Source organism: Scyliorhinus canicula, chromosome 13, assembly GCF_902713615.1.
Source record: "Scyliorhinus canicula chromosome 13, sScyCan1.1, whole genome shotgun sequence".
NCBI classification, from domain to species: domain Eukaryota; kingdom Metazoa; phylum Chordata; class Chondrichthyes; order Carcharhiniformes; family Scyliorhinidae; genus Scyliorhinus; species Scyliorhinus canicula.
This window is the reverse complement of record NC_052158.1, coordinates 4398170-4470258: the sequence shown is the minus strand read 5'-3', so window position 1 is coordinate 4470258 and position 72089 is coordinate 4398170. Positions and strand designations below refer to the sequence as shown.

Genomic DNA, 72089 nt, shown 5'->3' with positions numbered 1-72089 from the left:
CCTACTTTGCACGGCCACAAACGAGACCCCTCCTGACCGCTTATTTGTTTTCCCTAGAAGATCCACCTCAGGGACCTCGCTTCCGTCCTGTTCTAAATTGATTAAAGCCACGGTTTACTTCTACTCATGTCTCGAGTGAATTGATGGTCGCATCAGTCTGTCTCTCTCTCTGTCTCTCTCACTCTGTCTCTCCCACTCTCTCTCTCTCTCTCTCTCTCCTTCTCTATCTCTGTGCCTCTCTCTCTGCCTCTCTCTCTGTCTGGCTCTCTCTGTCTCTCTCTCTGTCTCTCTCTCTGTCTGGCTCTCTCTGTCTCTCTCTCTGCCTCTCTCTCTGTCTGGCTCTCTCTGTCTCTCTCTCTGTCTCTCTGTCTCTCTCTCTCTCTCTCTCTACCTCAGCTGACTCTCTGGGTAGAGTGTCTGTCAGTCTTGGGTGGAGGTTTCTTGCTCGATGGAATGGATGTGAGAGAGAGATTCAGGGTCAGCCTCCAGTATATAGACCTTTCTGGTATTTTCCAGAAAGTTCTGTCGTGTCCTCCAATCAGGGTGCAGCCCTGACTTGGTTTGGATGTGTGGGGAAGGTTGTCCTTTTCCTCCGCCCAGGTGCCGTTCTGTCCGGAGAGAGGGTTCAGATACAAATGCCTCCTTTGTCTCTGCTGAGATTATGTTTGTCTTGTGCCCATTAGCGCTCCTTCCTTCTGATGCTTCCAGTCAGCACCTGACTGCTGAAGTCCGGTGGGGCTGCGCTCTGTCTGCTTTTGCCAGACTGCGGATTTCTGCAGACTTTGGACAAGTCTACTTTTAAATCCCAGCATCCTCCCCGTTGGCCAACTTTTAGGTTCAATGTCCCGGCAGCCATTTGGCTACAAGAGGTCAGTTGGCAAAATTAAAGCACATGGGATTGTGGGTAATGTAGTCACGTGGTTCAGGAATTGGTGACAGACAGGAAACAGAGAGTGGGAATAAATGGATCTTTTCCCGAGTGGCAGGCAGTGACTAGTGAGGTACCACAGGGGTCAGTGTTTGGGACCCAGCTCGTCACGATATATATATAAACGACCTGGATGAGGGAACCAAATGTAACATTTCCAAGTTTGTTGCTGACACAAAACTGGGTGGAATTATGAATTGTGGGGAGGATGCAAGGAGGCTTCAAGGCCATTTAGACAAGTTGAGTGAGTGGACAAACACATGGCAGATGTAGGACAACGTGGCTAAATGTGAAGTTATTCACTGCGGTGTGACATACAGAAAGGAAGAGGATTATTTAAATGGTGATGTATTGGGAAGTGTGGATGTACAAAGGGATCTGGGTCCTTGTACAGCAGCCAATCAAAGTGGAGAGGCAGCTGCAGCAAGCAATTCGGAAGGTGAATGGTTTGTTGGCCTTCATTGTGAGAGGATTGGAGTTCAGAAGTAGGGATGTGTCGCTGCAGTTATACAGGGCCTTGGTGAGACCACACCTGGAGTATTGTCAGCAGTTTTGGTCTCCCTGCCTGAGAAAGGATTTACTTGTCACAGAGGGAGTGCAGCGGAGGTTCACTCGGCTGATACTGGGGTTGGGGGGACAGTGCAATGAGGAGAGATTGGTTCGACTGAGTCTGTGTTCACTCGGGTTTGGAAGGATGATGGGAGATCTGTGTGTTTGTGTGGGCGTCACCCCCAACAACCCAAAGCAATGCAGGTGGATTGGTCACGATAAATTGCCCTTTAATTGGGGAAAACTAAATTTAGTGTACCCAATTCATTTTTTTCCGATTAAGGGGCAATTTAACGTGGCCAATCCGCCTAACCTGCACATCGTTGGGTTGTGGGGGTGAGACCCACGCAGACACAGGGAGAATGTGCAAACTCCACACGGACAGTGACCCAGAGCCGGGATCGAACCTGGGACCTTGGTGCCGTGAGGCAGCAGTGCTAACCACTGTGTCACCGTGCTGCCCTGGGGAAAACATTTTGTTGAACTAAATGTGTGCTGCAAGGGCAAAACTGACCAAGAATTGTACATAAGTCCTGAAAGACATGCTTGTTAGGTGAATTGGATATTCTGAATTCGCCCTCCATGTACCTGAACAGGCTCCGGAATGTGGCGACTAGGGACTTTTCACAGTAACTTCATTGCAGTGTTAATGTCGGCCTACTTGTGATAATAAAGCTTATTATTAATATAATTATTATTATAAGATCTGATTGAAACGTATAAAATTCTAACAGGTCTGGACAGACTGGATTCAGGGAGGATGTTTTCCCTGGTTGGGAATCTCGAACCAGGGGACACAGTCTCAGGATACGGGGCAGACCATTCAGGACTGAGATTAGGAAATATTTCTTCATTCAAAGGGTTGTGAATCTGTGGAATTCCTGGCCACAGGAGGTTACCACAAGTCCCTGAAATATTCCCTGGCTCTACACTCCTGACCCAACACTTACCCTGGAGCATCTCGACATCAAGGACTCCTACGTCAGACTCCTATTCATTGACTACAGCTCCGCCTTCAACACCATAATCCCAGCCAAGCTCATATCTAAGCTCCAAAATTTAGGACTTGACTCCTCTCTTTGTAACTGGATCCTCGACTTCCTGTCCCATAGACCACAATCAGTGAGAATAAACAACAAATCCTCTTCCTTGGTAGTCCTCAATACCGGGGCCCGCAAAGCTGCGTACTTAGCACCCGACTATACTCCCTCAGCACACACGACTGTGGGGCAAAATGTGGCTTCAACTCCATCCACAGGTTTGCTGATGACACGACCACAGTGGGTCAGATCTCAAACAACGATGAGTGGGAATTCAGGAAAGTGGGCAGCATAATCAAAGACCCCTCCCACCCAGGTTATTCTCTCTTCTTCCATCAGGCGGAAGAAACTAAAGTCTGAGATCACGCATCTCAAAATCAGTTTCTTCCCCGCTGTTACCAGACTCCTGAATGACTCACCTGTGGACTGAACTGATCTCTCCACACATCGTCTCGACTCAGTAGTACTACACTTCGTATGCTTCACCCAATGTCTATGCATTTACATTGTGTATCTATCGTATGTTTTTCATGTATATAACAATCTGTCTGGACTGTACACAGAGCAATATGTTTCATTGTACCTCAGTACACGGGACAATAAACCCAAATATTCAAGAAAGAGACAGATAATTGTTTACATTTCAATGGCATCAAGGGGTTTGGGGAGAAAGCGGGAATGTGGCATTGAGATAGAGGATCAGACACAATCATATTGAATGGTGGAGCAGGCTCGAAGGGCCGAATGGCCTCCTGCTCCTTTTTTATATGTTTCTGTGTTTATGTGTGAGGTTTGGTGGGGGGCGGGGTTGCCCCTGTGCTTGTAGGGGAGGGGGTTCCCCGTATCCCTGGGGGATGGGGCCGGCGGAAGTCCGCACATGCGCTGGAGCGTCAGCGGCTGCTGACGTCATACCGGCGCATGCACGGGGGACGGGGTCTCTTCCGCCACCGCCATGGTGGAGACGTGGCGGAGGTGGGAGTAAAAGAGTGCCCCCACGGCACAGGCCCGCCCGCTGATCGGTGGGCCCCGATCGCGGGCCAGGCCACCGTGGGGGCACCTCCCGGGGCCAGATCGCCCCGCGCCCCCCCCCCAGGACCCCGGCGCCCACCCGCATCGCCAATCCCGCCGGCACCAGACGTGCTTTGATTCCCGCCGGCGGGAACAGCTTGCCAGCGGCAGGACTTCGGCCCATCGCGGGCCGGAGAATCGCCGCAGGGGGCCTGCCGACTGGCGTGGCGCGATTCCTGCCCTTGTCGATTCCCGGGTGGCGGAGAATTCGGGCCACGGCGGGGCAGGATTGACGGCGACCCCGGGCGATTCTCCGACCCTGCGGGGGGGGCGGAGAATCCTGCCTCAGCTCTCTGTGCACAGAGAGCAAAATCCCATCCAATGTGTCAAAGAGCAGCACGGAGTTAATTCCTGATGGATTGGGAAAAGGGTCAGGAATGACCAGGATGCTGAAGAGAGTTGAGATTCTCGTCATTCACAGAAAGTCCCATCTGGTCAGTGTGTGGAATAGTCCGTCCGAATCAAACTGCCTGTGCCCAGCTTCACACGCTGATCCCTGTTTGGGCAGAGATGTGAAAGTGAGTGTCTGCCTCCTCAAAACCAGATCGTTCCCCATTGGCAGCTTTGATTGGCAGCCTGCCCTGGAGAAGGAAAACTCTGATTTGAAACCCCAGCCATGGGTCAAATAGTAAAGTCTTCATTGGCTGACAGTGCGGAAGGAGACAGGCCAATGGTCTGGGTGTAGAAAGAGCTGCTGAGGCTCTCCAGCTTGTTCAGTATCGAGGAAAAGGACAAGTCTAAAGTTAAAAGCTGCAGCCTTTCAGCTGCTACACTGTGACACACATTACAGCAGCTCAGAGCAGAGAGCGGCTCTGTACAAACCGCACCCACTTCAATATACTCACTGTGCAGCTTGTTCAACAAATCAACTCAACCAACACCCCCATCATCAACATGAAAAGCCCTTAGGGCTGGGGGAGGGGTCAGCCAGCACCAGAGACATTTCAGACTCGTTTTTAATTCAAATATTATTCTTGGAAAAAATTCAGACAACCGTGTAATTCTCCAAAGCTGATTTTTATGAAAAAATCTTCATTTTCACAGTGATATAAGTTTCAGTCAAAATTCATAACAAATAAATACCAAACATCTAACTTGAGTTGGAGTCAGGCTGGGTTTACGTAAAGGGACAGGTCAGGAGGAGCTGGACAATATGTTTCAGTTTGTGTTTGTGGCTGGGGGTCAGCGAGCGCAGCTCCTCACTGCACAAAACGGGGCGATGTGCGGCCTCGGCCCTGCGTTCCCCACTTAGGCACCTTACCCAACGTGGGGGGAGTTTTATAGCCCTGTGTTTCTCAGCACTGTAAGCTCCGGCAAACACGCGGTTAAATACGCTCGCTCCGGGACTTTGTTCCCTTTTAGTTGAATCGCACCCTTACTCTCCCAAATGGAGAATCCCGGCCATTATATTTGATATCAGGCCACATGTGGAGGTGGCTATTCAATGTGATTCTCCACAGACAAACCTCTACCTTAATCCTCTCCCTGGATGTATAAAAGATATTCTTCCAGAGTGAGTGCAATGTTTCCTCAAGACAATTGAGAAAATGGGCTTTGCTGACTGTGGTGAATTCACACTGTATTGCATTGTATTGTATAATGTCCTTGTGGGCTCTGTCTGTGAGCCGTTGCGTGGCTCTGCCCACAGGGGGAGATGAGGAGCTTGTACAGGGCTCCACCCTCAGCTCCGCCCATGGCTCCACCCATGGCCCCTCCCACTACCGGAAGTATAAAGTGCTGCAGCCGTGAGCCTGCCCTCAGTTCTTCTGGTCGCAGGCAGGCTCAGTTGTAAGACTATTAAAACCACAGTTTACTTCCAATCGTGTCTCTCGTGAATTGATGGTCACATCAATTTAATAGTCTGAGAAAACTTGAAGAAAACTACTCTGGAATCAGCGCTCAAACCTGATCGACTAGAACTCGACACGCAGGCTGCAGAGGCAAAGGAAATCTTCCTACACTGGGCTTCGATGTTTCAAGGCCGACCTGGCTGAATAAAGAAACACCCAAGACGACAGAGGAGAAGAAACTCAGCCTACTGCACACTGAGGGTGAGCCATCGCATCTCTACGCAACTCAATTGTACCACCTCATATACTGAGGTCCTTGCTATGCTCGACCGATTGTACGTGCGGCCGATAAACGAGGTCTACACCGGGCACATTTTCACTACCCGCCGCCAGCGCCCCGTAGTGGCTGGAAGACTTCCTGCTCGACTTAAAAGCCCTTGTTCGGAACTGCAACTTTCAGGCTGTAACTACCTCCCAGCATATGGAACTCACTGTCCGTGATGTATACGTTGCAGGGCTCAGGTCTAACTATGTGCGCCAGTGATTACTTGAGAAAGGGGCCCAAAACTTGGAGGACACTGTAATGTTAGCAACGACTATGGAGGTCGTGTTCCGCAGTCTGAACTCATTCCCCGCGGACCAAGCGACCCCATCGTGGGCCCTCGACCAGCGACTGCCCCAGGCCTGCGCCGCACGGCCACCCACCCACTATGCAGCTCTAGCGGCCATTTTTGTGGCCAGCCCCAACACCCACGGCAGCACTGCCCGGCCCGCAACACGACCTGCAGCAGCTGCGGTCGCAAAGGACACTATGCCCGAGTATTCCTGGCAAAATTGAAACTTTCTAACTCCCCCGCAGTCCAGAGCACTCGCCTCCCAAACTCACAGGCCCGCAGACCCCGCAATGTTTCAGCGTGTCTGCCAACTCCGCCTCCACCCGACATGTGTGACTCATGGGGGCCGCCATCTTGGCAACCCTCCTCCACGCAGCCGGCCACATGCGAGTCATGGGGGCCGCCATCTTGGCAATCCTCCCCCACGCGGCCGGCCATGTGCGATCCACGGGGCGGCCATCTTGGACGCCATCTTCTTCATCACCCGCCACGTGCGATCAACGGGGGCCGTAAACATGGCCATCAACCGAACCTCACCTGGACGACTACGACCTCAGCAGACAGTCATAACGGGGCCACTCCATCACTGCTGATCAAGCCGCCGACAACCCGCAACTCAACGCTGTCACATTGGACCAGTCGCGTCCGAAACATCTCCAGAGCTCGATGATGTCCGTTAAAATCAACGGGTACAGGACACCTTGCCACTTCGACTCCAGGAGCACCGAGAGCTTCGTACATCCTGACCTGGTAAGATGCTGTTCGCTCCCTATCTTCCCTGCACGGCAAACTATCTCCCTCGTCTCGGGTTCGCACTCAGTCCACATACAACGGCGCATCGTCGCGACCCTAATGATTCATGGCGCCAGCTACTCTAATTTCCAGCTGTACTTACTCCCCGACCTCTGCGCCCCACTCTTACTCGGGCTCGATTTCCAATGTAATCTCAAGAGTCTCACACTCAGCTTCGGCGGACCCCTACCACCACTCACTATCTGCAGTCTAGCGACTGAAAATTGACCCCCCCTCCACTCTTCGCTAATCTCACTGCTAACTGCAAACCCGTAGCCACCCGCAGCAGGCGGTACAGCCTGCAGGACAAGGTATTTATTAGAGCCGAAGTCCAGCGGCTCCGCTGTCAGGGAGTCATGGAGGCCAGTAACAGCGCCTGGAGAGCTCAGGTGGTGGTCGTCAAGACCGGGGAAAAGTTCCGGATGGTGGTTGATTACAGCCAAACCATTAACCGGTTCACTCACCTCGATGTGTACCCCCTCCCCAGATTTGCAGACATGGTCAATCAGATCGCCCAGTACCGGATATTCTCCACAGTGGATCTGAAGTCTCCATACCACCAGCTCCCAATCCGCCCGGAGGACCGTCACTACACGGCGTTCGAGACAGATGGCCGCCTCTTCCACTTCCTCCGGGTCCCCTTTGGCGTCACGAATGGGGTCTCGGTGTTCCAATGAGCAATGGACCGAATGGTGGACCAGTAAGGGCTGCGGGCCACGTTTCCGTACTTGATCAGCAGGACCACGATGCCACCGATTTCTCCAAACCACCCAGAAACTCAACCTCACCTACAATACGGAGAAATGCGTTTTCCGCACTACCAGACTAGCCATCCTTGGCTATGTCATGGAAAATGGAGTCCTGGGCCCCGACCCGGACCGTATGCGCCCCTTACAACTCTTACAACTCCCTCTCCCTCATTGTTCCAGGGCCCTCAAGAGGTGCCTGGGATTCTTCTCTTATTACGCCCAGTGGGTCCCCCAGTATGCGGACAAAGCCCGCCCACTCTTTAAATCCACACTCTTCCCACTGTCAGCTGAGGCCCGCCAGGCCTTCAACTGCATCAAGAAGGACATCGCCAAAGCCGCCATGTGGGTGGTGGATGAATCCGTCCCCTTTCAGGTGGAGAGCGACGCCTCAGAGGTCGCTCTCGCTGCCACTGCTGTTTTGTGCTGGGAATAGCGAGTTTTGGCGTGCTCATGCACTGTGCATGTTTCAATCGCGACTAGTAGGGTCATACACTTGATCCTCAGAAACTGCTCTCTCAGAGGAACAGAGTGAACCCCAAAAACGATTTGGTCTCTGATCATGGAGTCAGTGATATTTATCATAATATACACACAGGTATATGATGGAGCACAGACAGGCAGTGATTGACACACAGGATCACCAGTGAACACACAGAACACAGCAGCCAATCACCAGACAGGATACGACCACTATAAAGCCAGAGGGCACTAGTTTTCCCGCCCTCTCGGGATCCAGCCTCTGAGACAGTCAGAGCTCGTGAGCAGCAACTAGAACATACACCATGTGGTAGTCGGATAGTCTGGTCAGGTTAGCCTCAAGTCTCCACTCAAGTCAGGATAGTGTCCACCCACAGTTAAAGTATGTATAATAGTTAAGAGTTCAATAAAATCGAGTTGCATTTCTTCAAGTGTTGGAAGCCTGTCTCTCTCACTGCTACAGTAAACGCAGTCCTCGCAGACCCAGCTTACCCAACACATCATGGTACCAGTGAGTAATGCTCGAGTTTGACGGACCTACCTTGAGATAATCTGCCTTTGACCAGGGATCAGCCATCCGATAGCATGGACAGCGTCCGCCCTCCCCCACAGCTCCGCATCTCCGGCAACCTCGGTGCCAACTGGAAGATTTTCAAGCAGAAGTTCCAGCTCTAACTTGAAGCCACCGACCTCGAAGCCGCATCAGATGCCAGGAAGATCTCACTATTCCTTTCTACAGCCGGGGGCCACGCTATCCACATCTTTAACTCCCTCACCTTTGCTGAAGGTGAGGACAAGACAAAGTTTCAAACAGTCCTACTGAAGTTCGACAGCCACTGCGACATTGAGGTCAATGAGAGCTTTGAACGGTACGTTTTCCAGCAGAGGCTTCAGGGTAAGGATGAACCTTTTTGGTCCTTTTTAACCCATCTCCGCATCCTCGCACAGTCCTGCAACTATGGCTCCACTTCCGATTCCATGATCCGGGATCAGATCGTTTTCGGGGTCCACTCCGATTCCCTTTGCCAGCAGCTCCTTAAAGTTAAGCAGCTCACCCTCACCATCACCATCGAAACCGTGCGTCCTCCATGAGCATAACAACCGGTACTCCCACATCAGGGCGGCAGAAACGGCAAAGCTAAACCCCCACGAGGCAGAACGGGTGCAGGCCATCAAACAGCTCCAGGGCCTGAGTCTGGATGAGGGCGACCATTTTGCGCGCTTTTCCCGGGTTCCTGCGCATGCCCGCCACGACCAAGGGGACAGCGAGGCTAATGACCGAACTGCGCAAGTGCGCAAGTCGTTCGACCGCACTGCGCATGCGCGGTGGTGCACGGAACGTCCTGCCGTCGGCACCATGATGTGCAACAACTGCGGCTCCGCCCATTTAAAGCGGCAATGTCCCGCAAAATCTCAATGCTGTCTCCAGTGTGGCACGCTTGGGCCATTACGCAGCCCTTTGCAGACCTGCTCCACTGCCCAACACACAGCGATCCCAGCCACAGCGTAGGAGCATCCGTTCAGTTCAGCAACCCGTTGCAGACTCCGACTCCGATATTCTTCCAGATCCCGACACTGAGGGCCTCACATCCCCATTCCGGGTGGGCATCATCATCAAGCCTTCAGCAAAGATGGTGAAACAACTCACAGTAATTAGCATTGATCTGGGCGACGAGTGGTGTGCCACCCTCACGGTTAACAAGACTCGCTTCAGGCTGGACACGGGCGACTCAGCGAACCTCATTTCAAAGTCTGACCTTGACACCATCTACGTCAGACCAAGCAGCCTTCCACCGGCCTGCCAGCTCCTTGACTACAATGGCAATGCCATTGCTGCCAGTGGCTCATGCCAGCTTGCAGTGTCCCATCGTTCTTCAAAAGCGACGCTGTGTTTTGAAATTGTAGGAACCAATGTATGGGCACGCTCCCTTACAGATACAAGATACTGTTGAAGCCGAATGCCACACCTGTGGTCCATGCACCACGTTGGGTGCTGCCACCTCTCAAGGACGCCTCAAGCAGCAGCTGCAAGACCTCCAGGACCAGGGCATCATTTCTAAGGTCACAGAACCCACGGACTGGGTTCGCTCCATGGTTTGTGTCAGAAAACCGTCAGGGGAACTTCGCATTTGTAACGACCCCAAAGATTTGAACCATAACATCATGAGGGAACACTACCCAATTCCTAAACGAGAAGAGCTAACCAGCGAAATGGCTCATGCCAAGTTTTTCACGAAGCTGGATGCCTCCAAGGGGTTTTGGCAAATATAGCTGGATGCATCCAGTCGAAAGCTGTGCACATTTAACACCCCGTTCGGTCTCTACTGTTATAACCGGATGCCCTTTGGCATCATCTGAGCCTCAGAGGTGTTCCATTGCATAATGGAACAAATGATGGAGGGCATCGAGGGGGTGCGAGTGTACGTCGATAATATCATGATCTGGTCCACAACTCCTCAGCAGCCAATCGATCGCCTCAAGCGAGTGTTCCATAGGATCCACGAGCATGGCCTCCGACTCAACAGAGCCAAATGCTCGTTCGGTCAATCAGAAATCAAGTACCTGGGCGACCATATTTCGCAGTTCGGTGTGCAGCCAGATGCAGACAAGGTGTCGGCGATCAACACCATGAAGACCCCGGAGGACAAGAAGGCGGTTCTCCGCTTCCTGGGGATGGTCAACGTCCTTGGGAACTTTATCCCCAACCTTGCATCACACACCACAGCCCTCCGCAAACTCGTTAAAAAAACTACGGACTTCCAGTGGCTCCCCGCTCATGAGCAAGAGTGGCGTGAGCTCAGGGCGAAACTCACCAAGGCCCCGGTCCTGGCGTTTTTGACCCCGCCAAGGAAACGAAGATCTCCACCGATGCGAGCCAGGCTGGCATTGGGGCAGTGCTCCTCCAACGGGGCGACTCCTCCTCCTGGGCTCCAGTCGCATATACCTCGAGATCCATGACACCTACTGAGCAACGATATGCTCAGTTTGAAGAAGGATGCCTGGGCCTCCTCACAGGGATTGGCAAATTCCATGATTATGTGTCTGGACTCCCCAAATTCACGGTCGAGACGGACAACAGGCCATTGGTTCACACCATCCAAAAATACCTCAATGACATGTCGCCATGGCTACAATGTATCCTCCTCAAACTCCGCCGCTATGATTTCTACACCCCGGACAAAGAGCTCATTGTGGCCGATGCACTCTCTCGATCCATCACCACGCCATGTGAGCAGTCGGACTTTGTCTGTCAGATAGACGCGCAGGTGAAGTTTTCTGCCTCCAACTTTCCGGCCACTGATGAAAGGGTCGTGCAAATTCGTCAAGAGACATCCAGGGATCCTTTACTCCAGCGGGTCATGCGGCATCTCACGGATGGTTGGCAAAAGGGGCAGTGCCCACAGTTCTATAATGTAAAGGACGATCTAACGGTAGTGGATGGCATACTAATGAAGCTGGACAGGATAGTAATCCCACAGAGCATGCGAGAGCTGGTCCTCAGCCAAATCCACGAGGGTCACCTGGGGGGCTAAAAGTGTTGCCGTCGAGCCCGAGAGGCAGTATATTGGCCAGGCATCAGTCAGGATATCGCCAACACGGTCCTCAATTGCCCAACGTGCCAAAGGTTCCAGCCGGCTCAGCCGAAGGAGACTCTGCAGCCGCATGAACCGGTGTCCTCCCCATGGTCCAAAGTTGGTGTTGACCTCTTTCATGCAAAGGGCCGAGACTATGTCCCCCTAGTGGACTACTTTTCCAACTACCCCAAGGTGGTCAGACTGACTGACCTCACATCAGCAACAGTAATCAGGGCAAGGAGACTATTGCCCGGCATGGCATTCCACTTACAGTTCTGACTGACTATGGCCCTTGCTTCTTCAGCCAGGAATGGACGGATTTTGCCCGGCTGTACAATTTTAGGCACGTCGCTTCAAGCCCCCACTAACCCCAGTCAATGGGAAGGCTGAAAAGGGGGTCCACATCGTTAAAATACTGTTGTGCAAAGCTGCTGATTCGGGTTCTCATTCCAACCTGATGCTGTTGGCCTACAGGGCGACTCCTTTGTCCGCTGGCCTGTCCCCAGCACAGCTCCTAATGAACCGCACACTACGGACGATAGTGCCGGCTATTCCCATCCCGGACCGTGACAATTTTCCGGTCCTGCAGAGGATGCAACAGTCTCGGGCCCAATGCAAGTCAGCGTGCGCCACCCAGGCCACAGATCCCCCTGGTCCCTGCTGACCGAGTTCGTGTTCAGCTACCTGACGGTGGCTGGTCTACCACAAGAGGCCCCGAGATTGTTCCTCGTTCGCAGGCCTGATGGATCCTTTCTTCGGCGTAATAGGCGGGCACTGCGGCTACTTCCACGCCCGCCACCTGAACGTGATGTCCCGCCTCGCATGCTGGTTCCTCAGGACGCGGCCTTCCATGTGGCCACCGATCTGCCAGTTATTTTACCGACCCCTACATTGGAGGCTGTTCCGCTCGTTCAAGTGCAGGCGGCCCCTGACCCACCCTTGAGGGGGTGAACGAGAATCCGTCGCCCGCCACAGAGACTGAATTTATGGACTGAATGTTGCATTACGATGTCGAGGGGATCCTGCCAGGGGCACAGAGTAAGTATAGACCCCGGGGGGAGGGGAGGGGGAGGGGGGGTCACAAAGAGGCAGAAATAACTTCCCAGAAATGTGATGGAAGCAGGGGTCCAGTGAGAGGGTGGAATTGAAGGAAATCAGTATCAGTAAGATAATGGTGCTGGGGAAATGAATGGGGTTAAAGGCTGACAAATCACCAGGGCCTGATAATCTCCATCCCAGATTATTAAAGGAAGTGGCTCTGGAAATGTTGGACACATTGGTGACCATCTTCCAAAATTCTATAGACCCGGGAGCAGTTCCTACAGATTGGAGGGTGGCAAATATACCCCCACTGATTAAAAAGGGAGGGAGAGTAAAAAGGGAGAATGACAGAGCAGTTAGCCTGACACCAGGAGTGGGGAAGATTCTAGAGTCTGTTATAAAAGATGTAATAACAGAACATTTGGAAAGTATTAACAGGATTGGACAAAGCCAGCTTGGGTTTATGAAGGGAAATCATGTTTAACAAATCCACTGGAGTTTTTGAAGATGTGAATGGTAGAATAGATAAGGGAGAACCAGTGGATGTGGTATATTTGGATTTTCCAAAGGCTTTTGATAAGCTCCCTCATAAGAGTGTAAACCCTCGCAAAATGCCAGCAGTCACACATTTATGTTGCTTAAAGACATTTACCCAGGTATCTGTCGTATTGAAACCAACAAGAAACCACACACATCAGATTCTGATGAAACTGTCACAACTTTATTCCTCAAATAACTAAAGTAAATTCATTAAACATTGACCACAATAATTCTATCTGCCTGAGACCTTCCCGTGTTGTGCATGGACCTGAAAGGTTCTGGAAAAGTTGGCAGGATGTAAAAGTCTCTTTCTCTGTCTCCCTCTCTCCTTCTCGCTCTCTCCCCCTTCTCTCTCTCTCTGTCTGTCTCTCCCTGTCTCTCTGTCTCTCTCTCTCCTCTCTCTCTCTCTCTCTGTCCCCCCCTCCTCTCTCTCTCTGTCTGTCTCTGTCTGTCTCTCTCTCTCTCTCCCCCCCTCCCCCTCCTCTCTCCCTGTGCCTCTCTCTCTGTCTCTCTCTGTCTCTCTCTCTCTCTCCCCCCCCCCCCCCCACCCCTCGCCCCTCCTCTCTCTCTGTCTGGCTCTCTCTGTCTGTCTCTCTCTGTCTCTCTCTCTCTGTATGGCTCTCTCTGTCTCTCTCCCTGTCTCTCTGTGCCTCTCTCTCTGCCTCTCTCTCTGTCTGGCACTCTCTGACTCTCTCTCTGTCTCTGTCTCTCTCTCTGTGCCTCTCCGCCTCTTTCTCTGCCTGGCTCTCTCTGTCTCTCTCTCTGTCTCTGTCTCTCTGTCTCTCTCTCTCTACCTCAGCTGACTCTCTGGGTAGAGTGTCTGTGTGTCTTGGGTGGAGGTTTCTTGCTCGATGGAATGGATGAGAGAGAGAGATTCAGGGTCAGCCTCCAGTATATAGACCAGGGGTGGGCAAACTTTTGCGTGCAAGGGCCGCATTCAGAAATTCACAATTCACAAAGGGCCGCATAGTATATTAAGTAAAATAATTACTTCACCCGGTTATGATTCTGGGCGCCTCATATAGAACATAGAACAGTACAGCACAGAACAGGCCTTTCGGCCCTCGACGTTGATGATGAAGCAATGATCACCCTACTCAAGTCAACGTATCCACCCTATACCAGTAAGTAACCCAACAGCCCCCCCCCCCCACCCATTAACCTTTAAAAAAAAATTTTTTTTAAAAAAAAAAAAATTTTTTTTTTAAAAAAATTTTTTTTTTTTTTTTTTTTTAATGACTTGGTGGGCCGCAGAAATACCTTTGGCGGGCCGCATGCGGCCCGCGGGCCGTAGTTTGCCCACCCCTGATATAGACCTTTCTGGTATTTTCCAGAAAGTTCTGTCGTGTCCTCCAATCAGGGTGCAGCCCTGAATTGGTTTGGATGTGTGGGGAAGGTTGTCCTTTTCCTCTGCCCAGGTGCCGTTCTGTCCGGAGAGAGGGTTCAGATACAAATGCCTCCTTTGTCTCTGCTGAGATTATGTTTGTCTTGTGCCCATTAGCGCTCCTTCCTTCTGATGCTTCCAGCCAGCACCTGACTGCTGAAGTCCGGTGGGGCTGCGCTCTGTCTGCTTTTGCCAGACTGCGGATTTCTGCAGACTTTGGACAAGTCTACTTTTAAATCCCAGCATCCTCCCCGTTGGCCAACTTTTAGGTTCAATGTCCCGGCAGCCATTTGGCTACAAGAGGTCAGTTGGCAAAATTAAAGCACATGGGATTGTGGGTAATGTAGTGACGTGGTTCGGGAATTGGTGACAGACAGGAAACAGAGAGTGGGAATAAATGGATCTTTTCCGAGTGGCAGGCAGTGACTCGTGAGGTACCACACGGGTCAGTGTTTGGGACCCAGCTCGTCACAATATATATAAATGACCTGGATGAGGGAACCAAATGTAACATTTCCAAGTTTGTTGCTGACACAAAACTGGGTGGAATTGTGAATTGTGGGGAGGATGCAAGGAGGCTTCAAGGCCATTTAGACAAGTTGAGTGAGTGGACAAACACATGGCAGATGTAGGACAACGTGGCTAAATGTGAAGTTATTCACTGCGGTGTGACATACAGAAAGGAAGAGGATTATTTAAATGGTGATGTATTGGGAAGTGTGGATGTACAAAGGGATCTGGGTCCTTGTACAGCAGCCAATCAAAGTGGAGAGGCAGCTGCAGCAAGCAATTCGGAAGGTGAATGGTTTGTTGGCCTTCATTGTGAGAGGATTGGAGTTCAGAAGTAGGGATGTGTTGCTGCAGTTATACAGGGCCTTGGTGAGACCACACCTGGAGTATTGGGAGCAGTTTTGGTCTCCCTGCCTGGGAAAAGATTTACTTGTCACAGAGGGAGTGCAGCGGAGGTTCACTCGGCTGATACTGGGGTTGGGGGGACAGTGCAATGAGGAGAGATTGGTTCGACTGGGTCTGTGTTCACTCGGGTTTGGAAGGATGATGGGAGATCTGTGTGTTATTGTGGGCGTCACCCCCAACAACCCAAAGCAATGCAGGTGGATTGGTCACGATAAATTGCCCTTTAATTGGGGAAAACTAAATTTAGTGTACCCAATTCATTTTTTCCGATTAAGGGGCAATTTAACGTGGCCAATCCGCCTAACCTGCACATCGTTGGGTTGTGGGGGTGAGACCCACGCAGACACAGGGAGAATGTGCAAACTCCACACGGACAGTGACCCAGAGCTGGGATCGAACCTGGGACCTCGGCACCGTGAGGCAGCAGTGCTAACCACTGTGTCACTGTGCTGCCCTGGGGAAAACATTTTGTTAAATTAAATGTGTGCTGCAAGGGCAAAACTGACCAAGAATTGTACATAAGTCCCGAAAGACATGCTTGTTAGGTGAATTGGATATTCTGAATTCGCCCTCCATGTACCTGAACAGGCGCCGGAATGTGGCGACTAGGGACTTTTCACAGTAACTTCATTGCAGTGTTAATGTCGGCCTACTTGTGATAAAAAAGCTTATTATTAATATAATTATTATTATAAGATCTGATTGAAAGGTATAAAATTCTAACAGGTCTGGACAGACTGGATTCAGGGAGGATGTTTTCCCTGGTTGGGGAATTTCGAACCAGGGGACACAGTCTCAGGATACGGGGCAGACCATTCAGGACTGACATTAGGAAATATTTCTTCATTCAAAGGGTTGTGAATCTGTGGAATTCCTGACCACAGGAGGTTACCACAAGTCCCTGAAATATTCCCTGGCTCTACATTCCTGACCCAACACTTACCCTGGAGCATCTCGACATCAAGGACTCCTACGTCAGACTCCTATTCATTGACTACAGCTCCGCCTTCAACACCATAATCCCAGCCAAACTCATATCTAAACTCCAAAATTTAGGACTTGACTCCTCTCTTTGTAACTGGATCCTCGACTTCCTGACCCATAGACCACAATCAGTGAGAATAAACAACAAATCCTCTTCCTTGGTAGCCCTCAATACCGGGGCCCGCAAAGCTGCGTACTTAGCACCCGACTATACTCCCTCAGCACACACGACTGTGGGGCAAAATTTGGCTTCAACTCCATCCACAGGTTTGCTGATGACACGACCACAGTGGGTCAGATCTCAAACAACGATGAGTGGGAATTCAGGAAAGAGGGCAGCATAATCAAAGACCCCTCCCACCCAGGTTATTCTCTCTTCTTCCATCAGGCGGAAGAAACTAAAGTCTGAGATCACGCATCTCAAAATCAGTTTCTTCCCCGCTGTTACCAGACTCCTGAATATCTCACCTGTGGACTGAACTGATCTCTCCACACATCGTCTCGACTCAGTAGTACTACACTTCGTATGCTTCACCCAATGTCTATGCATTTACATTGTGTATCTATCGTATGTTTTTCATGTATATAACAATCTGTCTGGACTGTACACAGAGCAATATCTTTCATTGCACCTCAGTACACGGGTCAATAAACCCAAATATTCAAGAAAGAGACAGATAATTGTTTACATTTCAATGGCATCAAGGGGTTTGGGGAGAAAGCGGGAATGTGGCATTGAGATAGAGGATCAGACACAATCATATTGAATGGTGGAGCAGACTCGAAGGGCCGAATGGCCTCCTGCTCCTTTTTTATATGTTTCTGTGTTTATGTGTGAGGTTTGGTGGGATGCGGGGTTGCCCTGTGCTTGTAGGGGAGGGGGTTCCCCGTATCCCTGGGGGATGGGGCCGGCGGAAGTCCGCGCATGCGCTGGAGCGTCAGCGGCTGATGACATCATACCGGCGCATGCACGGGAGACGGGGTCTCTTCCACCACCGCCATGGTGGAGACGTGGCGGAGGTGGAAATAAAAGAGTGCTCCCACGGCTCAGGCCCGCCCGCTGATCGGTGGGCCCCGATCGCGGGCCAGGCCACCGTGGGGGCAACCCCCAGGGCAGATCACCCCGCTCCCCCCCCAGGACCCCGGCGCCCACCCCAATCTCGCCGGCACCAGACGTGCTTTGATTCCCGCCTGCGGGAACAGCTTGTCAGCCGGGGGCCTGCCGACTGGCGCGGTGCAATTCCCGCCCCCGCCGATTCCCGGGTGGTGGAGAATTCAGGCCACGGAGGGGGCGGGATTGACGCCGATCCCGGGCGATTCTCCGACCCTGCGGGGGGGGGCAGAGAATCCTACCCCAGCTCTCTGTGCACAGAGAGCAAAATCCCACCCAATGTGTCAAAGAGCAGCACGCAGTTAATTCCTGATGGATTAGGAAAAAGGGTCAGGAATGACCAGGATGCTGAAGAGAGTTGAGATCCTCGTCATTCACAGAAAGTCCCATCTGGTCAGTGTGTGGAATAGTCCGTCCGAATCAAACTGCCTGTGCCCAGCTTCACACGCTGATCCCTGTTTGGGCAGAGATGTGAAAGTGAGTGTCTGCCTCCTCAAAACCAGATCGTTCCCCATTGGCAGCTTTGATTGGCAGCCTGCCCTGGAGAAGGAAAACTCTGATTTGAAATCCCAGCCATGGGTCAAATAGTAAAGTCTTCATTGGCTGACAGTGCGGAAGGAGACAGGCCAATGGTCTGGGTGTAGAAAGAGCTGCTGAGGCTCTCCAGCTTGTTCAGTATCGAGGAAAAGGACAAGTCTAAAGTTAAAAGCTGCAGCCTTTCAGCTGCTACACTGTGACACACATTACAGCAGCTCAGAGCAGAGAGCGGCTCTGTACAAACCGCACCCACTTCAATATACTCACTGTGCAGCTTGTTCAAACAAATCAACTCAACCAACACCCCCATCATCAACATGAAAAGCCCTTAGGGCTGGGGGAGGAGTCAGCCAGCACCAGAGACATTTCAGACTCGTTTTTAATTCAAATATTATTCTTGGAAAAAATTGAGACAACCGTGTAATTCTCCACAGCTGATTTTTATTTTTTAAATCTTCATTTTCACAGAGATATAAGTTTCAGTCAAAGTTCATAACAAATAAATACCAAACATATAACTTGAGTTGGAGTCAGGCTGGGTTTACGTAAAGGGACAGGTCAGGAGGAGCTGGACAATATGTTTCAGTTTGCGTTTCCCACAAAGTAAAACACAGTTTGACCATCCATGCCTGGGGCTGCTTTGAGACAGAAGTATATGAAGGAGAGCAGCAGGCTGCCAGTCACTCACAGGGCAAAATCCCCACCTCCTCCCATCCTCTCTCCACCCACCCCCACCACCAACAGACCTTCACTCTCATCGCCTGGGTTCAATTATTCCCTGTCACTCCCACTAACCCGGTTTATTCTGAATTCCGCTCCAAGTTTTATCTCCAACTCCCAAAGCAATGGGACCGAGAGCAGCAAACAACAATAATTCCTTCAGGATTGCAGTGAAGGTCATGAGGGAGTTACTGAACTGAATGTGTTCAGCAGCAGGGCAGGAACATTGAAACTGAAAGTGGTTTGAATCAGGAAGTGCTGAGTGTGAACATGGCTTCCAGACAGCACGATCAGAGTTTGTCCGAGGATTTAATTTGTCCCATTTGTCTTGATTTCTTCACTGATCCGGTTTCACTGGAGTGTGAACACAACTTCTGCCGCTCCTGTATCACCCAGTGTTGGGAAAAGAAGGAGAGAATCTCCTGCCCGGAATGTCGACAGGAGTTTCCAGAAAGAAACCTCAGAGGCAGTCGGGTCTTAGTGAATCTGGCTGAGAAAGCTCGAAAATTAAAGCTGAGTCGGGAAGAGAAGGAAAGTAAACTTCACTGTGAGGACCATCAGGAAGAACTGAAGCTGTTTTGTGAAACTGACAAGAAATTAATCTGTGTGAATTGTGTAGTTTCACAGGAACACAGAGAACACCACTTCATCCCGATTAAAGAAGCTGTTGAAATCTACAAGGTAAAAGGGAACAGATTTGATCCCCTGATTTTCTGATCACATTTTCAGGGTCTAACACTTTTATTTTCTGATTTTCTCTCCCAATCCCAGGATGGGGTGAAATCTTCCTTCGATTCTCTCACACAGAAGAAATCGACGGTTCTAGAAATGGAGCAGCAGCAGAAACAGAAGATTTCCCAAATTAGGGTAAAGTCTCCCTGTGCTGAGCTTCCAAATTTAATTCATTATTTTGTTGTTTTTATGACAGAAACATATTATTTTTAATGATTCTTCTGATAGAAACAGTCGGTCAGTCTGCAGAGCCACATCACATCCGAGTTCACTAAAATGCACCAGATTCTCACTGAGAAAGAGCAGCGTTTAATCCGAGATCTCAGGGAAGAAGAGGAACAAATTCTAAAACTAATGGAGGAAAATCTTTGTGAAATTCAGGAGAATTTGAATTCTATTCAGGAGAAACTCTCAAAGTTGGAAAAGCAGTTGGAACAAAAAGACGAAGTGAGATTTCTGAAGGTGAGGGATTATATTTCAATTTAGTTCAGTGAAAGTTCACAGTCACAACATGATCCACACGAGCCTCCTCCCATCCTACTTCATTTCCCTGTCAATATATCCTTCTGTTCCTTTCTCCCTCATGTGTTTATCCAGCTTCTCCTTAAATGTATCCCTGCCTTTCCCTGGGTGGGTGGAATTTAATGCTGTCACCCCCCCCCCCCCCCCCCCCCCCGGGTACATTTCGTCAGGGTGTGGGGTGAGTGGAAGGGGACATGAGGAATGACACTGTGTGGAGTTTCTGTTGTCTTTCCATCTCTACACAGATTAAGTCCGTGGTGGTAAGTCTTGTGGGACAGCCTTCCTGTAACCAATTCAGCCCCTTAACAGGGCAATTAATGTTCTCATCCTGCTGTCTCTGGTATTCCCCCAGCAATGAGCAGGGGTCTCACAATATGGGAAGCCTGAAAATCAAACCCTGTTGGGATTACTGGTGGGATTCTGTGAGGGGGAGGTGGTGGGATTGAGGATGTAGCGGGAATGCCCTTGTTCAGTTGCACTGTGTACCTGATTGAGGGACTGGAAGAAGTTCTCGCTCCTGTTTCCTCTGACTGATGGTTCTTGACTTGAGGATTTTATAAAAAACATAGGGTGGCACAGTGGTTTGCACGGTGGTTAGCACTGTTGCTTCACAGCGCCAGGGTCCCAGGTTGGATTCCTGACTTGGGTCACTGTGCAGAGTCTGCACGTTCTCCCTGTGTCTGCGTGGGTTTCTTCGGTGTCCTCCGGTTTCCTCCCACAAGTCCTGAAAGACGTGCTGTTAGGTGAATTGGACATTCTGAATTCTCCCTCTGTTTACCTGAAGGGGTGATGGAATGTGGCGCCGAGCGGCTTTTCATAGTAACTTCATTGCTGTGTTAATGTAGGCCTACTTGTGACAATAAATATTATTTTTAAAAAGTTTTCTAGGGGGGATGGCAGGGAAGACAGTGCAATGTTCCTCCTGCAGAATGTTTGAGGTGAGGGACGCCGTCAGTGCCCCTGCTGATTACACCTGTGGGAAGTGCAGCCATATCCAGCTCCTCAGAAACCGCATTAGGGAACTGGAGCTGGATCTGGATGAACTTCGGATCATTTGTGAGGCAGAGGTGGTCATAGATAGTAGCTTCAGGGATGTAGTTACTCCGAAGAATCAAGATAGATAGGTGACGGTGAGAAGGGCTGGGAGGAAGCAGTCAGTGCAGGGATCCTCTGTAACAAGTATACTGTTTTGGATACCGTTGAGGGTCGGTGAACTTGGAGCATGGATTGGTACTTGGGACTATGATGTTGTGGCCATTACGGAGACATGGTTAGAACTGAGACAGGAATGGTTGTTGGAAGTTTCGGGATATTGATGTTTCAGTAAGAGCAGGGAAGGTGGTAAAAGAGGTGGAGGAGTAGCATTGTTAATCAAGGATAGTTTAATGGCTGCAGAAAGGCAGTTCGAAGGGGATCTGCCTACTGAGGTAATATGGGCCGAAGTTAGAAATAGGAAAGGAGCGGTCACGTTGTTAGGAGTTTTCTATAGGCCCCCAAATAGTAATAGAGATGTGGAGGAAGAAATTGCAAAACAGGTTATGGATAGGTGTGGAGGTCTCAGGGTAGTTGTCGTGGGTGACTCTAACTTTCCAAATATTGATTGGAACCTCTGTAGGTCAAACAGTTCGGATGGGGCAGTTTTTGTACAGTGTGTGCAGGAGGATTTCCTGACACAATATGTGGATAGGCTGACAAGAGGGGAGGGCACATTGGATTTGGTACTGGGTAATGAACCGGGCCAAGTGTTTTGTTTGTGGGAGAGCACTTTGGAGATAGTGACCACAATTTGATGTCTTCCACTATTGCAATGGAGAGGGATAGGGCCATACGGCAGGGCAAGGTTTATAATTGGGGAGGGGTAATTATAATGCGATTAGGCAAGAATTAGGGAGCATAAGATGGGAACAGAAATTGTCAGGGAAAGGCACAAATGAAAAGTGGAGCTTGTTCAAGGAACAAATACTGCATTTCCTTGATAGGTGTGTCCCTGTCAAGCAGGGAGGAAATGGCTGTGTGAGAACATAAGAACATAAGAACATAAGAACTAGGAGCAGGAGTAGGCCATCTGGCCCCTCGAGCCTGCTCCGCCATTCAATTAGATCATGGCTGATCTTTTGTGGACTCAGCTCCACTTTCCAGCCCGAACACCATAACCCTTAATCCCTTTATTCTTCAAACAACTATCTATCTTTACCTTAAAAACATGTAATGAAGGAGCCTCAACTGCTTCACTGGGCAAGGAATTCCATAGATTCACAACCCTTTGGGTGAAGAAGTTCCTCCTAAACTCAGTCCTAAATCTACTTCCCCTTATTTTGAGGCTATGTCCCCTAGTTCTGCTGTCACCTGCCAGTGGAAACAACCTGCCCGCATCTATCCTATCTATTCCCTTCATAATTTTAAATGTTTCTATAAGATCCCCCCTCACCCTTCTAAATTCCAACGAGTACAGTCCCAGTCTACTCAACCTCTCTTCATAATCCAACCCCTTCAGCTCTGGGATTAACCTAGTGAATCTCCTCTGCACACCCTCCAGCGCCAGTACGTCCTTTCTCAAGTAAGGAGACCAAAACTGAACACAATACTCCAGGTGTGGCCGCACTAATACCTTATACAATTGCAACATAACCTCCCTAGTCTTAAACTCCATCCCTCTAGCAATGAAGGACAAAATTCCATTTGCCTTCTTAATCACCTGTTGCACTTGTAAACCAACCTTCTGTGACTCATGCACTATCACACCCAAGTCTCTCTGAACAGCAGCATGCTTCAATATTTTATTGTTTAAATAATAATCCCGTTTGCTGTTATTCCTACCAAAATGGATAACCTCACATTTGTCAACATTGTATTCCATCTGTCAGACCCTAGCCCATTCACTTAACCTATCCAAATCCCTCTGCAGACTTCCAGTATCCTCTGCACTTTTCGCTTTACCACTCATCTTAGTGTCATCTGCAAACTTGGACACATTGCCCTTGGTCCCCAACTCCAAATCATCTATGTAAATTGTGAACAATTGTGGGCCCAACACGGATCCCTGAGGGACACCACTAGCTACTGATTGCCAACCAGAGAAACACCCATTTATCCCAACTCTTTGCTTTCTATTAATTAACCCATCCTCTATCCATGCTACTACTTTACCCTTAATGCCATGCATCTTTATCTTATGCAGCAACCTTTTGTGTGGCACCTTGTCAAAGGCTTTCTGGAAATCCAGATATACCACATCCATCGGCTCCCCGTTATCTACTGCACTGGTAATGTCCTCAAAAAATTCCACTAAATTAGTTAGGCATGACCTGCCCTTTACGAATCCATGCTGCGTCTGCCCAATGGGACAATTTCTATCCAGATGCCTCGCAATTTCTTCCTTGATGATAGATTCCAGCATCTTCCCTAATACCAAAGTTAAACTCACTGGCCTATAATTTCCTGCTTTCTGCCTACCTCCTTTTTTAAACAGTGGCGTCACGTTTGCTAATTTCCAATCCACCGGGACCACCCCAGGGTCTAGTGAATTTCGGTAAATTATCACTAGTGCATCTGTAATTTCCCTAGCACTCTGGGATGCATTCCATCAGGGCCAGGGGACTTGTCTACCTTTAGCCCCATTAGCTTGCCCATCACTCCCTCCTCAGTGATAACAATCCTCTCAAGGTCCTCACCTGTCATAGCCTCATTTCTATCAGTCGCTGGCATGTTATTTGTGTCTTCCACTGTGAAGACCGACCCAAAAAACCTGTAGAGGGAACCATGGTTCACAAAAGAGGTTGAATGTCTTGTCAAGAGGAAAAAGGAAGCGTATGTAAGGATGAGTGATGCACTATCAATTACGACGAGACGGGAGTAGAGAGTAATCGAGGCTTTATTACACAGAGATGAGTGGCCTCCTACAGCAGCTGGAGAAATGGCTGCTGTTCGGAGAGCCCACACATTTATACTCCGCCTACTGGGCAGAGCCAGCAGGCAGGGATCTACCCCCGTACCTGTAGTACAGGGGCCTTACCGTAATACCAGTATATACAATACAATACAACAGTGGTGACTACCACAATGAGAAAACAAGGGTCAGTTGGGTCGGTTGAGGGTTACAAGGTGGCAAGGAATGAGCTAAAAAAAGGGCTAAGGAGAGCTAGGAGGGGGCATGAGAAGTCCTTGGCGGGTCGGATCAAGGAAAATCCCAAGACTTTTTACTCTTATGTGAGAAATAAAAGAATGACCAGGCTGAGATTAGGGCCGGTCAAGGACAGTAGTGGGAACTTGTGCATGGAGTCGGAAGAAATAGGAGAGGCATTGAATGAATACTTTTCTTTAGTGTTCACAAAGGAGAGGGGCCATATTTTTGAGGATGAGAGTGTGATACAAGCGGGTAGGCTGGAGGAGGTAGATTGTCTGAGGAAGGATGTATTAGCAATTTTGAAAAACCTTAGGGTCGACAAGTCCCCTAGGCCAGATGGGATATATCCAAGGATTCTTTGAGAGGCAAGGGATGAGATTGCAGAGCCTTTGGCTTTGATCTTTGGGTCCTCACTGCCGGCAGGCTAGTGCCAGAGGACTGGAGAGTGGCGAATGTTGTTCCTCTGTTCAAGAAAGGGAATAGGAATGACCCTGGTAATTATAGGCCAGTTAGTCTTACTTCGGTGGTCGATAAGTTAATGGAAAAGGTCCTGAAGGATAGGATTTTTGACCATTTGGAAAGATGCAGCTTATTCCGGGAGAGTCAACATGGATTCATGAAGGGTAAGTCTTGCCTCACAAATTTGATTGAATTCTTTGAGGAGGTAACTAAGTGTGTAGATGAAGAAAGGGTAGTTGATGTCATATACATGGATTTTAGTAAGGCGTTTGAACATAGAACATAGAACATTACAGCGCAGTACAGACCCTTCGGCCCACGATGTTGCGCCGTCCTGTGAAACCCCTCTAAAGTCCCTCTATACTATTCCCTTATAGTCCATATGCCTATCCAATGCGTTTGAATGCGTTTAGTGTTGGCGAGTCCACTACTGTTGCAAGCAGGGCATTCCATGCCCTTACTACTCTCTGAGAAAAGAATCTACCTCTGACATCTGTCCTATGTCTATCTCCCCTCAATTTAAAGCTATGTCCCCTCGTGCTGGACATCACCATCCGAGGAAAAAGGCTCTCAATGTCCGCCCTATCTAATCCTATGATCATCTTGTATGCCTCAATTAAGTCACCTCTTAACCTTCTTCTCTCCAATGAAAACAGCCTCAAGTCCTTCAGCCTTTCCTCATAAGATCTTCCCTCCATACCAGGCAACATCCTTGTAAATCTCCTCTGTACCCTTTCCAATGCTTCCACATCCTTCCTATAATGTGGCGACCAGAACTGCACGCAATACTCCAAATGCGGCCGCACCAGAGTTTTGTACAACTGCAACATGACCTCATGGCCCCGAAACTCAATTCCTCTACCAATAAAAGCTAACACACCGTACGCCTTCTTAACAACCCTCTCAACCTGGGTGGCAACTTTCAGGGATCTATGGACATGGACACCGAGGTCTCTCTGCTCGTCCACACTGCCAAGAATCTTACCATTAGCTCAGTACTCTGTCTTCCTGTTATTCCTTCCAAAATGAATCACCTCACACTTTTCTGCATTAAACTCCATTTGCCACCTGTCAGCCCAGCTCTGCAGCTTATCTATCTGCAGGATGTGGAAGCATTGGAAAGGGTACAGAGGAGATTTACAAGGATGTTGCCTGGTATGGAGGGAAGATCTTATGAGGAAAGGCTGAAGGACTTGAGGCTGTTTTCATTGGAGAGAAGAAGGTTAAGAGGTGACTTAATTGAGGCATACAAGATGATCATAGGATTAGATAGGGCGGACATTGAGAGCCTTTTTCCTCGGATGGTGATGTCCAGCTTATCTATGTCCCTCTGTAACTTGTAACATCCTTCTGCACTGTCCACAACTCCACCGACTTTAGTGTCATCTGCAAATTTACTCACCCATTCTTCTACGCCCTCCTCCAGGTCATTTATAAAAATGACAAACAGCAGCAGCTCCAAAACAGATCCTTGTGGTACACCACTAGTAACTGGACACCAGTCAGAACATTTCCCATCAACCGCCACACTGTCTTCTATCAGCTAGCCAAGTTCTGATCCAAACTGCTAAATCACCCTGAATCCCATGCCTCTGTATATTCTGCAATAGCCTACCACGGGGAACCTTTTCAAACGCTTTACTGAAATCCACATACACCACATCAACTGCTTTACCCTCATCCACCTGTTTGGTCACTTTCTCAGAGAACTCAATGAGGTTTGTGAGGCACGACCTACCCTTCACAAAACCATGTTGACTATCTAATCAAATTATTCCTTTCCAGATGATTATACATCCTATCTCTTATAAACCTTTCCAAGACTTTTCCCACAACAGAAGTAAGGCTCACTGGTCTATAGTTACCGGGGTTATCGCTGTGGTGATTGTAGATCTGACTAGATGCAATACAACTGAGCAAGCACTAGAGGGAGCACGGGAGAGCTATATATACACAGGGACAGGAAGTGATGACACACTTCACGGAAGGCAGAACTCGTAGCAGGACACAGACACACAAGCAGGCAGCATTTGAGGTAGCCGTAAGTTAAGTCTGAAGAGAGAACAAATTCACAATAAAGCATCTTCTCCACATTTGAGACTACGAGCTTTATTAAGACATGAGGAACAAGGGGACAACATTTGCTATCCTCCAGTCTTCTGACATTATTCCTGTAGATAAAGATGACTTAAAGATCAAAGCCAAAGGCTCAGCAATCTCCTCCATAGCTTCCCAGAGAATCCTAGGATAAATCCCATGCGGCCCAGGGGACTTATCTATTTTCACACTTTCCAGAATCGCTAACATCTCCTCCTTATGAACCTCAAGCCCTTCCAGTCTAGTAGCCTGTATCTCAGTATTCTCCTCGACAACATTGTCTTTTCCCTGTGTGAATACAGACGAAAAATACTCATTTAGCTCCTCTCCTATCGCCTCGGACTCCACGCACAACGTCCCACTACTGTCCTTGACTGGCCCTACTCTTACCTTAGTCATTCTTTTACTCCTGACATATCTACAGAAAGCTTTAGGGTTATCCTTGATCCTACCTGCCAAAGACTTCTCATGTCCTCGCCTGGCTCTTCTTAGCTCTCTCTTTAGAGCCTTCCTAGCTAACTTGTAACTCTCAAGCGCCCTAACTGAACCATCATCTTTACATAAGCCTCCTTCTTCCTCTTGACAAGTGTTTCAACTGCTTTAGTAACCCATGGTTCCCTCGCTCGACCACTTCCTCCCTGCCTAACAGGTACATACTTATCAAGGACACGCAGTAGCTGTTCCTTGAACATGCTCTACATTTCCATTGTGCCCTCCCCCTGCAGTTTTCCTCTCCAGCCGATGCATCCTAAGTCTTGCCTCATCGCATCATAATTGCCTTTCCCCCAGCTATAACTCTTGCCCTGCGGTGTATACCTATCCCTTTCCATCGCTAAAGTAAACGTAATTGAATTGTGCTCACTATCACCAAAGTGCTCACCTACCTCCAGAAATCTAGCACCTGTTCTGGTTCATTACCCAGTACCAAATCCAATACGGCCTCGCCTCTCGTTGGCCTATCTACATACTGCATCAGGAAACCCTCCTGCACACATTGGACAAAAACGGACCCATCTAAAGTACTCGAACTATAGTGTTTCCAGTCAATATTTGGAAAGTTAAAGTCCCCCATAACAACTACCCTGTTACTTTCGCTCCTATGCAGAATCATCTTTGCAATCCTTTCCTCTACATCTCTGGAACTTTTCGGAGGCCTACAGAAAAGCCCTAACAGGGTGACCTCACCTTTCCTGTTTCTTAACTCAGCCCATACTACCTCAGTATTCGAGTCCTCATCAAATGTCCTCTCAGCCACCGTAATACTGTCCTTGACTAACAATGCCACCCCTCTCCCTCTCTTACCACCTTCCCTGAGTTTACTGAAATATCTAAACCCCGGCACCTGCAACAACCATTCCTCGCCCTGCTCTATCCATGTCTCCGAAATGGCCACAACATCGAAGTCCCTGGTACTAACCCATGCCGCAAGCTCACTCACCTTATTCCGGATGCTCCTGGCATTGAAGTAGACGCACTTTAAACCACCTTCCTTCCTGCCGGTACACTCCTGCAACTTTGAAACCTTACTCATGACCTCACTACTCTCAGGTTCTTGTGTACTGGAGCTACAATTCAGGTTCCCAATCCCCTGCTGAACTAGTTTAAACCCTCCCGAAGAACATTAGCAAACCTCCCCCCCAGGATATTAGTACCCCTCTGGTCCAGATGTAGACCATCCCGTTTGTAGAGGTCCCACCTACCCCAGAATGAGCCCCAATTGTCCAGGATACTGAAACCCTCCCTCCTGCACCATCCCTGCAGCCACATGTTCAACTGCTCTCTCCCCCTATTCCTCGACTCGCTAGCACGTGGCATGGGTAACAACCCAGAGATAATAACTCTGTTTGTCCTGTATCTAAGTTTCCACCCTAGTTCCCTGAATTCCTGCCTTACATCCCTATCCCTTTTCCTACCTATGTCGTTGGTACCTATGTGGACCACGACTTGGGGCTGCTCCCCCTCCCCCTTAAAGATCCCGAAAACACGATCCGAGACATCGCAGACCCTGGCACATGGGAGGCAACACACCAACCGCGAGTCTCTCTCGTTCCCACAGAATCTCCTATCTATCCCCCTAACTATGGAGTCTCCAATGACTAATGTTCTTCTCCTCTCCCCCCTTCCCTTCTGAGTAACAGGGACAGACTCTGTGCCAGAGACCTGTACCCCATGGCTGACCCCTGGTAAGTCCCCCCCTCCAACAGTATCCAAAGCGGTATACCTGTTACTGAGGGGAATGACCACAGAGGATCCCTGTACTGACTGCTTCCCCCCAGCCCCTCTCACCGTCACCCATCTATCTTTATTCTTTGGCGTAACTACCTCCCTGAAGGTTCTTTCTATGACCACCTCTGCCTCCCGAATGATTCAAAGTTCATCCAGCTCCAGCTCCAGTTCCCTAACACGGTTTTTGAGGAGCTGGAGTTGGATGCACTTCCTACAGATGAAATCAGGCAGATTGCACTGCCTTTCCTGCCATCCCCTCTAGATAAAAAACAAGAAAAAGAAAGGAAGAGCTTACCTGATATTCCCTCAACCCCTTAGGTTAGAGGAGGTGGAAGGGTGGGGGACACTGCAAGTGTAGTGTCTCGGGTTTAGCAACCGCCCGACCTGTGTACAGGTACTCACCTTCCCGACAGGCCCCTGCTCCCGCCGAAAATCCGGAGGCCGCTCCCGCTGAAAGATAAGCAAATTTAAAGGCACTCACTCACCTTCACAACAGGCCGCTGCTCCCGCTGAAAATCCGGAGGCCGCTCCCCTTCCCAACGACCGCGGTTGTTGTTGTTTTTTGGTTAGAGGAGGGGGTACGGGGGAAACACTGGGGAAGTGTTCCAAGTGTTTGATAAGGTTCCCCATGGTTGGCTTATGAAGAAAGTAAGGAGGTGTGGGATAGAGGGAAATTTGACCAATTGGATAAGTAACTGGCTATCAGATAGAAGACAGAGGGTGGTGGTGGATGGAAAATTTTCAGACTGGAGACCAGTTACCAGCGGTGTACCACAGGGATCAGTGCTGGGTCCTCTGCTATTTGTGATTTTTATCAATGACTTGGAGGAGGGGGCTGAAGGGTGGGTCAGTAAACTTGCTGATGACACCAAGACACCACAGACCTCTGAAGGTTGTCACTCAAGTGGATAGAGCCGTGAAGAAGCCCAATGGTGTGTTAGCGTTTATTAACAGGGGGCTTGAGTTTAAGAGCCGTGAGGTTACACTGCAACTGTACATGACCCTGGTGAGACCACATTTGGAGTATTGTGTACAGTTCTGGTCACCTCACTATAGGAAGGATGTGGAAGCATTGGAAAGGGTGCAAAGGAGATTTACCAGGCTGCTGCCTGGTTTGCAGGATAGGTCTTATGAGGAAAGGTTGAGGGAGCTAGGGCTTTTCTCTTTGGAGCAGAGGAGGATGAGAGGCAACTTAATAGAGGTTTATAAGATTATGAAGGGACTAGATAGAGTGGACGTTCAGAGACTATTTCCTCGGGTGAATATAGCTGTTACAAGGGGGCATAACTATAAGATTCAGGGTGGGAGATATAGGAGGGATGTCCGAGGTATGTTCTTTACTCAGAGAGTGGTTAGGGTGTGGAATGGACTGCCTGCTGTGATAGTGGAGTCGGACACTTTGGGAACGTTCAAGCAGTTATTGGATAGGCACATGGAGTACACCAGAATGACAGGGAGTGGGATAGCTTGATCTTGGTTTCGGACAATGCTCAGCACAATACCGAGGGCCGAAGGGCCTGTTCTGTGCTGTACTGTTCTATGTTAAATTACGCAGACTCAACCACAAACTTGTTTTTAGAGAAATACTCCCAACACCCGAGTACAAAGAGCTCTAAACTCGTGTAAATAACATCACACAACTTTTAATGGTTTTCCTGATTTAAATCCCTCCACAGTTTAACATCGGCTTCCACATAAACACACAAATCACCACAACTTATTAAAGAGCCTCTCCTGAAAATCCACAGACAAAACCCCACATTTCAGCCCAAACCTTCCTCAATTCAAACCCAAATCCCCCCAGGATTTGGTTGTTACCCTGAAGTTATTTTAAAAACCTCAGCCCCAATCCCCCTGGGATTTGGCTGATAAATTCCAATTCCCCACCCGGCTGCTCCTTCTGGTGTGAATTGTAGGCCCGGGAGCCAGGCTGACTGTTCTTGACCCTCCTTCTTGACTGCAGTGCCAGACCCTTGGATCTTGCCCCTTCACAGTCGGGGGCAAGACATTCTGCTGGCAGGGAGAGCTACGTGCACATGCGCGGCCACAGACTCAGCCATTCCCCGGCCCGATCCGCAGGTAAAGCTGGGGGCTTCACCCTGCACGGCTGTGAGCCCCCCCACCGGGCAGAGGATCAGTGCGGGGGTGGCGCTGACTTTCTGGTCGTAAGACCAGGTGGATCCTGCAGAGATAGCCGAAGGATCGGAGAATCCAGCCCCCTATGTCCGGACACCATGCTCACTGCAGCACGGTAGCATGGTGGTTAGCATAAATGCTTCACAGCTCCAGGGTCCCAGGTTCGGTTCCCGGCTGGGTCACTGTGCGGAGTCTGCACGTCCTCCCCGTGTGTGCGTGGGTTTCCCCCGGGTGCTCCGGTTTCCTCCCACAGTCCAAAGATGTGCGGGTTAGGTGGATTGGCCATGCTAAATTGCCCGTAGTGTCCTTAAAAGTGAGGGGGGGGGGTTGTTGTGTTACGGGTATAGGGTGGATATGTGGGTTTGAGTAGGGTGATCATTGCTCGGCACAACATCGAGGGCCGAAGGGCCTGTTCTGTGCTGTACTGTTCTATGTTCTATGTTCTATGCTGTGACAGACTGGAGTAAATTCCACCCCGTGTGATAGTGAGTTCCACATTCTCATCACTCTCTCGGGAAAGAAGTTTCTCCTGAACTCCCCGTTTGGTTTATTTGGAACTATATTATGTTTCTATCCCGATTTCTGGATTCTCTACAAGTGGAAACATCTTCACTGAATCTATCAAATCCGACCACTTTCATCATTTGAAAGATCTCTATCAGGTCTTCTCTTTTCTACAGTAAAGTTGATCAATCTTTGCTGCTAGTTGAGCCTCTCAGTTGCTGTCGATCTTTTTGATAATTTGTCCTGTGCTTCAATATCCTTTGTGGAACATCCTCTTTCTATTCCATGTCTGCAGCAATGGGAATTGACAATTCTCAGCAGCTTGTAACAATGTGAGGGTCATTTCTGCTTTCTGGATATAGACAGTCCGTCTCTGACAACTCAGATTTGTGTTTTGTTTATTTCAGGAGGAAGCATCTGGGAAGAGGAGGTAGGACATGAACTTTACTGAAACTCAGGGCAAGTTGGTAAAATTACTCAGCAAAGTGTTTGTGGTCAATTTATAATCAACTCTTTAATATTTACAGGATTAGCGATGAGGGTAAAAAGCTGTCACTAGCAGATGGTGTCCTGTCCATCGGAAAATTCAACAGCCCTTTCCCATTCCCAGGATGGCGAGGAATGTTGGATGTCATTAATCCTGGTAAAACTCAGATAAGTTCCTCTGTCCTGATTTATTTATTTAAAAAAAATATTTAATGTATTTTAAAATGTTAATAATAATATCATTAACAATGACATCAACATGGTATAATAAACATTTACCCCCCCATCCCAATCTTCACACACCCCAACCATAAAACAACAACCCGGCCCTCTCCCCCCGCCTCCCGCTTGGAATTCTGCATCTGCTGACATTTTAATTTTCCCCGAGAAAGTCGACGAACGGCTGCCACCTCCGGGTGAACCTGACCATTGACCCTCTAAAGGCGAGCTTTATTTTCTCGAGACTGAGAAACCCAGCCATGTCACTAACCCAGGTCTCTATACTCGGGGCCTTCGAGTCCCTCCACATTAACAAGATCCATCTCCGAGCTACCAGGGAGGCAAAGGCCAAGACGTCGGCCTCTTTCGCCCCCTGAACTACTGTCTCTTCCGACACTCTAAAGATCGCTACCTCCGGACTCGGCACCACCCATGTTTTTAGTACCGTGGACATTGCCTTAGCGAAACCCTGGCAAAACCCTCTAAGCTTCGGGCAAGCCCAAAACATGTGGACATGATTTGCTGGGTTTCCCGCGTACCTCGCACACCTATCCTCTACCCCGAAAAACGTACTCATCCTAGCCACTGTCATGTGTGCCCGGTGGGCTACCTTGAACTGTGTCAGGCTGAGCCTGGCACATGATGAGGAGGTATTAACCCTGCTTAGGGCATCCGCCCATAGACTCGCCTCTATCTCTCCTCCTAGCTCGTCCTCCCACTTGCCCTTAAGCTCCTCCACCGGAGTTTCCTCCGCCTCCGAAAGCTCCTGGTAAATATCCGATACCTTCCCCTCTCCCACCCAGGTACTGGAAACTACTCTATCCTGTATCCCCCATGGCGGCAGCAGCGGAAAGGCCGGCACCTGTTTTCTCAGGAAGTCTCACACCTGCAAATACCTAAACCCATTCCCTGCTGGCAATTCAAATGTATCCTCCAAGGCTTTCAAGCTGGGAAAGCTCCCATCTATAAATAGATTCCCCATCCTTCTAATTCCTGCCCTTTGCCATCTCCGGAACCCACCATCCAGCCTACCCGGAACAAACCGATGATTATTATAAATCGGGGTCCAAACCGATGCTCCCTCCACTCTCTTATATCTCCTCCATTACCCCCAGATTCTCAGAGCCGCCACCATCACCGGACTTGTGGAGTATCGAGCCGGCCAGAACGGAAGAGGTGCCGTTATCAGTGCTCCCAAACTGGTATCTTTACATGACGCCGCCTCCATCCGCTCCCATGCCGACCCCTCCCTCACTACCCACTTCCTAATCATGGCTATATTAGCCGTAGTAATTGCAGAAGTTCGGCAGCGCCAACCCACTCTCCCCCTGACTGCCCTCCAGTAACACTTTCTTCATTTACGGGGTTTTACCCGCCCACACAAAGCCTAAAATAACCTTATTCACCCGCTTGAAAAAGGCCTTTGGGATGAAGATGGGGAGGCACTGAAAGACAAACAGAAATCTGGGGAGGACCGTCATTTTCACGGTCTGCACCCTCCCCGCCAGTGATAGCGGGAGCATGTCCCACCTCTTACAGTCCCCTTCCATTTGATCTACCAGCCGGGATAGGTTTAACTTGTGCAGTGCCTCCCATTCCCAGGCCACCAGGATTCCCAGATATCGAAAGCTCCTCCCTACAATTCTAAGCAGCAGCTCCCAGTCTCTTCTCCTGTCCTCGTGCCTGGATCGCAAACATCTCGCTTTTCACCATGTTCAATTTATACCCTGAAAAATTGCCAAATTCCCCCAGGATTCGCATTACTTCCCCCATCCCCTCCAACGGGTCTGAAATATACATGAGCAGGTCATCTGTGTAAAGCGAGACCCGGTGCTCCAGCTCCCCCCCCCCCCCCCCCCCCCCCCAACCCACCCGAACCAGCCCTTTCCAGTTCCGAGAGGCTCTCAACGCCATGGCCAATGGCTCTATGGCCAGAGCAAACAGTAATGGGGAGAGGGGGCACCCTTGCCTCGTCCCTCCGTGTAGTTTAAAATACCCTAATCTCAGCCAGTTCATATGCACACTCGCTACTGGTGCCTGATAGAGCAACCGCACTCAGTCAATAAAGCCCTCACCAAACCCAAACCTTCCCACCGCCTCCCACAGGTAATTCCACTCCAGCCGATCCAAAGCCATCTCCGCATCCATCGCTACCACCACCTCCACCTCCCCTCCTTCCGAGGGCATCACAATAACATTTAGAAGCCTTCGAGCATTGGTCTTGAGTTGCCTGCCCTTTACAAATCCTGTCTGGTCTTCCTTTATCACCCCCGGGACACAGTCCTCTATCCTTGTGGCCAGTATCTTCGCCAGCAGTTTGGCATCCACATTCAGTGGAGAAATTGGCCTGTATGTCCCGCATTGCTCCGGATCCTCCTCCCGTTTCAGGATCAATGAAATCGAGGCCTGCGACATTGTCGGGGGGAGGACTCCCTTCTCTCTTGCTTCATTAAATGTCCTCACCAGCAGTGGGCCCAATATCTCCGAAAACTTCTTATAGAATTCCACCGAGTAGCCATCAGGCCCTGGGGCCTTGCCCGGCTGCATGCCCTCCAGCCCCTTGATTATTCCTCAATCTCAATTGGGGCTCCCAGCCCCTCCACCAGATCCTCATCTCTCCTCGGAAACCTTAACTGATCAAAAAACTGCCTCATACCCTCCACCCCAGCCAGGGGTTCCGACTCATATAATTTACTCTAGAAGTCCTTTAACACCTCGCTTACCCCTGCTAGGTCCAGGACAGTTTTCCTGCCTCTACTCTTTACTTTACCTATCTCCCTGGCCGCCTCCCTTTTCCTGAGCTGGTGCGCTAACATTCTGCTTGCCTTTTCCTCGTACTCATAAATCGCCCCCTTGCCTTCCTCAACTGTTCCACCGCTTTCCCTGTGGTCAACAGCCCAAACTCCGCCTGTAACATCCGCCGCTCCCTCAGTAGCCCCGTGTCCGGGGCCTCTGAGTATCTCTTGTCCACCTGGAGTATCTCCTCCACTAACCTGTCCTTCTCAGCCTGGTCCCCCTTTTCTCTGTGGGCCCTGATCGAGATTAATTCCCCTCTGACCACTGCCTTCAAAGCTTCCCAAACCGTGGCTGCACAGACCTCCCCTGTATCATTTGTTTCCAGGTAGTTCTGGATGGGCTTGTTAACCCGCCCACAGATCGCTTCATCTGCTAGCAACCCCCCATCCAGTCTCCACAGTGGGCATTGCCCTCTCTCCACACTAATCTGCAGCTCCACCCAATGAGGGCAGCACGGTGGCGCAGTGGTAGCACTGCAGTCTCACGGCGCCGAGGTCCCAGGTTCGATCCCAGCTCTGGGTCACTGTCCGTGTGGAGTTTGCACATTCTCCCCGTGTTTGCGTGGGTTTCGCCCCCACAACCCAAAGATGTGCAGGGTAGGTGGATGGAACATGCAAAATTGCCCTTTAATTGGGAAAAATTAATTAGGTACTCTAAATTTGTTTAAAAAAAGATCCACGCAATGCGGGGCATGATCCGACACTGCGATTGCCGAGTACTCAGTATCCACCACCTCCGGTATTAGCGCCCTGCCCAGAACAAAAAAGTTGATGCAAGAGCATCGTGGGCATGTGAGAAAAAGGAAAACTCCTTCACCCTTGGCCGTGCAAACCTCCATGGGTCTACTCCCACCATCTGTTCCATAAACCCCTTCAATTCTTTTGCCGGCCTCCTCCCTGTCCTGGATTTTGACCGCTCCAATTCCGGATCAATGACTGTGTTAAAGTCTCCTCCCATGATCAGGTTATGTGACTCTAAGTCTGGGATCTTACAAAACACCCACCTCATCAATTCCACATCGTCCCAATTCAGAGCATATATGTTCACAAGTACCACCCGCACCCCCTCCAACTTCCCACTCACCATTATGTGCCTACCCCCCACTTGTCTGACACGATTCTCCCAGCCTCGAATGCCATTCGTTTGTTGATCAAGATCGCTACCCTCCTGGTCTTTGAGTTCAGTCCTGAGTGGAAATGAAATGAATGAAAATCGCTTATTGTCACAAGTAAGCTTCAAATGAAGTTACTGTTAAAAGCCCCTGGTTGCCACATTCCGGCACCTGTGCGGGGAGGCTGGTACAGGAATTGAACCGTGCTGCTGGCCTGCTTTGGTCTGCTTTAAAAGCCAACTCTTTAGCCCTGTGCTAAAGCAGCCCCTATACTTGGCTAACCCACCCCTTTCTCAATCTTGTCTGAACAGAGAACAAAGAAAAGTACAGCACAGGAACAGGCCCTTCGGCCCTCCAAGCCTCTGCCGACCATGCTGCCCGTCTAAACTAAAATCTTCTACACTTCCGGGTCCGTATCCCTCTATTCCCGTCCGATTCATGTATTTGTCATGATGCCCCTTAAATGTTACTATCGTCCCTGCTTCCACTACCTCCTCCGGCAGCGAGTTCCAGGCACCCACTACCCTCTGTGTAAAACACTTGCCTCGTACATCTCCTCTAAACCTTGCCCCTTGCACCTTTAACCTATGCCCCCTAGTAATTGACCCCTCTACCCTGGGGAAAAGCCTCTGACGATCCACTCTGTCTATGCCCCTCATAATTTTGTAGACCTCTATCAGGTCGCCCCTCAAAATCCGTTGTTCCAGTGAGAACAAACCGAGTTTATTCAACCGCTCCTCATAGCTAATGACCTCCATACCAGGCAACATCCTGGTAAATCTCTTCTGCACCCTCTCTAAAGCTTCCACATCCTTCCGGCAGTGTGGCAACCAGAATTGAAAACTATAATCCAAGTGTGGCCTAACTAAGGTTCTATACAGCTGCAACATAACTTGCCAATACTTATAATCAATGCTCCGGCCAATGAAGGCAAGCATGCCGTATGCCTTCGTGACTACCTTCTCCACCTGTGTTGCCCCTTTCAGTGACCTGTGGACCTATACACCTAGATCTCTCTGACTTTCAATAGTCTTGAGGGTTCTACCATTCACGGGATATTGCTAACCTGCATTAGACCTTCCAAAATGCATTACCTCACATTTGTCCGGATTAAACTCCATCTGCCATCGCTCCGCCTAAGCCTCCACATGATCTAAATCGTCTGGTCTGTAACCTTTAGGTGTGTCTCTTGTAGCATTGCCATGTCCGCCTTCAGCCCCCTCAAATGCGCAAACACGTGAGCCCTCTTGACCGGCCCATTCAGCCCTCCAACATTCCATGTAGTCAGCCTGGTCGGGGGGCTTACCGCCACCCCCCCTCCCCCTGCCGACTAGCCATCGCCCTTTTAGGCCAGCCTCTAGCTCGCGCCCTCCGCTTCCTTGAGCCCCCCCGCCCTCGGGCATTCGCCTTTCCCGACCTCCCATTTGTCCCTCAGTAACAGCTTCTCCCCAGTCAGCAAAGCAGCTCCACCCACCTCACCCCCGCCTCGCAACAACACTAGCAACCCAACCCCCCAAGTCCAGCTCCAGCTTAACACCTGCTCACCCCCCACTGTGCTTCCGAGTGTCAGCTGACCCATGCAGACTTGATAGCGCTCTCCCCTGGCACCAAGTAGTCTGTCTCCCCATTGTTCTCTCCCCTCTCCCCCCACTTGGACAAACATATTCAAAGCATCACATTCCCCAGGAAACAAACATCAGAAAGAACAGTGAAGAAACAGCCACTTTAGAAAAAAAACACCCAAAAAACAGAACCAACCCCAAAGACCATCCCCCCTCTAACCAGCTCCCTGCAAGACAAAGTTACCTTTAGCCATCCAAACAGCCCCTTATTACACACAGCACTACTGATACTGATACAGCCCAGCACAACAAATCACCACCACAGTAATCTCCAAGGCTTCAGTGTTTTTTAATTCACCTCCAGCCTCTTTTCTTGAATAAAAGTCCATACTTTGTCTGGTGTTTGGAAGTAGAAGTCCCGTTCCTCATGTGTGACCCACAGACGGGCTGGGTACAGCATCCCAAACTTCACCCCCTTCTTAAAGACGGCCGTTTTTGCCCGATTAAATCCAGATCGCCTCTTGGCCAAATCCGCGCCCAGGTCCTGATAAACGCGCAGCTCACAATTCTCCCACTTGCTGCTCCGTTCCTTCTTGGCCCACCGCAGAACGTGTTCCTTGTCCAGGAATCGGTGAAAGCGTACCACCATCGCCCTCGGCGGCTCGTTCGCTCGGGGCTTCTTCGCGAGGGCTCTGTGCGCTCTGTCCACTTCCAGGGGCCGAGGGAACGCCCTCAGCCCCAATCAACTTCTCCAACATGTCCGTCACATAAGCCCTCGCATCCGATCCCTCACTGCCTTCAGGGAGGCCGACAATTCTAAGATTCTGCCTCCTGGACCTGTTCTCCAGGTCCTCCAGCTTCTCCTGCATTCTTCTCTGGCGGTCGTTCATCATCCCCACCTTGGTCTCCAGCACGGTTATGTATTCCTCGTGCTCGGACACCTTTTTCTCCACCTCCTGGATCGCTCTCCCGTGGGTCTTGATTCTGCACGACTTGATCAATCGGAGCTTTAATCGGGTCCAGCATGTCCTCCTTCAGCTTGGTGAAGCAATCTTCAAAAAACTCCACCAGCTGCTCCGTTGACCACTGTGCCGTCTCCCCGCGGCCCTGCTGCTCCGCCATGTTTTCCCGCGTTGCCGGCTCTGCTCGCGTCTTCCTTATAGGACTTTGTCTTCTCACACGGCCACTTCTGGCTCAATTCTCCGTACACCGGAGGGGGATTTCTCCTGTCTCACTCTTCACTGATTTATCCAATAAAATCCAGAAAAAAACGGGGGAAAAGGTCCAAACGTCCGTCACAGGCGGGAGCTGTCAAATGTGCGACCTACTCCTCCATGGGCGCCACCGGAAGTTCCTCTGTCCTGATTTATATCTTATATTTGAATCATTATCCATATAAATATCACAGACACCGGGCGGGATTCTCCGGCCCGCCAGCTCCCTTTTCCTGGGAGGCGGCCCTCACCGGCAGCGGGATTCTCCGTCTCTGCCACCTGCCAATGGGATTGCCCATTGTGGCCACCCCACACCGCCGGGAAACCCGCGGGCGTGGGAGCGCTGCCGGCGCAACGGAGAATCCGTCGGAAGAGAGAATGTTTAAGGGCTTTGTTATAAAGAAATGAGGATAAAAATGTTCCTGATTGGAATTAAAGTCTGATTCATGCACCTCATCCACTTTCTAAAAATCATTCTCAGCTTGGCCAGCTGAAACTGTCAGCTCCCTAAACATCACCAATACAGGAACTCTCAGATGAAGCTCTGTCTCCAGAACCCATCGATACTTTACAAACTACAGCAAGTGGAAACTCCGCCATTCCCAGCTGAACCTTTCCTCCTCTACAATCCTCATCCTCCTGATACATCTCCACCTTGTGGACCAGACTCATGTCCATGGCCAAGGTTAGGACAGGAAGCCTGGGAATGAGGCTTTGCCTGCCTGTTGAGGGAGGAGGAGTGGTGAGGGGGATGGAGTCAGCTGGTCTTCACTGTGGACCTGGGGAACAAGCCCTGGATTGCAATCCATTTCCTGAAAGTGTCAGCAAAGCCCATTTTCTCAATTGTCTTGAGGAAAAATTGCTCCCACTCTGGATGAATATCTTTTATACATCCAGGGAGAGGATTAAGGTAGAGGTTTGTCTGTGGAGAATCAGGTTGGCCGTGCCACCTGGGCACCTTGGCAATGCCAGGCTGGTAGTGGTAGGGTGCCTGGGTGGCACCAGCAGTGTCAGGGTACTGATGTGTTATGTACTCTGGGATAACACTGGCTGCAACTGGATGCAGCTTTCCCCAAAAGATACTCCTGACCCTGAAGTGAGTTCAATCTGATTTATTGAACCAGTAGCACAGTTAGCACAGTTCTCTATGAGTTCGACTCTCTGCGAACCTAAATGTGGTTACTCTGTCTGACTGAACCAGACTAGCTCTTAGCCACGTGCTGGAGGTGTGATACTGTACATACACCCTGACTCACTCTGTAGATGTTCATCAGTGGAAAGAGGCGGAGTGTGAGTGCCTCGTGCCTTTTACAGTGAGATACCACCCCTCAGTGTCCTGCCTGCTCATTGGTCATGTCCTGTTCACTGTGTTCATTAGCTACCTGTCTGTATATCATTATCTGCATACTGCATATCGCGACATCTCCCCTTTTTTTATGTATTGTTGGCATTTGGGAACGTACTTACATGTGGTGGCATATATTAACATCTTTACAAGCCGTGGCATATGTGAACGTATTTACATGTGAAGACAGCTGTCTAATGTGAGAAAACAGAATATAGCAAACAAAACAAATGTTCATAAGTCCCGTATCTGGGGCTTGCGTCTGATCCTTGTCGACCACCGGAGAGGTGGTGGTGGGGACGACGGAGCCTTGACAGGCGGGATAGAAGCCTGACTGCTGGCCTCGTAGTTCGAGGTATCAGGAGGTGGCAAAACAACAGACGGAAATGGAGAAGAAAGCGGTTGCGGGCAGGCAACTTTGCACAGTGCCCGTCTGTTTCATCTCACAACAGAACCATCAGCCATACGTACAACATACGAGCGGGGCGCTGCCTGTCGAATAACGACAGCTGGAGCTGACCAGCCACCATCCGGTATCTTGATCCTGACAGTGTCTGCCGGGGATAACACAGGCAAATCAGTGGCATGAGCATCATAGCCCTGCTTTTGCTGGTTTCGGAGCTGCTGCACCTTCTGCAGCACCGGGAGGTGAGCCACGTTGGGCAAGTGTATGGCTGGAAGTGTCGTCCGCAGGTCCCTGTTCATTGGGCGTTGAGCCGGCGACATGCCCTGTACGCAAGCAGCGCAAGGTAGATGTCAGAAGCAGAATCCGCGGCCTTGCAGATGAGCTGTTTCACAATGTGCACCCCATTTTCAACCTTCCCATTGGACTGCGGATAGTGTGGGCTGGAAGTTACATGTTTGAAATGGTATGACTTGGCAACATAGACCGCTCTGATCCCCTGGGAGACCCCCACGATGCCGTTCTGCCTGGTACCTGTTTGTGGAAATCAGTACCGAACGGCGCCCGCCCGAGGTCTCCGAGGGGAAGGGAGATTGATCCCACACCTCGGGAAACTGAGGAATCTGCATATTAAAGTGAGACTAGCTGCCTCGCTTTAATATGTCAATTTCTGCAAAGTGACCCCGCCCACAATGGGCAGGATTCACATCACAACGTCTCGAGAGATCACGTTAGATGTCACGGGACGTTGTGAGCCGGGTAGATCCCGAGAGCGGGGTCTCCTGGCTTTTATCGTCCACGCTGAGCCGCGGCGAGCTGCTTTTCGGGCGCAGCGTGGCCATTGGATCGCGCCCTGAGTGTTGCCGTGGGGACTGAATTGCGGCTCTTCCCGTTCCCTTGGGGGCGCTATTCAGGAAGCGAGTCAGGACATGCAAATGAGCCAGTGCTCTTCCCACGGGAATCAGAGCAATTCCCATTCCCGCTGGTGTCTGATTCGCTGGGGCCTGAATTAGCGCTGGAGAGCCTGACAAGCTGGAGCTGTTTATAAACGCTCCGCTCCCCAAACACTCCCATTCCAGCCAAGAAGGTGGCTCCACGGAGACCTGCCCCCAGACTTTCTGAGTCAGTGGCCAATCGCATGCTGGACGTGGTGGAGCAGAGGCAGGACACCCTCTTCCCCAGGGTGGGCAGGAGACCCAAGCCCACCATCATCAACAGGGCCTGGGAGGAGGTGGCAGAGATGGTCAGTGCTGCCAACCTCACCAGGAGGACTGGGGCCCAGGGCAGAAAAACGATGAACCATCTCCTGAGGGCAGCTCGGGTGAGTCACCACCTCTGTGTCCCTGGCATCACTCCTGTCCCTCACTCCTCACAACCCACCTGCCTGCATCACCCTCACACCCCACCCTGCACCAAACCCCAACACCTGTATTGTCCTCTTTGGCCTGGTGCCTGGCACACACATGCCACCAGCTACAGACCTCCCGTAGAACTCACCTCCATGCGTCTCACCATGTCCTTTATGTGTTCCCGAGGACAAGGTGACCCACAATCACCGGGAGCGGCAGAAAACCGGCGGGGGCATCCCAGACCTGAGAGTGCAAACCCCCGGGAAACAGAAGGCGATGGAGCTCGCGGGCGAGGCAGAGGAAAGGGCCGTCTCAGAAACAGAGGTCGGCATGTGGTAACCAAGTGAGAGCCCAATGCAAAGCTGATGTCCCAACAGCAACTGAGTGACCCCCTCTCCCACAGACCTCTCCTTCCCAAGATCTCACCGTGTCTCTTGTCTTTTGTCTTGCGGGATCACCATCAGACGAGGCCGGGCCGTCCGGGGTCGCTGACCCCCGGCCACATCCCAGAACACCCCGGGGCACCAGTCCGGGGAAGACACCGACTTCTCGTCACTGCTGTCACCTGCACCCTCCACCATCGCAGAGACTATCACCTCGGGGGCATTTTAGTGAAGAGGCTCCTGGGTCACCTTCTGCTGCTCACTTCACACAGGCTGCAGCACATCAGGTGGAGGCAGGGACTCCCGAGGGAGCGGGCGGTCGGAGGGCTGCCCGATCCCAGGAAACAGCTGTAGTCCGGACAGGTATCGAGCTTCTGGGATGTATGGCGGGGGCAGGGCCCCAGGACACTTGAACCTGGGGTCACCCTCAGTGAGAGGTGGCAGGAAACGGGGCCAGAAGTGTGAGGCCGCCGTGTATGTCAGCTTACCCAGTGAGTGAGCCGTTACCACTCACTATCTCCCCAAACCCCCTCCCCACAAGCTATATGGGCCTGTGAGATGGATTGGCCAGCACACATGCAGGGATGACCCGGGCGGACAGTGGAATGTGATCCTAAAGGCAGGAGTCAGACTGTGTCAAACGATGAGGAGATCCAGAGCTCATCTCCCAGCGAGTCGTCATCATCCTCTGTCCCATGGACAAGACCCGCTGATACTGCCAACCCAGCGCCAACACCCTGTGGGGATACTGGTAGGGCCCTCGGAGGGAGGGAGGGGGAACTGGGGTAGTGGGATGGAGTGAAGGGAGGAGGGACGGGAAGGTGGAGTGAAGGGAGGAGGGACGGGGAAGGTGGAGTGAAGGGAGGAGGGACGGGGAAGGTGGAGTGAAGGGAGGAGGGACGGGGAAGGATGGAGTGAAGGGAGGAGGGACGGGGAAGGTGGAGTGAAGGGAGGAGGGACGGGGAAGGTGGAGTGAAGGGAGGAGGGAGGGGAAGGTGGAGTGAAGGGAGGAGGGACGGGGAAGGTGGAGAGAAGGGAGGAGGGGACGGGGAAGGTGGAGTGAAGGGAGGAGGGACGGGGAAGGTGGAGTGAAGGGAGGAGGACGGGGAAGGTGGAGTGAAGGGAGGAGGACGGGGAAGGTGGAGTGAAGGGAGGAGGGACGGGGAAGGTGGAGTGAAGGGAGGAGGGACGGGGAAGGTGGAGTGAAGGGAGGAGGGACGGGGAAGGTGGAGTGAAGGGAGGAGGGACGGGGAAGGTGGAGTGAAGGGAGGAGGGACGGGGAAGGTGGAGTGAAGGGAGGAGGGACGGGGAAGGTGGAGTGAAGGGAGGAGGGACGGGGAGGTGGAGTGAAGGGAGGAGGGACGGGAAGGTGGAGTGAAGGGAGGAGGGACGGGGAAGGTGGAGTGAAGGGAGGAGGGACGGGGAAGGTGGAGTGAAGGGAGGAGGGACGGGGAAGGTGGAGTGAAGGGAGGAGGGACGGGGAAGGTGGAGTGAAGGGAGGAGGGACGGGGAAGGTGGAGTGAAGGGAGGAGGGACGGGAAGGTGGAGTGAAGGGAGGAGGGACTGGGAAGGTGGAGTGAAGGGAGGAGGGACGGGGAAGGTGGAGTGAAGGGAGGAGGGACGGGGAAGGTGGAGTGAAGGAGGAGGGACGGGGAAGGTGGAGTGAAGGGAGGAGGACGGGGAAGGTGGAGTGAAGGGAGGAGGACGGGGAAGGTGGAGTGAAGGGAGGAGGGACGGGAAGGTGGAGTGAAGGGAGGAGGGATGGGGAAGGTGGAGTGAAGGGAGGAGGGACGGGGAGGTGGAGTGAAGGGAGGGGGGGACGGGGAAGAGGTGGGAGTGAAGGGGAAGGGACCGGGGAAGGTGGAGTGAAGGGAGGAGGGACGGGGAAGGTGGAGTGAAGGGAGGCGGGACGGGGAGTGGAGTGAAGGGAGGAGGGACGGGGAAAGGTTGGAGTGAAGGGAGGAGGGACGGGGAAGGTATCTCTGCGGCCCTGGGGAAGGGGGCACCACATGGAAGTGGGGTGGTTGGTATGGGAGGTGGGACAGGGCGGGGGAGCTGCCGGTGACCAGGCCAATCAGGAGGTGATGAGGTTGCCCCGTGAGCGGAGGCCCTGGAGCACACGTTGGGCGACCTGTCCTGTCAGCCCGGGCGTCCTTCCTCCTCCAGCATGTCGCCCTCTGCTGGCTGATGTTATGAAGGACACAGCAGGCCAGCAGGATGTTAGAGACCCTCCTGGGGCCATATTGGAGAGTCCACCAGAGCGTAGTTTTACTCAGAGAGTAGTACGGGCGTGGAATGCCCTGCCTGCAACAGTAGTGGACTCACCAACACTAAACGCATACAGATGGTCATTGGATAGGCATATGGACGATAAGGGAAGAGTGTAGATGGGCTTTAGAGGGGTTTCACAGGTTGGCACAACATCGAGGGCCGAAGGGCCTGTACTGAGCTGTAATGTTCTATGTTCTAGAGCAGTCCAGGCATTGGAATGGCTTCTTGAGGATGTCGATGCTCCGCTCAATGACGCTCCAGGTTTCTGCATCGGGCCTCGTTATAACGGGTCTCCGCGTCGGTCTGGGGACCTCTGGACAGGTGTCATTAACCATGACCTCAGCGGTTAACCCTTGTCGCCAAAGAGCCAACCCCTCACCTGAGGGAGCACCTCGAAGGTGCCGGGAACCGACGAGTGTACCAGGATGTAAGCGTCGTGCCCGCTGCCTGGGTATCGGGGGCAGACGTGTGTGATGTACAGCTGGTGGTCACACACCAACTGCACATTCAGGGAGTGGAAGCCCTTCCTATTGATGAAGGGCCCCCCTGATGATCCGGTACTTGTAGGGGGACATGCGTACCATCGATCACCCCCTGGACCTGGGGCATGCCAGCGATGGAGGGAAATCCTGCTGCCCGGGCATCCTGGTGTGCCTGGTCCAGACTGAAGGTTATATAGTCCGCTGCCCGGGTGCATAGGGCATCCGTCACCGCGCGGATGTACCTGTGAGCCGATGTCTGCGAGATCCCAGACAGGTCCCCGCTCGGCCCCTGGAAAGTCCCAGAGACAGAGAGGTTCAGGGCGACCGTCACCGTGACGGCCACCGGGAGCGGGTGGCCTCCTCCAAACCCCAGCAGTGCCAGCTGCACCACCGCCTGGCACAGGTGGCACCTGGTCTCACTGGTTAGCCGATGTCTTCGGCGGCACAGGCGGTCCGGCAGCTCCTCGAAGGACAGGCGCCGATGGTAAACACGTGCCCTGATGCGGCGCCTCCTTCACACCTCCTCCTCGGCCTGTTGGACGGCCGGCACTCGAGCCTCACCGGCTGGGCCCTGCTCCTTCTGGGGCAGGCTCCTCTTGTGCAGGATCCTCCCTGAGCAGGCCCTGTGCCTCCAGCCTCCGTGTGTCCGTAACGGAAGCTGTGGCCAGGTAGATAGCGAGCATTCCTGGCTGTGCTCCAAAATTCATTCTCCGCAGGGGGGAATAGAGAAGACATGTTAGCACGATGAGTATTCCCGAACCCATCCCGATCCAACAGGCTACACGGTGACCCTGAGTTGTACTTCAGCTCCACCCTCCACATGTCCCCACAAACCCCACCCCCACCCCTCAGCCGCTCCCCCCGATATGTTGCCGTCCGCACTGCACCCCTGTCCCCATCAGTGAGTGGCACCGGGCCTGTGATGTGGGGAGGCTCTATCCTCACCGACCATCCCTGTCGACAGGGGTACCGGTGGGTGACGAAACCCGTGTCAGCGACAGGCTCTCTGGCCCGTGTCCTGTTTCCTCCAGTGGGGTTTACTGTGGGTCTCCTCACTGGGTGGGCCGTGTGTTATCCCACCAGCAGGGTGGCACCTGGTTGTGGGGTGGAGAGGGTCACCGTGTGCCACCAATCGCCTCCATGCTTAGAGGCTTGTGTGTGGGCAGGTCCTACAGATGGGGTGAGGCAGGGAAGTGTGTGTCTGCTGGGAGCTTAGCTGCAGTGTGATGTGGGTCCTGGGTGTGACACACAGGTTGTTACAACCTGTCCGGGGGCAGGGTGGATGGGAGCAGGGGTGCGGTGGGCAGGCAGGGCTTGGAGACAGCTGGTGGTCCTGAGGGGTGGGCTGGCTGATAGTGTGACTGGTGAGGCCTCTGCCCTGAGAGGGGCAGTGTGCCAGGGAGGGTGCCAAAGGCCACGGTGCATGTGTCCTTTGTTTGAGGTGAGCTCTGCTATTCCCCTGCTTCCCCTGCAGTGGGGCTGAGCTTCTGATGAGGGAACTGAGGAGTGGCAGCACCTGGTGTGTGACTGATTGAGCTTGGCCACGCCCATCCCGGTGATGGCTCAGCCGGGGTCTGAGGCTTTCCAGAGGGGCGGCCTGGGTGGGCTCCCAAATGACCAGAGGCTCTGTGAACATTTCCAGGACACAGTGAGCAGTCAGCAGAGTGAGCAGCCAGGGGCCTGTGAGAAGCAGCAAAGGGGTGTGTTTAAAACCCAGACTGCAGCAATGGGGGTCTGAGCCAGGCCACCCCGATCCCGAGGGGGACACCCCGAGTGCACAGACCTGTCACCAAGTCGCTCCCCGTTACTCCCCCCGGCCCAGGCAGACACCCCCCCCCCCCCCCCCCCCCCCCTCCAGCAAGTCCGACAATTATTGAGGCTTTTTGAGAGTTCATTACCTTCTCTCTGTCCCCCAGCAGCCATGGAGCCCAGTCCCCGTTTGGAAATATTTGCACTAATTCACACCCACGTGACTTCTGCCTGAGAGGGCGAAGCATCATGGAAGGGCGGAGCATACTGTGTCCAATCCGCTGATTAGATTTAAATCTATGTAAATGAGGGTTTTACATGGGCCCGCTGCAGGGCACAAACTTTGATTTCACCGCCAGGGAGGGACTGGAGCCTGGCGTCGGAATCAGTGCCGGGCACAAACCTCGATTTGTGCATTACGCCCGATTCTCCGCCCGATCGCACTTCCGGTGTCGTGAAGCGGAGAACCCGCCATATTTGTTTCCACGGAGCAGAACGGAAATATCTCGGTGTTGAGATCTTCTTCTAAATTTGAGAAGAGATTGGTTTATTTTGATGATCTCTCTCTCACACACACACACATCAGGTCGGCTTATTTTGATGTTGAGGAACAGGAAATCAAATCCCCGATCCCCAGTCAGTCTCTAATTTTCTGTTTTTTCTCCCAGTCTCTGTGACCCTGGATGTGGAAACAGCGAATCCCTGGCTCGAGGTGTCTGAGGATCTGAAGAGTTTGAGATGGACAGGGACCCAGAAGAGTTTCCGTGACATCAGGAAGAGGTTTACACACTGGCTCTGTGCGCTGGGATCAGAGGGATTCACATCGGGGAGACATTACTGGGAGGTGGAGGTGACGGGGAATGAGGGCTGGAGTCTGGGAGTAGCCGCAGAGTTTGTGGAGAGGAAGGGAGGGTTCATCCTGAGCCCAGAGACTGGATTCTGGACCATTGGGCGGGTTGATGATCAGATTTATATAAACTCGTCTCCTCAATCCCCTCTCCCTGTCGGTCAGATCCCCGGGAAGGTGGGAGTTTATCTCAGTTATGAGTCTGGGACAGTTTCATTTTACAACGTGGACACCAAGTCCCATCTCCACACCTTCACTGGGAATAAATTCACTGAGAAACTTTATCCTTTCTTCAGGACTCGGGATAAAAACCAGTTTCTGAGAATCTGCTCCGGTTCTGATCCGGATCCAGAAAGGGGCGGGGCCTCAGGGTGGTGGCATCATCACTGACATCACAAGGTCAGGGGTCGGGGGTCAGAAATCACTCTTGACAACAGGTTGTACTAAATGAGTCATTTAATTTCCAAATTGTAAAATCTCAATCAGACTGTAAATAAGAACAACACAAATAGAAATGTCAGAGAATTAAAATAAAAACGAAATTAAATATCCTGAACTTTTGCTGGCCGTTCATTGTAGTGCCAATTGCAGCCACACGATGGTGATGTTGAGCTGTACAAAGATCAGTAAAGTTTTACAGCGCAGTATCGCCACCTGCTGCTGGATATCTGGTACTGGCAGGAATAAAAAAAAAAACAAAAAGTGCTCAAACACTCGCTGATCTGACAATTCTTCACAACTGAAAGAGAATTGGATCAGAAACAAAGGAGGGAAAATAAACATTAGTTTGGACTAAAAAAAAATCTTTATTGTCACAATTAAATGAAGTTACTGTGAAAATCCCGTCTTGAAGCCGTAGCAGTCCCTGAGGTGTAGGTACACCCACCGTGCTGTTAGGGAGGGAGCTCCAGGATTTGGACCCGGCGACACTGAAGGAACGGCCGATATATTTCTCAGTCAGGATGGGGACTGACTTCGAGGGGAACATCCAGGTGGGGGTGATCCCAGGTATCTCTTGTCCTTCTAGATGGTGGTGGCCATGGGTTTGGGATCACTGTCTGTGCGGAGTTTTGCAGTAAAATGGACGATAGTCATGAGTAGCGATAATCAGCAAAGTGACAGGATATTGCTCGTTCAAACTTGAACAATTGCAAACCTTGCATTGATATAACAGCACCCTGCAAATAACACTGACAGCTTTTAAGATAAGTCACACGATACTCACATTTTAATCAATTAATTGTTTGATTATCACTTAACTAAACTAATCATTTAACATTAATTTCCGTACATTACAGAAGAATTCTGAAACAACATTCCAGTAACCATTATAATCAATTTTGATGAGCATTAAGTATTAAAGATCCAAGAAGAGGCGCTTTTGGCTGATATTTACACAGCTAGTTACATGTGGGAAAATGGTCATATACTTACATTGAAATAAACCTGGATAAACTAAAGCTAATTGTTGTAAATTAACTGGGAGACCTGTAGAAATGTTTAACAAATCCTCAGAAAAGTTTTGTCAGATTAGGAAATGGATTTTGAAATTGGAATTCCCTCCCTAACAGCACGGTGGGTGTACCTGCACCCCATGGACTGCAGCGGCTTCAAGACGGCAGCTCAGCACCACCTTGTCAAAGGGAAACTAGGGATGGACAATAAATTCTGACCTAGCCAGCGATGTCCAGAACCCATAATGGAAGAATAAAAACTGTTACAAAGCCTGGAGATTGCTGCATTTGGACATGAACTGCTTCAATATCTGAATAATAATCTTTTATTGTCACAAGTATGAAGTTACAGTGAAAAGCCCCAAGTCGCCACATTCCGGCACCTGTTCAGTGAGGCTGGTCCAGGGATTGAACCCGTGCTGCTGGCTTTATTCTGCATTAACAAACCAGCTGTCTAGCCCACTGAGCTAAACCGCCCCATTAGCTACGATGTTGAATGTTGGGCGATTAAGACTCTGCCTGCTTACTCAGGTGGATATATAGGATCCCACTGAATCATTTTGAGTTGGGGAGAGTTCCTCCCCGTGTCCTGGTCAATATTTATCTCTCAATCAATATGGCTGAGAAATTTTTTAGATGCTAATTGACCTTTGAAGTCATGAAACAAATGGAGGATTTTCTTTTAAATGATGTGTGTGGTGTGAATTTCGTTTATTTTATATCACTGTTAAAAGGCACTAAATCTTTGTTTTAAGCAGAGTAAAAGGCAGCTTTGAAGAAGGTTAACTTTTTTATTTGAAACTGAAGTTAAGTTGTCAGCTTCCCCACCCCTCAGGGTTCTCAGACACTGAATAGAAACACAAGTTGCTGCAGTCCCAGAGGCTGCTTTCCCCTTTTTGAGAGAGAGCTGACTGGTGGTGGGTTTAACCTGAGGGTCACCACATTTCAGGCGAGGAGCAAGGTTGAACCTTCCTGAATAACCATAGCTGATATGGGAGTTGAACCCACACTGCTGGCATCGCTCTACATTACAAACCAGCCATCCAGTCAACTGAGCTAAACCAACTCCCTTTAACCCTACTCCCATTTGCTGTGTTATATTGGCCAATGTAAAACAATCTTACTTTTCAGTTCAGCAATGCTAGAATGCCCATTGCTGTGAATGTTTGTGAAACAAGTGCATTGAGTGAGAGAGTTCCAGCAGGTTGATAGCGATATGGTGAATGATTTACCTGTCTAGATGTCAAGGGCATTCACTCTCACCTCACCTCTGGCTTTCAGCTGTGTTCTAGCGCCACCAGGTGACCAAAGTCACTAATGCAGGGAAAATTTATCTATGGAGTCCCGATCTCAGCCAGCGGGTGGCAGTGTTCCTCCATGCAAAACAGGATTTTTAAGCTTAAAATGTTTTTATTCATTTACCTGAATAAAGAACAAAACAGAGGAACCCTGGAGAGATATTATCAGATATTAGTAACTGAAATGAAATTGTGTGAATTAATTGAACATTGAAATAAATTTCAGGGGCTGAATAACATAAGGATTCTGAGAAATTACTGGGTTAAAAATCCATCCATAGATAGTTTGTGGGGTTAAGTTTACTATTTTGCTAACAAGTAATGTTGTTGCATCAATTAAACAATATTTATACACTATAACAATTTGATCTGTTGTAATAAAATACTGCGAATTCTGGAAATCATCTGAAAAAGATTCATATTCCACTCGATACATCAACTCTGTTTCTCTCTCCACAGACCGGACTTGCTGAACATTTTTCCAGAACTTTCTGTTTTTATTATTAATTTGATCTGCTGGTTAATTGAACAGGGAAACATGTTGTTCCATTCTCACCAGGAGCTGTTGCACTGGTTTTTAAAAATCTAATTTTATTGCTGCAATACCATTCTCAGCCAGGGGGAGGTGGTGTTGCTCTGCCTAATTTCACTTTCATTCTCACATTCTAACTATCCACCAATGTCCCAGTTACTAAACCAGGAGGACATTCTTATCCTCTCTGTACTCGGAATCCAGGCCCAGATTTGTGAATTCAGCTCCTGACACACAGCAAGATCCCAAACTGGGAAATTTCACTCTCCCAACCTGGGCTGTTTTGAACGTTGTCCAGACCGACTGTGTGGAATTTCCCGACAGGGACTCGGTGTGTGACAGGAACATGGGAGTGGGAAGTCCAGGCTGTGGTGGTATGACTGGGAGCGCTGCCATTGGTGCAGAGCACTTGCTGCCCATTGGCTCAGGCTGGTCATGTGCCTCTCGGCTGTTTGACTGAGACTCGTCATGTGACTGCTCACCAATTGGTCGAGTAGCAAGTAGCCCCGCCTACGAGGCGTGGTATAAGTACCCAGAGGACCCGGCGGTCAGTCTTTCACTGTAGTCGACCACCGGGCTAACATCCAGCTGATTAAAGCCTACATTTGGATCTTCATCATGACTCGCGTCCAATTGATGGTGCATCAATTTAATCAGCTAGAAATTTGAAATAGAGCTACGCATCAAACCCGACTGCCTCCGCATCAGCCCACATGCTTCGAACGCGCCCGCAACCTTTAAACATTGGCTGGCGTGTTTTAACAGCCACCTGACGACTGCAACCAGCCAACCCACCGAGGAGCAGAAACCCCACATCCTCCACCCGTGCGTGGGCACGGCGGTATATTCGATGATTGAGGACGAGCAGGACTATGACGCGGCTATGGATCTCCTGAGAGAACACTTTCTCCGGCCGGTCAACCAGGTATATGCACGGCACCTCCTGGCTACAAGACAACAGTTCCCCGGTGAGTCCCTCGACGGGTTTTACCGGGCCCTCGCGGCCCTGGGGAGAAATTGCGCCTGTCCCCAAGTTTCTGCCACAGAGCACATGGAACTTTTAGTCAGGGACGCTTACGTTGCCAGCGAGCAATCTTCCTCCATTCGCCAGCGACTACTGGAAAAGGCCACCCTCAGCCTTGCTGAGGCACGGACCCTCGCAACCTCCCTGAACGCCCGCGCATACGCCCCCGGCCGCACGGCAGCCCCCTGAACGCCCGTGCATACGCCCCCGGCCGCGCGGCAGCCCCCTGAACGCCCGTGCATACGCCCCCGGCCGCACGGCAGCCCCCTGAACGCCCGTGCATACGCCCCCGGCCGCGCGGCAGCCCCCTGAACGCCCGTGCATACGCCCCCGGCCGCACGGCAGCCCCCTGAACGCCCGTGCATACGCCCCCAGCCGCACGGCAGCCCCCTGAACGCCCGTGCATACGCCCCCGGCCGTGCATACGCCCCCGGCCGCGCGGCAGCCCCCTGGGCTTTGCGGCACGCACCCTCTCCGTCCTCCGCTGACCCCGACCCCCCCTCAGGCCTGCGCTGCGGGACGCCCCAACAGGCTCGCGGGGCCCCGCTGCTATTTTTGTGGCTTAGCAAAATCCCCCCGCCCGCGCTGCCCGGCCCGCTCCGCTGTGTGCAAGAGCTGCGGGAAGAAGGGCCACTACGCTGTGGTCTGCCAGACAAAGTCGGTCGCTGCTGTTCCGCGCAGCGACCGCGGATCATCCCCCCCACACTCCCCCAGGGCCGAGCGCGGCGCACAGGCCTCTCCACCCCACCTCACGGCCCCCGCTTCCGGCCCACGGGCCTTCCTGCCCCCGCTCCCGGCTGCTCCGATTGGCTCGCAGACACCGCTGACCTTGCCCTCGACCGCCACGAGGGTCCCGCGGTCGCCGCCATCTTGGGCTCCGGACGCCCTGTGTGGGTCCCGGGCGCCACCATTTTGGGGCCCCGACTCCATGTGCGGGTCCTGGGCGCCGCCATCTTGGGCCGGCACAGAAGGCCCCTCCAGCAACTACTCCGCCAACGAGGACGACCAGGAACTCTCACCACGACTCGCTGCAATCACCCCATGGCTTGCTTCGATCACCCTCGACCAATCAAGACCACGCACGCTCGCCACGACGATGACGCAGATCCAGCTCAACGGGCATGAGATGAGTTGCCTGCTGGACTCCAGGAGCACGGTAAGGTTCGTCCATCCCGACACGCGAATCTCACCCCAGATTGTAAACCAGTCGCCACTAGGAGCAGACGTTGCAGTGCCCAGGACCGGACCTTCATCAGGGCCGAGGTCCAAAGGCTGCTGAAGGAAGGAGTCATCGAGGCCAGCAACAGTCCCTGGCAAGCCCAAGTGCTGGTAGTTAGGACTGGGGAGAAAAACCAGATGGTCATTGACTACAGCCAGACCATCAACAGGTTTACGCAGCTGGACGCGTATCCTCTCCCTCATATTTCCGACCTGGTTAACAGGATCGGGCAATACAAAGTCTTTTCCACGGTGGACCCCATCACAAATGGGGTCTCGGTCTTGCAACGGGAGATGGACCGAATGGTCGACAAGAACGGTTTACGGGCTACCTTCCCGTATCTCGACAACGTCACCATCTGCGGCCATGACCAGCAGGACCACGACACCAACCTTCAAAAATTCCTCCAAACCGCAAAACTTCTTAATTTGACCTACAATAAGGATAAGTGCGTGTTTAGCACCGACCGTCTAGCCATCCTCGGCTACGTAGAGTGCAACGGAGTGATAGGCCCCGATCCCGAACGCATGCGCCCCCTAATGGAACTTGCCCTTCCCAACACTCTCAAATCCCTCAAACGCTGTCTGGGCTTCTTCTCCTATTACGCCCAGTGGGTCCCCAACTACGCCGGCAAAGCCCACCCCCTCATCCAATCCACCTCCTTCCCTCTGTCGATGGAGGCCCGTCAGGCCTTTAGCCGCATCAAAGCGGATATCGCAAAGGCCACGATGCACGCTATCGACGAGTCTATCCCATTCCAGGTCGAGAGCGATGCGTTCGAAGTTGCTCTGGCGGCCACCCTGAACCAAGCGGGCAGACCCGTGGCCTTCTTCTCCCGGACCCTCCACGCTTCCGAACTCCGCCATTCCTCGGTGGAAAAGGAGGCACAGGCCATAGTGGGAGCTGTGCGATACTGGAGGCACTATCTGGCCGGCAGGAGGTTCACCCTCCTCACAGACCAACGGTCAGTACCTTTCATGTTCGATAATGCACAGAGGGGCAAGATTAAGAACGACAAGATCTTGCGGCGACGGATCGAGTTGTCCACATACAACTACGATATCTTGTATCGTCCTGGGAAGCTCAACGAGCCTCTTGATGCCCTGTCCCGCGGTACCTGTGCCAGCGCGCAGGTCGACCGCCTTCACACCCTCCACGCGGACCTCTGCCATCCAGGGGTAACCCGTTTCTACCACTTCATCAAGACCCGCAACCTGCCCTATTCCATTGAGGAGGTGAGGGCTGTGACCAGGGACTGCCACATCTGCGCAGAGTGCAAACCACACTTCTACCGCCCCGAGCGAGCGCATTTAATCAAGGCGTCCCGCCCCTTCGAACGTCTCAGTACAGACTTCAAGGGTCCCCTCCCCTCCAGCAACCGCAACACCTAATTCTTAAGTGTGATTGACGAGTACTCCCGCTTCCCTTTCGCCATCCCCTGCCCCGACATGACCACAACAACCGTCATCAAGGCCCTCCTGTCCATTTTCTCCCTGTTTGGTTACCCCGTGTACATCCACAGCGACCGGGGGTCCTTCTTTATGAGTGACGAACTGCATCAATTCCTGCTCAGCAGGGGCATTGCCTCTAGCAGGACGACCAGCTATAACCCCCGGGGTAACGGGCAGGTCGAGCGGGAGAATGGAACCATTTGGAAGACCATCCTGTGGCCCTACGGTCCAGAGATCTCCCGGTTTCCCGCTGGCAAGAGGTCATCCCCGACGCCCTCCATTCAATCCGGTCTCTCCTCTGTACCACCACTAACCAAACACCTCATGAACGTCTCCTTGTTTACCCCAGGAAGTCGTCCTCAGGATCCCCTCTCCCGACCTGGCTGGCCACCCCCGGGCCCATCTTGCTCCGGAAGCATGTGCGGGTGCACAAGTCCGACCCGTTGGTTGAACGAGTCCAGTTACTCCACGTGAACCCGCAGTACGCGTACGTGGAGTATCTGACGGTCGGTAGGATACGGTCTCGCTTCGGGACCTGGCACCCGCCGGCGTGCGGCCTTCCCCCCTTACATCAACACCTCCCTCCCAATCCCGATTCCCCCCTGCGCTCACACGAACCAGCGCACAGGGCCTCCCTTCCCCGATCACAGCCTCTCCAGCACCGGCCCGGGGTACGGAAACAGACCTACGACCGACGCTCCCGGAGTCAAGGACGATCACCGGCCCGACGTCACCGGCTCCACTGCGGCGGTCCCCGAGAACACCACGGGCACCCGACAGGCTGATCGAGTCCATCTGAAGGCACCACTGGACTTTATTGGACTCTATTACATGAATGTACCTTTTTTTGATTTTCAACTGTAATGACTCTGTCAAATCCTGTTCACATTTGCCACGAGCCAGTGGGCAGCCACCGTTCATCTCGATTTGTCTCTAGTCATACCACCAGTCCTCAGGCCCCCCTCCTTTCCCTGACCACCCCCCCGGCTTCTTTCTCCATACTGTGGTGGTGTGACTGGGAGTGCTGCCATTGGTGCAGAGCACTTGCTGCCCATTGACTCAGGCTGGTCATGTGTCTCTTGGCTGATTGGCTGAGACTAGTCATGTGACTGCTCACCAATTGGTCGAGAGGCTAGTAGCCCCGCCTACGAGGCGGGGTATAAGTACCCAGAGGACCCGTCCGTCGGCCTTTTACTGTAGTCGACCGCCGGGCTAACATCTAGCTGATTAAAGCCTGCATTTGGATCTTCATCGTGTCGCGCGTCCAATTGATGGTGCATCACAGGCTCATGTTTATTTACCGTCCTTTGTTTCTTATCAAATTCTCTTTCAGTTGTGAAGAAAGGTCCGGCCTGAATTGTCTGATCAGCGAGTGTTTGAGTATTTTGTGTTTTTGGTATTCCTGCCAGTACCAGGTATCCAGCAGCAGGTGGCGATACTGCGCTGTAAAACTTTACTGATCTTTGTACAGCTCGACATCACCATCGTGTGGCTGCAATTGGCACTACAATGAACGGCAAGCAAAAGTTCAGGATATTTAATTTCGTTTTTATTTTAATTCTCTGACATTTCTATTTGTGTTGTTCTTATTTACAGTCTGATTGAGATTTTGCAATTTGGAAATTAAATGACTCATTTACTGCAACCTGTTGTCAATAGTGATTTCTGACCCCCAACCCCTGACCTTGTGATGTCAGTGATGTTGTCACCGCCCCGAGGCCCCGCCCCTTTCCCAATCAGGATCAGAACCAGCAGCGCACCACAGGAGAAGTGCAGCCCCGCCCCCTTATGACACTGTCAGCTCGGCACCGCCCATTGAGGGCAGGTCAGCTTGGGAACGCCCATTGAGGGCACGTCAGCTTGGGAACGCCCATTGAGGGCAGGTCAGCTTGGGAACGCCCACTGCGGTCAGGTCAGCTCGGGAACGCCCATTGAGGGCAGGTCAGCTCGGGAATGCCCATTGAGGGCAGGTCAGCTCAGGAACGATATCTCCCCCAGGGTTTGTGTGTTTTGATCTTTATTCAGGTAAATAAAAAAAAAATTTTTAAACATGAAAATCTTATTTTGCATGGAGCAACACTGCCACCCACTGGCTGAGATCGGAACTCCACAGATTTATTTTTCCTGCACTACTGGCTTTGACCACATGGTGGTGCTAGAACACAGCTGTTTCTTTTTGGGGAGACGATTCTGTTGACTACTGACAATAACTAGTGAAGGGAGCATTAATGTTTGCGTCAGTGAATAGCTCCATTAGTCTGTGTAGATATTAGAGATGGGCAACAAATGCTGGCTTTGCCATTGACACCCACCTGTTCTGAGCTGCCACCATGTGCTGGCAGACGCAGGTCAGTGAAAGGGGTCCCAGTGCGGGGAGGGTAGGGGAGGCCGGGGTGGTTGTGAAAGGGAAATTCAGGTTCTTGGGGGATGGGCCAGAGGATAGAGAGGTCCAGAGGTCATCGGCCTCAAGGTGGGGAGATGATCGTAATCAGAATTGGGGTTCTGATGGAGGCATTGCCTCTCCCCCACCCTATTTCCTGCTGAGTGTTAACATTCCTTAATTCCTTGTTTCCAGGTCTCCCCCACCCTGGGCTGGCATCCGCCTGCCAGTCTAAAAGTTGAGGTTGGCCATAAAACTGCCCTTAAGTGGGCATTAATTCGGGCAAGGGCAGGTTTCCCGTCTGAGGTTCTGCCCAACCCAGTGTAAAATCACTGCAGGGTCGGGATGGGTGGGAATCTGGAGGGAATCCCATCCAAATAAATTCCAGCCTCACTCCCGCCACCGCCTCAGACCCCCCTGAGGGGAGAGAGCAGAGAATTCTGGCTGTAAAATATGCGTAAATTCAGAAAAAAGTTGGATGCAACAGTAGTTATGTTAATTGGAGCTGCTAAATCAGATATCTGTTATTTTCAGGACACAGTGAGCAGTCAGCAGATGTGTAAAATGTTTTAAGTTAGGCAGGCAGCATGGTCAGCGCAGGCTTGGAGGGCCGAAGGGCCTGTTCTTGTGCTGTACCTTTCTTTGTTCTTTGTGATTGGGTTCTTTGGCTTAGACTCTGGGTCTGGGACGTGGTTCTCAGACAGACTGGAGACAGACTTTATCATAGAAATCATGGAATCATTGCTAAAGTGCAGAAGGAGGCCATTCGGCCCAACAAGTCTGCACTGGCCCACTCACCCACTCTATCCCTGTAACCCCACCAAACCCCCACACCTTTGGACACTAATGGGGCATTTTATCCTGGCCAATCCACAGAACCTGCACATCTTTGGAATGTGGGAGGAAACCGGAGCACCCGGAGGAAACCCGCACAGACATGGGGAGAAAGTACAAACTGCGCACATCGTCACCTGAGGCTGGAATTGAACCCGGGTCCCTAGAACTGTGAGGCAGCAGTGCTAACCACTGTGCCACCCATGAATAATCCAGGGGTTCAGACTAATGTCAGGGAAGATGGGTTCAAATCCCACCATAGCAGTTGGTGTCATTTAAATTGAATTAATAAATCTGGAATTAAAGACTGCCTTCGTCATGGTGACCATGGGTGGCATGGGTGGAACTTTCCACAAGCCCCCCCCCCCCCCCCCCCCCCCCCCCCCACCTGGTCATCAACTACCTCCGACCACTGCTGCTGCTGGCGCTGCAGGGAGCAGAGAGCTGCCGGCTGTGGTGATCTGCATCACTGCAAATACACAAGGGGTTAATGTAAATACACTACAACTAAGTAACCACTAGAGGGAGCACCAGAGATGCCATGACATGCAGACAATGGGTAATTACAACAGGACACAACCAATGGGTAATCAGGACACCCAGACGTGGCATTACCACAAGGGGGCACGTCAGAACCCATATAAAGGGACAGGGCACACAGGCTCTGCCTTTTCCACAGATAGACATCTAGAGAATACATCAGAGAGTACATCAACAGCATCACACCCAGCACGTGGCTTCGAGCAGGATGGCAAAGATAGACTGAGTTACTACAGTTAGATTAGCAGAGAGTGAAACTTATTTAAGAACTGTGTTAATAGTTCAATAAACAAGTTGAACTCATTTCATAGTCTGGAGCTTCCTTTGTCAAAGCATACATCAAGGAAGCAGCGTATGCTACACGAAGCAGCATAACACAACATGGTACCAGGAGTCCCTGTTACATCTATTTAGTTCAACTCAATAAGATCCGTGACAACCAGCAACTGAACCCAGGCACGATGATCGAGATTCCGAAAGGAGCGCACGGTAAAGGAACACGGCGTGCCCATGCGCAATTGAGTCCTACGCATGACGTCACGAGCATCATGGCGTCAGAGGCCCCAGACCACGCCCATTTAAAGGGGAAATGTCCGAAAATTAAAGCGATTTAATGCCGCAAAACACCATTCTTTCACCTCGAAAGACAGAACAATGCCTGAACTTCTACCAGTAGTTGAAATCAACCTCCGCAGAACCCTGCAACAAGCAGTTAGCACCACCCCAAGAGATGATTTGGTCCTTGAAGGCGACGACTCAGATGATGATTTCTTCCTTGGACACAGAGAGCGCAATGACAATACCGAAACACAAGAAGGTCATTGGTTTATCGAAGAATACTACTCAGACATGGCTGAGTTATTCGGATATGCTGATCACAGCATCAGCAACACGGTTGCAAAGCTCAACCCGACTCTACTCATGGTAGATGAATCCAATACCATGTTGCCATGGCAGATCGTTGAGACATTGGATGACAGCAACCTGTCAAATACCCACAAAGAAGACGAAGCCCACAGAGAGCGGCCTGATGCCACACGAAAGGTGGTCCACACACCACGAAGAGTCCCCGACTCCACACAGAGGGTGATCCACGCACCACGAAGAGTCTCAGACTCCACACAGAGGGTGGTCCACACACCACGAAGAGTCTGGAGTTTCCTTTGTCAAAGCATACATCAAGGAAGCAGCTTATGCTACATGAAGCAGCATAACACAACACCGGCCAATCAGATTGGTCGATACCTCTTTAGGGTGGGATTTCCTCCCGAGTGAGGGTCAGAAGACCCGTTTCCAGCCAATTAACCCTCATTCGAGTGTGACATGGCTGGTGGGACAGGTAGTGTCGGTGAGAAACCCCAACATCTGAAATATCCTGGCCATGGATACTGTCCATGTGTTGGGTTCCCTGAATCACTGACAACAAGGACTTTTAACAAAGAGTATTTTATTCACTCGCTCAGCAGCTGCTTCAATACTTGTGCTCTTCCCGCGTTCCCAGGGATAATTCCCGTACTCCTGCCCCGTGACCTCGTGTGAAACCGCCTCATCACGTTGTCACGTGACCACTCGGTCTACATCGTCCCCGATTGGTTGGAACACCCGGAGACACGAGATGTGAGAGTGTGAGCAATAGGGAACCATGTAGGAACCATTGTGTAACATCCAAGTTAAATGAGCGAACAATGCAGAACTATTTACTGAGACAGTGAGGCACGGATTGAACCAGGCCTGAAAATGATGCTCCATTATCATTATTAATCATCTCAAATCCCCCAACTCACAGAACTTGTTCCACAAGATCTTTCACAATAGTGAATGTGCCGGTATCACCTCGAGCTGATACTGAGAATAAACAAATCCAGCCGCTCTTTACATTGACAAACACAATGGGGGGGATTTTCTGCTGGTCTTCCCCACGGGCGAGAATGACGACATTCATGGAAAATCTCCCGAGGCCGCGGGAACGAGAATCTCGGCGGCGAGATTTTGTTCTCTGATTTTCCCGCCCCTCGCTGGTGACGTGACCATTGGGCGGGAACCTGATTTAAATTAATTTTAATAAATGTACAAGTACATAAAGGGTTTCCCCGCCATCTGTTCCCCCAGATAAAGAACTCCCCCCTCGCTGACATCACATCGGTGAGGGTCACAGCAGGTATTTAAAAACTTGAAGCAGTCGAGGGGATCCTGCCAGGGGCACAGAGTAAGTATAGACCCCGGGGGGAGGGGAGGGGGGGGGGGTCACAAAGAGGCGCAAATAACTTCCCAGGAATGTGATGGAAGCAGGGGTCCAGTGAGAGGGTGGAATTGAAGGAAATCAGTATCAGTAAGATAATGGTGTTGGGGAAATGAATGGGGTTAAAGGCTGACAAATCACCAGGGCCTGATAATCTCCATCCCAGATTATTAAAGGAAGTGGCTCTGGAAATGTTGGACACATTGGTGACCATCTTCCAAAATTCTATAGACCCGGGAGCAGTTCCTACAGATTGGAGGGTGGCAAATATACCCCCACTGATTAAAAAGGGAGGGAGAGTAAAAAGGGAGAATGACAGAGCAGTTAGCCTGACACCAGGAGTGGGGAAGATTCTAGAGTCTGTTATAAAAGATGTAATAACAGAACATTTGGAAAGTATTAACAGGATTGGACAAAGCCAGATTGGGTTTATGAAGGGAAATCATGTGTAACAAATCCACTGGAGTTTTTGAAGATGTAAATGGTAGAATAGATAAGGGAGAACCAGTGGATGTGGTATATTTGGATTTTCCAAAGGCTTTTGATAAGGTCCCTTATAAGAGTGTAAACCCTCGCAAAACGCCTGCAGTCACCCGCTTATGTTGCTTCAAGACATTTACCCAGGTATCTGTCGTATTGAAGCCAACAAGAAACCACACACGTCAGATTCTGATTAAACTGTCACAACTTTATTCCTCAAATAACTAAAGTAAATTCATTAAACATTGACCACAATAATTCTATCTGCCTGAGACCTTCCTGTGTTGTGCATGGACCTGTAAGGTTCTGGAAAAGTTGGCAGGATGTAAAAGTCTCTTTCTCGGTCTCTCTCTCTCCTTCTCTCTCTCTTTCTCCCCCCTTCTCTCTCTCTGTGCCTCTCTCTCTCTCTGTCTGACTCTCTCAGTCTGGCTCTCTCTGTCTCTCTCTGTCTCTCTCTCTCCTCTCTCTCTCCCTCCCCCCCCCTCTCTCTCTCTGTCTCTCTGTCTCTCTCTCTGTCTCTGTCTCTCTGTCTCTCTCTCTGTCTCTGTCTCTCTGTCTCTCTCTCTCTACCTCAGCTGACTCTCTGGGTAGAGTGTCTGTGTGTCTTGGGTGGAGGTTTCTTGTTCGATGGAATGGATGAGAGAGAGAGTTTCAGGGTCAGCCTCCAGTACATAGACCTTTCTGGTATTTTCCAGAAAGTTCTGTCATGTCCTCCAATCAGGGTGCAGCCCTGAATTGGTTTGGATGTGTGGGGAAGGTTGTCCTTTTCCTCCGCCCAGGTGCCGTTCTGTCCGGAGAGAGGGTTCAGATACAAATGCTTCTTTTGTCTCTGCTGAGATTATGTTTGTCTTGTGCCCATTAGCGCTCCTTCCTTCTGATGCTTCCAGTCAGCACCTGACTGCTGAAGTCCGGTGGGGCTGCGCTCTGTCTGCTTTTGCCAGACTGCGGATTTCAGCAGACTTTGGACAAGTCTGCTTTTAAATCCCAGCATCCTCCTGGAATGTGGAGACATTGTGAGAAGTGTTTAGCGGATAGGGATTATTTCCCAGTCTGGGTTGGTGTAAACAAATGTCCAGGGGCCTTGTCTGTCGGTGGGAATATATGAACAGGGAAGATGTTGAAGGGGGAGGTGTCTGTTGTCATGGTGACGCTAGCCTGACAACAGCACCTGCACAAGTTTGTGTGAAAATGTTTCATTGATCCCTGCATGAAGCAGTTAGCGGGGTTCAGATTGTTACACAGTGATGAGGATGATGAAGGAGGGTAAGGGCAGTATGTGAGTGGCTCGGCCCCAGGAGGGCTCTGCTTGGGGGCTGTCAGAGTGGCTGGGTGAGGGTGCCATTGGGAGTGGAGGCTCCAGCTGGTCGATGTTGGGATCTGCCTCTGCTACATCAGGCAGGTCAACAGAGAGACGCCATCGGAGATTGTGTCTGTTCCGGCAGCGAGTCCAATCAAAGTTTGGCCACCTTTCCCGCGCGGGCCACGGCCGCCTCCATGGTCTGGCCGCAGGTTGGGGTGTTGGGCCCGGGCTAGGGGGAAGAGGAATGTATCCTGTCTTGGACTCTGGATTCATGTCCAGTTCCCCTGGGAGAGTGTGGAACTGGTGAGAGCTATTCTGAGGGGTGTCTGACTTTATCTGATGGACATGGTACCATCCAGTTTTTCCTGTGTCTAACAAGAGCTTATACACGGAGGGACTGGCTTTGTCAGAAATGGAGTGGGGACGCAGTGGTTAGCACTCACGGTGACGCAGTGGTTAGCACTCACGGCCGCACGGTGACGCAGTGGTTAGCACTCACGGCCGCACGGTGACGCAGTGGTTAGCACTCACGGCCGCACGGTGACGCAGTGGTTAGCACTCACGGCCGCACGGTGACGCAGTGGTTAGCACTCACGGTGACACAGTGGTTAGCACTCACGGCCACACGGTGACGCAGTGGTTAGCACTCACGGTGACGCAGTGGTTAGCACTCACAGCCGCACGGTGACGCAGTGGTTAGCACTCACGGCCGCACGGTGACGCAGTGGTTAGCACTCACGGCCGCACAGTGACGCAGTGGTTAGCACTCACGGTGACACGGTGACGCAGTGGTTAGCACTCACAGCCGCACGGTGACGCAGTGGTTAGCACTCACGGTGACGCAGTGGTTAGCACTCACGGTGACGCAGTGGTTAGCACTCACGGCCGCACGGTGACGCAGTGGTTAGCACTCACGGCCGCACGGTGACGCAGTGGTTAGCTCTCACGGCCGCACGGTGACGCAGTGGTTAGCACTCACGGTGACGCAGTGGTTAGCACTCACGGTGACACAGTGGTTAGCACTCACGGTGACGCAGTGGTTAGCACTCACGGTGACGCAGTGGTTAGCACTCACGGTGACGCAGTGGTTAGCACTCACGGTGACACAGTGGTTAGCACTCACAGCCGCACGGTGACGCAGTGGTTAGCACTCACGGCCACACGGTGACGCAGTGGTTAGCACTCACGGCCGCACGGTGACGCAGTGGTTAGCACTCACGGCCACACGGTGACGCAGTGGTTAGCACTCACAGCCGCACGGTGACGCAGTGGTTAGCACTCACGGCCGCACGGTGACGCAGTGGTTAGCACTCACGGCCACACGGTGACGCAGTGGTTAGCACTCACGGCCGCACGGTGACGCAGTGGTTAGCACTCACGGTGACGCAGTGGTTAGCACTCACAGCCGCACGGTGACGCAGTGGTTAGCACTCACGGCCGCACGGTGACGCAGTGGTTAGCACTCACGGTGACGCAGTGGTTAGCACTCACGGTGACGCAGTGGTTAGCACTCACGGTGACGCAGTGGTTAGCACTCACGGTGACGCAGTGGTTAGCACTCACGGCCGCACGGTGACGCAGTGTTTAGCACTCACGGCCGCACGGTGACGCAGTGGTTAGCACTCACGGCCGCTCGGTGACGCAGTGGTTAGCACTCACGGCAGCACGGTGACGCAGTGGTTAGCACTCACGGTGACGCAGTGGTTAGCACTCACGGCCGCACGGTGACGCAGTGGTTAGCACTCACGGTGACGCAGTGGTTAGCACTCACGGTGACGCAGTGGTTAGCACTCACGGTGACGCAGTGGTTAGCACTCACGGCCGCACGGTGACGCAGTGGTTAGCACTCACGGCCGCACGGTGACGCAGTGGTTAGCACTCACGGTGACGCAGTGGTTAGCACTCACGGTGACGCAGTGGTTAGCACTCACGGCCGCACGGTGACGCAGTGGTTAGCACTCACGGCCGCACGGTGACGCAGTGGTTAGCACTCACGGTGACGCAGTGGTTAGCACTCACGGTGACGCAGTGGTTAGCACTCACGGTGACGCAGTGTTTAGCACTCACGGTGACGCAGTGGTTAGCACTCACGGTGACGCAGTGTTTAGCACTCACGGCCGCTCGGTGACGCAGTGGTTAGCACTCACGGTGACGCAGTGGTTAGCACTCACGGCCGCACGGTGACGCAGTGGTTAGCACTCACGGTGACGCAGTGGTTAGCACTCACGGTGACGCAGTGTTTAGCACTCACGGCCGCACGGTGACGCAGTGGTTAGCACTCACGGCCGCACGGTGACGCAGTGGTTAGCACTCACGGCCGCACGGTGACGCAGTGGTTAGCACTCACGGTGACGCAGTGGTTAGCACTCACGGCCGCACAGTGACGCAGTGGTTAGCACTCACGGTGACGCAGTGGTTAGCACTCACGGTGACGCAGTGGTTAGCACTCACGGCCGCACGGTGACGCAGTGGTTAGCACTCACAGCCGCACGGTGACGCAGTGGTTAGCACTCACGGTGACGCAGTGGTTAGCACTCACGGTGACGCAGTGGTTAGCACTCACGGCCGCACGGTGACGCAGTGGTTAGCACTCACGGCCGCACGGTGACGCAGTGGTTAGCACTCACGGCCGCACGGTGACGCAGTGTTTAGCACTCACGGCCGCTCGGTGACGCAGTGGTTAGCACTCACGGCCGCACGGTGACGCAGTGGTTAGCACTCACGGCCGCACGGTGACACAGTGGTTAGCACTCACGGTGACGCAGTGGTTAGCACTCACGGCCGCACGGTGACGCAGTGGTTAGCACTCACGGTGACGCAGTGGTTAGCACTCACGGTGACGCAGTGGTTAGCACTCACGGCCGCACGGTGACGCAGTGGTTAGCACTCACGGCCGCACGGTGACGCAGTGGTTAGCACTCACGGTGACACGGTGACGCAGTGGTTAGCACTCACGGCCGCACGGTGACGCAGTGGTTAGCACTCACGGCCGCACGGTGACGCAGTGGTTAGCACTCACGGTGACGCAGTGGTTAGCACTCACGGTGACGCAGTGGTTAGCACTCACGGTGACGCAGTGGTTAGCACTCACGGTGACGCAGTGGTTAGCACTCACGGCCGCACGGTGACCCAGTGGTTAGCACTCACAGCCGCACGGTGACGCAGTGGTTAGCACTCACGGCCGCACGGTGACGCAGTGGTTAGCACTCACGGTGACGCAGTGGTTAGCACTCACGGTGACGCAGTGGTTAGCACTCACGGTGACACGGTGACGCAGTGGTTAGCACTCACGGCCGCACGGTGACGCAGTGGTTAGCACTCACGGTGACGCAGTGGTTAGCACTCACGGTGACGCAGTGGTTAGCACTCACGGTGACGCAGTGGTTAGCACTCACGGTGACGCAGTGGTTAGCACTCACAGCCGCACGGTGACGCAGTGGTTAGCACTCACGGCCGCACGGTGACGCAGTGGTTAGCACTCACGGCCGCACGGTGACGCAGTGGTTAGCACTCACGGTGACGCAGTGACGCAGTGGTTAGCACTCACGGCCGCACGGTGACGCAGTGGTTAGCACTCACGGCCGCACGGTGACGCAGTGGTTAGCACTCACGGTGACGCAGTGGTTAGCACTCACGGTGACGCAGTGGTTAGCACTCACAGCCGCACGGTGACGCAGTGGTTAGCACTCACGGCCGCACGGTGACGCAGTGGTTAGCACTCACGGCCGCACGGTGACGCAGTGGTTAGCACTCACGGTGACGCAGTGACGCAGTGGTTAGCACTCACGGCCGCACGGCCGCACGGTGACGCAGTGGTTAGCACTCACGGCCGCACGGTGACGCAGTGGTTAGCACTCACGGTGACGCAGTGGTTAGCACTCACGGTGACGCAGTGGTTAGCACTCACGGCCGCACGGTGACGCAGTGGTTAGCACTCACGGTGACGCAGTGGTTAGCACTCACGGTGACGCAGTGGTTAGCACTCACAGCGACACGGTGACACAGTGGTTAGCACTCACGGTGACGCAGTGGTTAGCACTCACGGTGACGCAGTGGTTAGCACTCACGGCCGCACGGTGACGCAGTGGTTAGCACTCACGGTGACGCAGTGGTTAGCACTCACGGTGACGCAGTGGTTAGCACTCACGGTGACGCAGTGGTTAGCACTCACGGCCACACAGTGACGCAGTGGTTAGCACTCACGGCAGCACGGTGACGCAGTGGTTAGCACTCACGGCCACACAGTGACGCACTGGTTAGCACTCACGGCCGCACGGTGACGCAGTGGTTAGCACTCACGGCCGCACGGTGACGCAGTGGTTAGCACTCACGGTGACGCAGTGGTTAGCACTCACGGTGACGCAGTGGTTAGCACTCACGGTGACGCAGTGGTTAGCACTCACGGTGACGCAGTGGTTAGCACTCACGGTGACACGGTGACGCAGTGGTTAGCACTCACGGTGACGCAGTGGTTAGCACTCACGGCCGCACGGTGACGCAGTGGTTAGCACTCACGGTGACGCAGTGGTTAGCACTCACGGCAGCACGGGGACGCAGTGGTTAGCACTCACGGTGACGCAGTGGTTAGCACTCACGGTGACACGGTGACGCAGTGGCTAGCACTCACAGCCGCATGGTGACGCAGTGGTTAGCACTCACGGTGACGCAGTGGTTAGCACTCACGGCCGCACGGTGACGCAGTGGTTAGCACTCACGGTGACGCAGTGGTTAGCACTCACGGTGACGCAGTGGTTAGCACTCACGGCCGCACGGTGACGCAGTGGTTAGCACTAACAGCCGCACGGTGACGCAGTGGTTAGCACTCACGGTGACGCAGTGGTTAGCACTCACGGCCGCACGGTGACGCAGTGGTTAGCACTCACGGTGACGCAGTGGTTAGCACTCACGGTGACGCAGTGGTTAGCACTCACGGCCGCACGGTGACGCAGTGGTTAGCACTCACGGCAGCACGGTGACGCAGTGGTTAGCACTCACGGCCGCACGGTGACGCAGTGGTTAGCACTCACGGCCGCACGGTGACGCAGTGGTTAGGACTCACGGCCGCACGGTGACGCAGTGGTTAGCACTCACGGCCACACGGTGACGCAGTGGTTAGCACTCACGGCCGCACGGTGACGCAGTGGTTAGCACTCACGGTGACGCAGTGGTTAGCACTCACGGTGACGCAGTGGTTAGCACTCACGGTGACGCAGTGGTTAGCACTCACGGCCGCACGGTGACGCAGTGGTTGGCACTCACGGTGACGCAGTGGTTAGCACTCACGGTGACGCAGTGGTTAGCACTCACGGTGACGCAGTGGTTAGCACTCACGGTGACGCAGTGGTTAGCACTCACGGTGACGCAGTGGTTAGCACTCACGGCCGCACGGTGACGCAGTGGTTAGCACTCACGGCCGCACGGTGACGCAGTGGTTAGCACTCACGGTGACGCAGTGGTTAGCACTCACGGTGACACAGTGGTTAGCACTCACAGCCGCACGGTGACGCAGTGGTTAGCACTCACGGCCGCACGGTGACGCAGTGGTTAGCACTCACGGTGACGCAGTGGTTAGCACTCACGGTGACGCAGTGGTTAGCACTCACAGCCGCACGGTGACGCAGTGGTTAGCACTCACGGCCGCACGGTGACGCAGTGGTTAGCACTCACGGTGACGCAGTGGTTAGCACTCACGGTGACACAGTGGTTAGCACTCACGGTGACGCAGTGGTTAGCACTCACGGTGACGCAGTGGTTAGCACTCACGGTGACACAGTGGTTAGCACTCACGGTGACGCAGTGGTTAGCACTCACGGTGACGCAGTGGTTAGCACTCACGGCCGCACAGTGACGCAGTGGTTAGCACTCACGGTGACGCAGTGGTTAGCACTCACGGCCGCACGGTGACGCAGTGGTTAGCACTCACGGTGACGCAGTGGTTAGCACTCACGGTGACGCAGTGGTTAGCACTCACGGTGACGCAGTGGTTAGCACTCACGGTGACGCAGTGGTTAGCACTCACGGTGACGCAGTGGTTAGCACTCACGGTGACGCAGTGGTTAGCACTCACGGCCGCACGGTGACGCAGTGGTTAGCACTCACGGTGACACGGTGACGCAGTGGTTAGCACTCACAATGACACAGTGATTAGCATTCACGGTGACGCAGTGGTTAGCACTCACGGTGACGCAGTGGTTAGCACTCACGGCCGCACGGTGATGCAGTGGTTAGCACTCACGGCCGCACGGTGACGCAGTGGTTAGCACTCACGGCCGCACGGTGACGCAGTGGTTGCACTCACGGTGGCGCAGTGGTTAGCACTCACGGCAGCACGGTGACGCAGTGGTTAGCACTCACGGCCGCACGGTGACGCAGTGGTTAGCACTCACGGCCGCACGGTGACGCAGTGGTTAGCATTCACGGTGACGCAGTGGTTAGCACTCACGGCAGCACGGGGACGCAGTGGTTAGCACTCACGGTGACGCAGTGGTTAGCACTCACGGCCGCACGGTGACGCAGTGGTTAGCACTCACGGTGACGCAGTGGTTAGCACTCACGGTGACGCAGTGGTTAGCACTCACGGTGACGCAGTGGTTAGCACTCACGGTGACGCAGTGGTTAGCACTCACGGCCGCACGGTGACGCAGTGGTTAGCACTCACGGCCACACGGTGACGCAGTGGTTAGCACTCACGGCCGCACGGTGACGCAGTGGTTAGCACTCACGGCCGCACGGTGACGCAGTGGTTAGCACTCACGGTGACGCAGTGGTTAGCACTCACGGTGACGCAGTGGTTAGCACTCACGGTGACGCAGTGGTTAGCACTCACGGTGACGCAGTGGTCAGCACTCACGGCCGCACGGCCGCACGGTGACGCAGTGGTTAGCACTCACGGTGACGCAGTGGTTAGCACTCACAGCGACACGGTGACGCAGTGGTTAGCACTCACGGCCGCATGGTGACACAGTGGTTAGCACTCACGGCCGCACGGTGACGCAGTGGTTAGCACTCACGGTGACGCAGTGGTTAGCACTCACGGCCGCACGGTGACGCAGTGGTTAGCACTCACGGTGACGCAGTGGTTAGCACTCACGGTGACGCAGTGGTTAGCACTCACGGTGACGCAGTGGTTAGCACTCACGGCCGCACGGCCGCACGGTGACGCAGTGGTTAGCACTCACGGCAGCACGGGGACGCAGTGGTTAGCACTCACGGTGACGCAGTGGTTAGCACTCACGGCCGCACGGTGACGCAGTGGTTAGCACTCACGGTGACGCAGTGGTTAGCACTCACAGCCGCACGGTGACGCAGTGGTTAGCACTCACGGCCGCACGGTGACGCAGTGGTTAGCACTCACGGCCGCACGGTGACGCAGTGGTTAGCACTCACAGCGACACGGTGGCACAGTGGTTAGCACTCACGGTGACGCAGTGGTTAGCACTCACGGTGACGCAGTGGTTAGCCTGCTGCCTCACGGCGCCGAGGTCCCAGGTTCGATCTTGGTTCTGGGTCACTGTCCGTGTGGAGTTTGCACATTCTCCCCATGTTTGCGTGGGTTTCTCCCCCAGAACTAAGATGTGCCGGCTAGGTGGATTGGGCACGCTAAATTGCCCCTTAATTGGAAAAAATGAATTAGGTCCTCCAAACTTTTTAAAAAATAGAAATGGCTGAAGGCAGTGGATACTGCAAAGGCTCTGGACCCTGACAATATCCCGGCAATAGTACTGAAGACTTGTGCTCCAGAACTTGCCGCACCCCTAGCCAAGCTGTTCCAGTACAGCTACAACACTGGCATCTACCCGGCAATGTGGGAAATTGTCCTGTTCACAAGAAACAGGACAAATCCAACCCAGCCAATTACCACCCTGCCAGTCTACTCTCCATTATCAACAAAGTGATGGAAGGAGTCATCAACATTGCTATCAAGCAGCACTTACTCAGCAATAACCTGCTCACGGACACTCAGTTTGGGTTCTTCATTACAGCCTTGGGTCAAACATGGACAAAGAGCTGAATGCCAACGGTGAGGTGGGACTGACTGCCCTCGACATCAAGGCAGCTTTTGACTGAGTGTGGCATCAAGGAGGCCTAACTAAACTGGAGTCAATAGGAATCAGGGGGAAAACTCTCCGATGGTTGGAGTCAGACCTGCTACAAAGGAAGATGGTTATACATAGATACATAGAAGATAGGAGCAGGAGGAGGCCTTTTGGCCCTTCGAGCCTGCTCCACCGTTTATTTTTTTTTTTTTTAATATAATTTTTATTGGAATTTTTTACAGAAAATATAAAACATAACGACAAACAATTAAATGCAACAAAATAACCCATAATAACTGTGACACCCCCAGACCGTATCGGCGCATGTATCACATCCCCCCACCCCCCCCCAACCCTAATGAACAACAAAAGAACTTTAAAAATATTAAAATTAAATAAACAAACATAGTCATTGTCGGCCCCCCCCTTTTCCCTCCCCTTTTCCCTCCCCGGGTTGCTGCTGCTGCTGTCCCCGTACCCTATCGTTGAGCCAGAAAGTCAAGAAAAGGCTGCCACCGCCTAAAGAACCCTTGCACCGATCCTCTCAGGGCGAATTTGACCTTCTCTAGCTTAATGAAGCCCGCCATGTCATTGATCCAGGTCTCCACGCTTGGGGGCCTCGCATCCTTCCATTGTAGCAAGATCCTTCGCTGGGCTACTAGGGACGCAAAGGCCAGCACACCGGCCTCTTTCGCCTCCTGCACTCCCGGCTCCACCCCAACCCCAAAAATCGCGAGTCCCCATCCTGGCTTGACCCTGGATCCCACCACCCTCGACACCGTCCTCGCCACCCCCTTCCAGAACTCCTCCAGTGCCGGGCATGCCCAGAACATATGGGCATGGTTCGCTGGACTCCCCGAGCACCTGACACACCTGTCCTCACCCCCAAAGAACCTACTCATCCTCGTCCCAGTCATGTGGGCCCGGTGCAGCACCTTGAATTGGATGAGGCTAAGCCGCTCACACGAGGAGGAAGAATTTACCCTCTCCAGGGCATCAGCCCATGTCCCGTCTTCGATCTGTTCCCCCAGTTCCCCCTCCCACTTCGTTTTCAGCTCCTCTACTGACGCCTCCTCCGCCTCCTGCATAACCTTGTAGATATCGATATCTTCCCCTCTCCGACCCAGACCCCCGAAAGCACCCTGTCGCTCACCCCCCTCGCGGGAAGCGAAGGGAATCCCTCCACCTGCCGCCTAGCAAATGCCTTTACCTGCAGATACCTGAACATGTTCCCCGGGGGGAGCCCAAATTTCTCCTCCAACTCCCCCAGGCTCGCAAACCTCCCATCAATAAACAGGTCCCTCAGCTGTCTGATGCCCGCTCTGTACCAACCCTGAAATCCCCCATCAATGTTCCCCGGGACGAACCTATGGTTCCCCCTTAACGGAGCCTCCATCGAGCCCCCCACTTCTCCCCTATGTCGCCTCCACTGCCCCCAAATCTTGAGGGTAGCCGCCACCACCGGACTCATG

The 72089-nt window shown here is 52.3% G+C and overlaps 1 protein-coding gene across 1 annotated transcript; it reads left to right on the top strand.

The window, feature by feature from the left end:
* Positions 1-19003: 19003 nt before the first annotated feature.
* LOC119975824 (zinc-binding protein A33-like) lies at positions 19004-48386 on the top strand. Its single transcript, XM_038815704.1, has 6 exons — positions 19004-19495; positions 19586-19681; positions 19775-20008; positions 32021-32043; positions 32141-32256; positions 47652-48386. Exons 1-6 carry the CDS (start codon positions 19085-19087, stop codon positions 48218-48220), a joined length of 1449 nt encoding a protein of 482 aa, XP_038671632.1. The 5' UTR covers positions 19004-19084; the 3' UTR covers positions 48221-48386.
* Positions 48387-72089: the final 23703 nt, after the last annotated feature.

Bases quoted from the DNA above. Each gene is read 5' to 3' on its own strand.
- LOC119975824 (XM_038815704.1), top strand. From the start codon at position 19,085: ATGGCTTCCAGACAGCACGATCAGAGTTTGTCCGAGGATTTAATTTGT. The intron at 32,044-32,140 runs GTAGGACATGAA...TAATATTTACAG, and splicing joins GAAGCATCTGGGAAGAGGAG to GATTAGCGATGAGGGTAAAA. The intron at 32,257-47,651 runs GTAAAACTCAGA...TTTTTCTCCCAG, and splicing joins GTTGGATGTCATTAATCCTG to TCTCTGTGACCCTGGATGTG.